Source organism: Pyrus communis, chromosome 9, assembly GCF_963583255.1.
Source record: "Pyrus communis chromosome 9, drPyrComm1.1, whole genome shotgun sequence".
NCBI lineage: Eukaryota > Viridiplantae > Streptophyta > Magnoliopsida > Rosales > Rosaceae > Pyrus > Pyrus communis.
Window position 1 is genome coordinate 12964942 of NC_084811.1, and position 72089 is coordinate 13037030.

At 37.4% G+C, this 72089-nt stretch overlaps 3 protein-coding genes and 1 long non-coding RNA gene across 4 annotated transcripts; all 4 read left to right on the plus strand.

Moving 5' to 3' along the window:
- The first annotated feature begins 16270 nt into the window (after positions 1-16270).
- Positions 16271-19713, plus strand: LOC137744413 (uncharacterized). The gene is made up of 6 exons (XM_068484230.1): positions 16271-17669; positions 17937-18302; positions 18558-18673; positions 18932-19057; positions 19253-19556; positions 19706-19713. The coding sequence occupies exons 1-6, from the start codon at positions 16271-16273 to the stop codon at positions 19711-19713; spliced, it is 2319 nt and encodes a 772-aa protein (XP_068340331.1).
- A 24013-nt stretch (positions 19714-43726) lies between these two features.
- LOC137744775 (calmodulin-7) lies at positions 43727-45763 on the plus strand. The gene is made up of 2 exons (XM_068484573.1): positions 43727-43892; positions 45170-45763. Exons 1-2 carry the CDS (start codon positions 43817-43819, stop codon positions 45541-45543), a joined length of 450 nt encoding a protein of 149 aa, XP_068340674.1. The 5' UTR covers positions 43727-43816; the 3' UTR covers positions 45544-45763.
- Positions 45764-52784: 7021 nt separating this feature from the next.
- On the plus strand, positions 52785-53912 carry LOC137744414 (uncharacterized). The gene has a single exon (XM_068484231.1). The coding sequence runs from the start codon at positions 52785-52787 to the stop codon at positions 53910-53912; it is 1128 nt and encodes a 375-aa protein (XP_068340332.1).
- Positions 53913-58258: 4346 nt separating this feature from the next.
- Positions 58259-59793, plus strand: LOC137744660 (uncharacterized). Its single transcript, XR_011069614.1, has 4 exons — positions 58259-58474; positions 59194-59256; positions 59366-59555; positions 59657-59793. It is a non-coding gene; the product is annotated as an uncharacterized lncRNA (long non-coding RNA).
- Positions 59794-72089: the final 12296 nt, after the last annotated feature.

Genomic DNA, 72089 nt, shown 5'->3' on the forward strand with positions numbered 1-72089 from the left:
CCTCTTGAAGAACCCCATGAAGAAATGCATTCTTCACATCAAGTTGCTGCAGAGACCAACCAAAATGAGTTGCCAAAGCTAGAATAAGCCGTATTGTGGTAGGTTTGACAACAGGGCTAAAGGTTTCCCCATAATCAACCCCTTCTTCTTGATTGAACCCTTTGGCAACAAGCCGTGCCTTATACCGAGAAACAGAACCATTAGAATGTTTCTTGATTTTAAACACCCATTTGCAGCCTACCAAATTCTTATTTAGAGGTAAGGGAACCAAAGACCAAGTATTTTGAGTTTTAAGAGCTTGCAACTCTTCTTCCATAGCAGACAACCACAAATGAGACTTGAGAGCTGACCTATAAGTGGCAGGTTCAATCTGAGACAAATCCAAGGAGCAAGCATCTTGTATAACTGAAAGATAGGCTTTCTTCTTGGAAATACCATTTTTTGCTCGTGTTTGCATTGAGTGAGTATTCATAGGAATAATGGGAAGGATAACCTGCAAATGATCAGGTTGAAATTCACGCGGAACCACAACACCATACTCACAATGAGGATCAGAAGCAGAATCACCACCAAAGGATCCAGATGGAATCACAGGAGCCACAGGGGATTGTAAAGTTGTGGATGCAGTAACAGATTGTAAGGACACATCAGGGGAGCTACTGTGATGATCTGAGCTAGACATAAAAGTGGGATTACAAAATGGAAAGGGAACTACATGATTTTGCTGATTAATGGATATAGAGGGAGATGAAGAGACACATGCCGGTGTAGAAGGAGTAGTGATAGGAACAGGACTGGTTAAAGAGAAGCTGGAGTATGGAAACTCAGACTCATCAAATATCACATGTCTGGAAATGTAAAATTTAGCATGGAGAAAGTCATAACAAATGAACCCCTTGTATTTGGAAGCATAGCCTAAGAAAATACATTTGGTAGTTTTGGGTTGTAACTTGGTACTGTTGTATGGTTTTAACAATGGAAAAACTGAACACCCAAAAATTCTGAGATGATGAATATCAGGAACAACATTAAACAATAGCTCAAAAGGGGACTGATTGTGAAGAGTAGGTGATGGCATTCTATTGATAAGGTATACAGCAGTTTGACATGCAAAGGACCAAAAAATTGGAGGTAAGGCAGCTGTTTGTAACAAGGTAATAGTTGTTTCAATTATATGTCTATGTTTTCTCTCGGCTAAGCCATTTTGCTCAGGGGTATAGGGACATGACAATTGATGTTGCACTCCTTTAGACAACAAAAATTGTTGAAAAGATTTACTAAGATATTCACCCCCACCATCACTCTGTAAAGTTTTAATTGAAGTGGCAAAATGATTCAAAACATAGTTATAAAAACCAACAAAGATGGAGAAAACTTCACTTTTATTGAGAATGGGAAACAGCCAACAGTGTCTTGTGCATTCATCAATGAATGTCACATAATACCTAAAGTCATCGACAGACTTACAAGGAGATGGACCCCATACATCACTATGAACAATTTGAAAGGGGTGAATTGACTTAGACACAGAATGAGCAAAGGGCAGTTTGCAAAACTTGCCTTCCAGACATGTATGACAGAGCACAGACAAGGAATCAGGTAATACAGACAGATTACATTTCTTTAACATGACCGAGACCACTGAATTGGAGGGATGACCTAATCTATTATGCCAGAGGCTAGAAGAGACTTGACGTCCAAGATATGCAACATTAGACTTTGTAGGGACAACATTACTCCTAGCCAGAAGAGGGATGGGATACAATCCATTACTGCAACGTCCTTGGAAGAGAATCCTCCCTGTGGCCTTGTCCTGGATCCAAAAACAAAACGCATCATATATTAGCCAACAATTATTGTCCAGACATAATCTATGTACAGATAATAGATTCTGAGACAAGCTAGGAACATATAGAACCGAATTAAGCTGCAAGGGTTTTAATGGAGTGTGTAGTGTGGAAGAGCCAATATGAGATATTGATAAACCTGCACCACTTGCAGTCTGAATTGTTTCATTAGTGGGATATGGAGAAGCCAGGGACAGATTACTAATATCAGTAGTCATATGTGAGGATGCTCCTGAATCAGTGAGCCAGAACTGTTGAGGAGAAGCATTCGGGTCACTTGACTGAGTATTAGTAACATGCATAGCTGTAGGAGTTGAAGATGACACATTAGAGTTCCTAAAATGACAATATTTAGCACTGTGATTCTTTTTCCCACAGATTTGACACCCCTCAGCACTTGTAGTTTCAGAATTCCAAAACCGGCAATTGGGAGCCAGGTGGCCAAACTTCCCACATATCTGACAAGAAGTACCAGAAAAACTCTGTTGTCTTGGTGGAGATGTACCAAGAATACCCGGAGCATGATTCACAGTATAGTTCCTATAGTTAGGCTTAGAGTTCCTAAACCAAATTGGAATTTCCCTTTGTTTTTGTTCTTGTTGTAGTTAGATCGAAACCCAGATGAGCCTCCATATGAATGACCATGGAAGGAGGTCTCAGACTTGGAAGAGTCACCACAAGATCGTGAGTCAGTGCTATTATTCCTGGCAACCATCGCAGACAAGAAAGGAGTAACAGGAACATTTTCAACCATAGATTCCTCAGCAAGTAACTGAGATCTCAGGTCTTTCATGGAAATCACATTCTCTTGACCCCTAATAATGGATCGCAGGGTATTATACTCAGAGGATAGACCATTCAATGTTAAGATGACAATATCATCATCATCGAAGTGAACCCCAGCAGTAGCAAGATGATCACGAGCTTCTTTAATCCTTTGCAAATACAGTGAAATCGAATCAGGGCCCTTCTTGATGTTTTGCAATTCTGACTTCATCTGAAAAATAGTAGCCCGAGTAATAATCGAAAACTGTTCCTTGAGACGAATCCACAAGTCAGAAGCACTAGCACTACCGATTGCACACGAAACAGCAGACGGAGATAAGGTCGCTGTAATCAATTGCAACAGCGCCCGATCATGCATTTTCCAAATCTTGAACTCATCAGTGTCAACAGAAATAGAGGAATCAGCAGAACTAGTCACAACAGACCGAGCAGGACAGGCATGCGACCCATCCACAAAACCCATGAGACCATGACCTTCAAGTAGCAATTCTATCTGAAAATTCCAAGTGAGATAATTGGAATCATCAAGTTTAACAGTGACAGAAGAAGAAATTGTTGATATAAGAGACGTTATAGGAGACTGAAGAATCGTCAGCTGATCAGAAGTCACCATTGTAGCAGAAAGCAGGAGAAAACCCAGAAGAAAGTTTCTCTAAGAACTGAGGACAAACAGTTGGTGTGCAGACAAGAAAATGCACCCAGTCGAGGAAGTAGAGAACGATCAAGATCCCAAGAAGAAGAGAAATGACCAGCAATGGAGATAGATGAGCGGAAGCAGAAGAACCAAGATCAAAACCTTCAAGCACAAAGCTTTTCAGGCGAAAGATACCATGTAAACAGAAGAAGTGCAGAAAAGTCTTACACAGAGAGAAAGTTATCTTTTGTATATTTCATGAATTGTTGATCTTCTATACAGTTATCTCTTGTATATATCTAGTTACATTGCTTAAGTACTAAGCTATTACAATACTCACAAGATCTTGACACTTGTCATAATCTCTACTCACATATTCTAAACAACCTTAACTACCTCAAGCATATAATATCTAACAGTGGTAACGATGTTAGTGGTAATTGCATTGTTGATGTGAGGTTAGTGGTTGTAGTGGTAAATGACGGCGGTCGCATTGTTCTTCAAAAGAGAAAATGTATGTAGATGAATAAATAATTTTCTTTTTAAAAATTAACAAGAATATTACAGGAATTAAAATTATCCATTAAAGGCCCAACTCGACTTTTAAGGCTTTTAAAAACAACCTACATGTTGATTTTAAAAGCTATTATCTGAAGGACATTGATTTAAAAATAAGCACGATATTTTATTTTTAACAAACATTTTGTTTATTACTTAATTTTAAAGTGAAGCAATTATAGGTTAAAAAAAAAATTGCAATACTAAGCGAGGCCTTAATCCAAATCCGACTTTTATTATTTTAACTAGTTGGGTTAGAATTATGTAGAAATCAGTTTGATTCCACCTCTACCTCGAGATAATGATCCAAACTGTCTAATATTATAGGTGTCTTATCATAACTCGTTTCTGGAAAAAAAAAAAAAAAAAACAAAACGGCCCAAATAAAAAACCATAGGACTATTTAACAATGGTCATAGTCTAATCAACATAAACTAGAGCTGCATCAAGCCGAGCTAAGCCAGGTGAATAACAATTACTTAAGAAATGATCAAACATATTCCCTTCATTAGTGTTTTCGAGAAGCAATGTGTTTATCAATTTTCCTCACCACAGATAAGTTCGTTAATACTTATAAATTCTTCTATGAATGTAGACTTGAAAGATAGATTGTTCAGATGTTAAAATTAATGCAAAGATGTCGCACAAATAATCAATAGGAGATGCAAAATGCCATGGAATTGGCATTTCATTTTGTAGTAGCCGAAAATCTCTAGTGAACGGGATATGAATATTATCTTGGCCGGAAAATGTAAATTTACATTTTATCCTATCATAGTTGAACACACGTTTACATCTCACCAACATGAAAATAGGACACAAGTGTAGCTTTGACATCTCAAATTTACATATTTTCATTGAAAATGCTATTAAAACCATATGGTACTACTATAATTCCAATGACAACCGTCCCTAGTTTTACGGTTTTATTAATTTTTAAAAGCGTAAATTGACAAAAATGCCTCTAATGGCGAGATTGTTGACTTTCGTTGATCGTTATTTAGTGACGCGTGCAAGTTACTATTTTATCGTACTCTCGAAGTTCTCGACGGGACGATCACGTAGGCGTAATCTTAATTGAAATCGGACTCACGATAGGGGTTTTACAGAACTACAAATTTGAAAAGTACTTTTGTAAAGATTACTATTTATTAGTTTGTATATGTGTGTGTATATATATATCTGTCATAGTTATTATATTATTTTTTTAATATTAGTGGAGAGAAATTAAGAACATAGAGATGGGGGGAAGGGATTGCCCAATCAGGAAAGAGGACGGACGGAAAGGAAAGGAGAAGGAGGATAGACCAATCGAGAAGAAGGATAGGAGAAACTGACCAATAGGGAGAGCAGGAAATGAGGGGAAATGAGGGAGAGGTGAGGCACGGGACCACCAGCCTGTTTCCCTTTTCCCAACCCGGTTCCGCTTTCTTCTTAGGCGATTTTCGTCGGTTTTTCCAACGAATTGCAGCCATCCACCACCATTAATCAACTCAGAGACCTTCCATCTTCATTTCTCCACCAAACCCAAGTTAAGTTGGCCAGGAAATTGGGAAGAACACGCATAGTGGCGGCGAGGGTCTCATGGCCCCAATTCGCCATTCCTTAAGCAAACTCTGTCGACCACCACCATGGGTCGACTCCTTTTGCACCTAGGAACAAGTCCCAAGCCTTGGTTGGAGCAGCGGAGCATCAGAGAAGTCGAATCGAAGGCAACTTAACTTACGATTTCCGACGGGTTTGAGACGAATTGGAGCCTTTCCCGGATAAATTAGACTTGGCCACATGTATAAAACTTGCTCTACTCATTGAGATCTTCATTTTTGTGAAATTTGGTAATTTTTGGAAGTAGTTGAATTTTCCGGTGTGTCGAGGTGGCAGGCAATCGTGTGTGGCGACGCGTGGGCCAAGACCCCACCTGACCTTCCTAGGCTAATTTGGATGCCTCGATTCCATATTAGACATCCGATTGACGAAATTCCATTGTTTGGTTATAATTCCGTTAAGCGCCGCCACTTGGCTATTATATGATTCGACAATCCGACCATTGGATTGTCTCCAAACTTTAATATGTAGTAGTACATAATATTTAAGGATATTAGGAACTAACGGATCTAGAATCTGACCTACAGATCTTCCCGAACCGAAACTTTAGGATGTTGTTCTAGAAGCCTATTGAAACTCTTGGGAAGTTACAAATCGAAAATCCGAGGTGTGGATCTTTCGGATCGAATTACGTAGTGTTGTGGACTCTACCATCGACCATTGACCGATGGTTGACTTTTTGTCAATGGGTTCCAAATCATTCTAGAACGTCCTTGGGGATGTGTTTTATGTAAGTTACGTGTTCTATCGATAAGAATTCTAAGACATAATTTGATATTTGTTCTAGGCGACGATCGTTCATGACATCTCGATATTCGTGCTAGGGAGTTGTAGCGCGGACTTCAAGTGAGTGGGTCTTTTCCTTTTTACAGTGTGAGTGTGTGTGTGTGTGTGTGTATGTGTGTGTGTGTCTATATATATATATGATTAATAGTTTCCATTTATGCATTTGAAAAAGAATTTCTTACGTATGCCTATATTAGACTAAAAATTTTAAGCATTAGCGAAATGACGGAATTTATGAAATTATTCAGGATCCCGTGGAATGTTGACACACCCCGACCGAAATCAGGGCGTGTTGGCCGTCACGTGAGGGTAATGTAGCCATGTGCACAATACGAAAACAAAAGATAATAATAAAAGTACGAATAAATAAAAACCAAACTACAAAACAAAGTAGTTAACATACAAGTGCAAGTGTAAGGGTGATAAACAATATTCAGAGCACAGAAAGCCTAGTGCAGTCCAGAGGAACAAATACTAACTAAACACAGCCAGAGGTGGTCTTACACTAGTGATAATTTGTCAGATACATCGTGGATTCCTCGTAAGCCACCAAAAGAGCAAACCAAACTAGAACCTGGAGGTGCACAAAACAGAAAGTTTGAGTGGGTAAAAACAAAGCTTTTCAAAATCATTTCATTAACAAAATTTCTAACCCCTCGCTGTAAAACCTGTATAGTTTCCTAGAAAATAGAATATACACATATATAAAAAAAACATGCTCAGAAATATGCCATGTCGAATGCCTCCACATAAAATGTAAGTAACCCAGGTAATGACAATCAATGTAAGTAACATGTCAACCAGAGTCACTTAACGTGACCTGTACGGCTGAATCTAGAGCTCAAATCCCTAACTCACTAACTATACCTGCACACGAGTCGGAACCACCTAAAGTGGTTTGTACGACAGGACTGTGTGTAAATAAATATGCTCAAGTGCTACGATCACGTGAAGACTGGGCGAATAATTGTGGGTCACCTACGAGTCGAAACCACCTATAGTGGTCTGTACGACAGGACTGTGCACCTAACTTGGATCCAAGATGAGCGTGTGGTGTGGGAGGTGAACATCACGTGAAGGATTATGCCCTACTCTGTGCGGAAGCACTAACACCGGGGGTGCAGGTTATGAGCTCTCTATGCATCTCACATAACTACTAATTCACATTCATAAACCATAAACTTACCTGGCATTTACCTGTGCGTCCGCAGCACCAAACATACATATATGCAACTACTAATGCATAAATAAATAGGCAAACACTATGCATGGCATTTAAAACATATAAACATTCCATACCATTTTCTAGGAAAAGCCACAAGTATATAGGTATATACGGAAAACCAAAAGCCCACTCACTGATATGTGGAAGGGTCGTAACCCCCTTGCCTCGAGTGACTGCGCTCGTCCTCAAGATAGGTCTCACTTACAAGCGAAACAACTACAAAAACGTCAATTTAAAGAACATAACCAAAACTAGGTAATAAGCATATTTATGCGACTTTGTTATCTTATTTCTATGCATTTACATAGTTAATTTTCATTTATTATAGTGATTTAGTTTGTTTTCGTATTATTGTAAGTTCAATTGGTGAAGATGACAATAAATGGCCAAAATGAACAATTTGGAGCAGTTTTGGACTTGGATTGGATAGCATGTGAATGGAGCATAATGGATGGACGTTATTGGTGTTTAAATGATGCTAAAAATGTGCTACAAATCTGGAAGAATTAGATTAAGGCTTGGAAGACAAAGAATCAGCTGAAAACAAGGAGATCTTATCCAACTTTATCTTATCTTATCCCATATTATCCAAACATTATCCTATTTAATTCAACATTATCTAAACTCATCTCCAGCTGCAATAGGAGTCCTTATCCTATTTTAAATCCTTCCCATCTGAATTTAGGAGTCCTTATCATGTTTTACAATGCATATCTGATTCTAGAAGTCCTGAAATCATGCAAATAACGTAATGCTTCTTCTCTTAGAATTGTGCTATGCCCTATCCTTGTCCTCCAAGGATTGGTGCCGTGAACCTTACCCTATAAATACACACTATGTGTAGCAATTTTCAGAGGAGATATATAGAGCTTTAGAGAGAATTTCAAAGAGAAAAATACAAAGAGTGTCGCAGCTTTGCAAGGAAGGAAGGAGATGAAGGACTTGTGCCGTGACTTGCCATCCAAGGCCATTGAAGTGCTGGAGCGTTTCTAGGTGTATTCTATCTTTAGTTTTAGTCCAATGTTTGTTTTTAATTTGGTTTTCAATTATGATGGACATGTGGAACTAATTTCCTTTTAGCTAGAGGTGAATTCGAAGCCATGAACATATATGTGATATGAATTGATTTCCTCCAGTTATTGTTTCGTAAAATATGAATGCGATTTACTTATCTATTTGATTGATAACTTATTCTTGTATGTTGATTAAAGGTGCCTACTTAGTTTGCATGCATGAATTTGATGCTAAAATATAAGGAAATTTCACCTAATAGTTATGAACTTATATTTATAAGTAGTGGAAATCACTAATCATGATTGTTTTAAGTAAATTCATGGTAGAAGTATCATGCAGTTCATAGTTACGAATGTCTTATCAATGCTTATGATTTTCATAGAACTTAATGATCTTTGATATGTAACTCTATCATGCAGTTCATATAGGGAAATTGATAAGAATAATTTGATTGTGTCGCTGAGTCCAATTCAATGAAATTAGAAAAAATCTTAGAGTTAATTTGTGCAGTTCACAATTAATTTGGGGCATTGTGATTCATAGTTTATAGGAATAATAACTGGAAATCGATTTGTATGCATATGTGTCATGTGTAGAGAAGGACCCTCTAGCTAGCCTTTCACCCCTTCATTCACCTCAATTTAGTATCAATTAGTTTGTTTTCTGCAAGTTACTTAGTTTTAAGTCAATTTTCGTCCAAATAGACCCCCCCTTCATGTTTTGAGTCAATTTAGTTAGATTTTCGTCCAAATCATCGCGTAGTGCTTGTTTTCAGTTGTTTGGATCAGTTTAGTTTGTTTTGAGTCAGTTTAGCTTAGTTTTATGTTTTTGAGTCTAATTAGTATAGATTAGCATCCCTCTTAATCCCCGACCTAGAACAAACCCTACTTTCACATACTACAATTATCAAAATAAGGGTTTAATTTGTGTGTTAGTTTATATCACATCACTTGTAATTTTGGGCAACAACAAGGCGAACAATGCTTGAAGGTGACGTTAGAATAGTCGGAATATCAAGGTCTCCCTTCGTCTCGTTTTGTTCAAACCTCATCTTCTCCTCTTGCCAATTTTCTTTCTCACTAACTTCTCTTTGTTCCTTACGTATTTCACAAAGCTTTTTTTTCTTCTTCTCAATTTCAGGTTCAAACTCAAGTAGAACACAACCCAACAAATGCGTACCAAACATACACTTCAAGAAACAATGAAAAACAGTGAAAATGCGCAGAAAAAAAATTAACAAAATTAAAAAATCACAAAAGTAAATTAAATTAAACTCGACTTAAGGCAATGGTGTCAAATACTTCTGATAATTTGTCATGTTGCGGACCTAGAGTCGGTGGAGAATCCCGAATCCAATGCGCGAGATGAAATTTAAATAAAAAGTAAGAAAAATGAGATAGGGGTGAAAAAAAATTCCTCTAATCATATATCTTTTAAAAGTAGTCAGAGAACTCATACATCTGTTCAAATATTACAAAAAGATCATTCTTTCTTTTGGCCATCACCTTTAGACCAACATATGAAAATCTAGATTAATAACATCTATATAACACATATAGACACACACACACATAGATAACAGATATATATATATATATATATATATATATATCATATAAAAGAAATCCATTGTCGCAGGCCTTCCTCTTTTTTTAGTAGGTGATTCACTATCGAAGTGAAGAAAAGGCTAGATCAAGAAAAGGGGGTACTACGAGCCCTTTGCCCCACGCATCTAACCAGCTTGTGTGGTTCACCGGTTCTACCGACTAAACTCTTAGAGTGATTCAGTCGATACAAAGATGGGCTTGAAGTGGGGGTAGTCACTACTATGGTCTAATGGTATTCCTCTTCATTTATAAGGAAGATGTCTTATGTTCAAATCTCGCCAAAGGTGAATTTGAACCACATTATTGCTAGTCCATTATGAGGCTAAGCCCACTCCCTCACTCTTAGTGTAAATAATATTGTTTGTTCAAAATAATAATAATAAACTAATATATATTTAAATACAAGTTCTCACATAATTGCAAGTATACATTATCATTCAAGTAATATAATGATAAGTAAAGTGTTGTTCTAACATGGATCAGATTAACCTAAATTTAGTATTGCGCTGAATGTAAATTAAAAATAAGCAACACAAGAATTATTATGGCTGAACTTGATATGCAAAGGACTAAACAACTAATATTGCTAACACTAAGACATTAGGTTCTTCTTTCTCAATCTCATCTAACCCTGGTATTTATATTAACATTAAATTATGCTCATGTTGCCAGCAATTATCCCTTAATTCGTCAACATTTCTTGTCAGAATATACTATATATCAATCCAAGCTATGGCTAGCTATAGATTTAGATAATCGAAACCCTTGATGCTTAATGGATAATTATAAGAATTGCACAAATCATAGCTAGTATGTCTACTCGACTATGCAATTCGCGGTAACTATTATGAGAAGCTACTTACTAAACTCAACATGTCGGTCATAATTTAGTTTTTTACACAAATACTGATCAGTTATTTGATAACAATAAAGCACAATAACAATTTCTCAACATGAAAAATAACTGAATTAGGGGAACCCATTAATTAGGCCGACTTCAATGGCCCAAATTATTAAGTAGTGCACTAGCCCAATTTTGAATATTAGCACAAATATAGTATGCCCAGCAGCCCACCTCAACCCTTCAGGTTTCTTGGTATTTTAATTGTCAAATCCATGTTTTGCTCCCAAATCATATTTTTTATAAAATTTGCACAAAACGCATTAAACTCAACAAACTACTATAAAACCATGACTAAATAATAGGCAAAAGAGGTATGAAATTTATGTAAAATCTCAACTAACATCCACGTTTCATTCTCTTACTATGTGGTTAATTTATTCTCCAAAATGCCCTTACATTTGCTTGTGTTTAAGTAGGAAATAAAATGAGATGTATTTCCTTTTTTATTAGGACAATTTCTTTCAAGACAAGGTAGGATTCCAAGTCTCGGTGGGAGAGTAACTCTTTTTTGTTCCTCACAAGGCTTTTAGATGGATAAAAGATAACCCTTGTAGAAAGTTTCACAAACCTTTACTTTTGAATTATTCAGGATTGCATGGAGAATTCATAGTGAGAAAAGTTTCCAAGTATGGAAATTTTCCATCCCTCTTCCTTCTTCTCTGCATGACTACGTGTTTGGGATGGTCATACCCTTTCTTATTCCTCTCGGCATTGGTGTGGAAAATGGCGCGCATGGATGTGCGTAAATTAGCGTAAGGGTACTGGCTCAACTAGGCCGTTCTAGGGGAAACTAGTTCATTTTTTTTTTTTTGAACAAACGTTATTTATCTACATTAAGAGGGTGAGGGAGGGCTAGGCCTCATAATGAGCTAATAATAATGCAATTCAAATTCTCACTAAGTGGCTACTAGTTTAGCTACTTGAATTTTTTTTTTCTCTTGTTCTAAATGAATCTAATATTGTTTGGGCCCAAGATAACACTTTGGCCCGAGTCTGGAGTTGCTTTCGGTCCAATGAGTATCAAGAATATTCTCTGCCATGGGCCAAGCTCAATAGAGTTCGGCCGAGTCCTATCAAAATGTGATTTTCCGCCTGGATAAATTAAAGGTGAAATGTTCGAATCCTAATACAATAGGGATTATTTAGAGGCTAAAAGCTTCTAAATCAGAAAATATGCCAAAAGTCTAGGGTTGAATTTGAATGATTAAAGCGTTTGGTTTAAAATCCTATAGGAGTTAGGATTGGTCGAGGCCATATCAGATTGGGATGGAGAATTCTAGTCCGAGTAAAATTCTAGTTTGGGTATTGGGGTAATCACTGCTATAAATTGAGAGGGGGGTGCATCATTCAAACCCCTTCCATTTCAACGCACAATTGCCATGTGCAAACAATCTCTCAAATACCTTGAGATTTTTATTCTCTTTTTTCCGCCAACAAATCTTCAGTTTGGATAGACAGTACTGTGAAGGCAACCGACAACATCTACAATTTGGATAAATAACACTAGAGCCGTAGAATCAACCAGCCGAGGAACACCTTTAGTTTGGATAAAAAACACTGCTTCGAGACCGACTAGTTATCTATCAAAGTCTCGGTCAACGAGAATTTCTGAGTCCTTGTTGGAAGAGGTCATCTCATTAGTCTTCTCGGCAAAGTGAGGTGTTACCAGGCTTGGCGCATTGAAAGCTGAGTTTATTTTATGATTGGATATTCGCAAGTACATTTTAGAATTCGGCATTCAGACGGTCGAACCACATTTACGATCAAAACACTTATCTCTTTTCAATATTTGTGTCTGTATAGTCTGGGGTACCAGTTCAGCGTACTTATATTATCACAAATATAATTACTGAGGCTGAACCTGGCTTTGACGATTTGTGAACTTCGAAGAACTAGTAGCCTTATCTTCAGGCTCTAGAACCCAAAGGCCGAGACAAGTTCCTTCCATGACCACAATCGCAAGATGTAGAAGTCAGCAGCGCGTCCAATGCCATATCTACATTCATTTTACACCCCCGACTGAGTTGGCACGCCCCACATTCAACCACATGACGTAGTTAGCTTATTAGCTATTTGGTTTGCACGCCACGTAGACTAAGTAGTTTTTAGGGTAAAAAAATATCAATGTATGAATAGTCTTGTGTGCCCTTCTATTCATCTTTATTTGTCTTTAACATGAATTTTGTGTCAAGGTACCTTTATATGAGCAGGGAGCTCCTTTCTCGAGGAAGGAAGATTTTCACCAAGTATGCCGAGGTTGAAGACAATCAAGGCTTTCGAGAAGTGGTTAGCCGGCAATGTTGCGGCTTGTGCGTAAAGTAGGTCGAAGATTATTCCTGCGATTTATCATGCGATAAATCAAGGAAGAGGAAGATCTCATCCATTTTAGATCTCCTGTGGCTTCAACTTTTCAATAGTAGGTTGGTTAATGAGTGTTTTGTGCAATGGGATGTGCCTGCTCAGTGAGCCATTTCGATCATAGACCCGCCTTCTTCTTTCTGGGTCAGCAAAGTGCGTAGGTCTGCTTCTGTGGCATGTCTAGGTAGTGCGCTGGCATATTGTCTGCAAGGCCCGTAGGCACAGTGACTGACGTACTAAGGTAGGCACGAAACCCAAAACATTTCACAAAAACTAGCATAGTTAATCTCTCCAAAATTGCTATTAAGGGAAGCTAATGAGGTAGACTGAGAGCTATTGGACTTGCTTTGTGCATATGGCCATGGCTGGAGGTCCGGTGCGATTGAAGGGCAGATGAGATTATGTCACGCCCTCCAAGGTAACTCTGCGCCTAATGCACGAATAGAAATAATAAAATAATGACATAAACAAAATAAACAAAATACAAAGTTGAAAAATAAATTATCTTATACAAATAATCTAGAAACCCTACAAGTGTACAAAAATAAATAAAACTCTTATCTCCGCCATCTAACACAATCTCAACTCGTCTAGCTTTGTCATACTAAATAGTTTATCTGAAACAATAAAAAGGTGAGGGATGAGTAACCCCTATCGCCCAGTGAGTAGAATATGTTATGTACTAGTCAAGCGATGTCGTTTTACACACACTAGAAAAAATCATAACTATAGCAAAAGTGTAACATCCCATCCCAAAAATATCGAAAACTCACGTGTGAAATGACTACTTTGCCCCTAGTTAGTCTCTTTTACGTTTATTGGTTGTTTTGTGTGGTGTTGGCATGTGTTGGGCCACACACTCACACTGTCACTCTCCCTAACCCTCTGTCCCTTTCCCTGTCTCTCTCCCGAGTCCCCTTTTTCCTTCATCTTCCTTCTAAAACGTACGGACACACACCCAAAACCAAGCAAACACCCACAGATCGAGGGAACCAAGACCATAGTCGAGCTCGTGAGGCTGAGAGGAGTACAGCAGTGCCATTTTCAGGTAAGAAAACCACCATTTTCACGTCGATTTCACGAAGTCAGTTTTGAGGTACTATTCATGCAAACGTAAATCCTCACGTTTTAGGGAAAATGAAGCTTGTAGGTAGCTTGGTGAGGTCCCAAGGAGTCTCGGAGTAGTTCGTTTGAAGGAATTGGACATTGGAATCGCCGTGTTCGAAGTTGGCCGAAATTGGAGTGTGGTGACAGGTGAGATATCGTGATTTTTATCCCTTAAAAGTGGTATATTTATGTTCTCCTAGGTCTAAGCTTCATTTTAGTACAAAAATCGTGAAATTTGGGTGAAAAACGGACGAGATATCAACGTTTGAAGTTTTTCCAGTTTTCCGGCGCCGGCGACGGTGCCGGAGGTTCGCCGGGGAAGGAGACGGAATATTCCGTCAAGTCTGACGGAATATTCCTTACGGCGTCAGTTGACGCCGTCAGCGTGCCTGCGCGTGGCCGGCGCGTGTGGCTGTGCCTTGGCCGGCGCGTGGGGGCGCGTGCGGCGGTGGAAAATTTTTCTAAAATTTGGGTGTGATCCTAAGGTTGTGTAGAGCACATTGGTATATTCATTTGTCCAATTTGAGCAATGTATGAGAAGTTATTACGAGAAGTTGGTTATGTGTTTTAAAATTAACGTTTTTATAGTTGTTTCGCATATAGGTGATACGTATCCCGAGGACGAGCGTGGTCACTCGAGGCAGGGGGGCTACGACCCTTCCACATACCAGTGAGTGGGCTTTTGGTTTTCCGTATATACCTATATACTATATTTTTCCCAGAAATTGATTAAATGGTTATCAGTTATATGCCATGCATTACATTATCGTTAGTCATGCATCGTTGGTTGCATTAGTAGTTGCATATATATATATATATACATATGCATATTGGGTGCTGTGGACGCACAGGTAAGTGCTAGGTAAGTGTTATTCATGTTTATATTTCAGTAGTGGTTTGAGATGCTTAGAGAGCTCATAACCTGCACCCCCGGTGTTAGTGCTCCCGCCCAGAGTAGGGCACAGTCCTTCACGTGATGTTCACCTCCCGCACCACACGCTCAGCTTGGATCCAAGTTAGGTGCACAGTCCTGTCGTACAGACCACATTAGGTGGTTCCGACTCGTAGGTGACCCGCGATTATTCGCACAGACTTCACGTGATCGTAGCACTAAAGCGTATATATGTATTACACCCAGGCCTGTCGTACAGACCACTTTAGGTGGTTCCGACTCGTGGGCAGGTTCAGTTATTGAGTTTGAGATTTGAGCTCTACATGCAGCCGTACAGGTCACGTTAGGTGACTCCGGCTGCCAGATTATATGTTATTGTTATGATTTATACCTGAGCACTTGCATTTCATTATGAGATTTTGACATGGCATATTCTTGAGCATGATTAGCATATCTATACATACGTATATATGTTTATTTTCTGGGAAGTATACAGGTTTTACGGCGAGGGGTTAGAATGTATTTTCTAAATGGTTTTCGAAAAGCTTTGTTTTTGCCCACTCACGCTTTTGTTTTGCGCCCCTCCAGGTTCTAGTTGCTTAGCAGATTCGGTGGTTTCCCAGAGGGCTTTCCCGGCATTTCTGACAGACGCTCACCAACGTAGGGTCACCTTCGGGTGTACTATTGTCGAATCATTTTTCTTTGGACTGATGTAGACTTAATGCTCTGAACTTAGCGTCTCACTTACGCTAGCACTTGTTTTTAGTACTTTGTATGCTAGTTTTTAATTATTCGTACTTTTTATATTACTATTTTATTAGCTTCCGCATGTGCACATGGTTACGTCACCTCTGTGTGACGGCCAGCACACCCTGATCTCGGTCGGGGTGTGTCAGTTTGGTATCAGAGCCTAGGTTTGGTAGTCCTGTGTCTTTGTGAGTATTCTAATGGTTTTGGTGTCTTCTGTCAGAATTATGCTGCCTCGTCGGGAACCACGTCGCTCTGATGAGTCTAGTTTCCCCAATATTGCTCAGTTGGGGGAAGCTATTGCTACCGCCATTCAGTCAGCGATCCGCCCTCCCCAGAAGACTCCTCAGGAGACTATGTACAATTTGAAATTGGATAAGTTCGAAGGTAATGAGGGTCACGAGGGCGCAGAGCGATGGTTAGAGCACATAGAGAAGACTTTCCGTGTGTTGCACAATCAGCGGAACCTTCCTGTTGAGAGGTGGGTCGAGACGACCTCATGGTTTCTGGGTACGGAGTCTGCAGCTTGGTGGGAGCAGGAGCTTCGCCGTTTGACTCCAGTTGAGAGGACTGATTGGAACGTTTTCAAAGAGTTGTTCAAGAGGAGGTTTGTGCCCCCTGAGTACATTGATCGTAAGAAGCAGGAGTTCACCGAGCTGAGACAGCGGAAGATGACGGCTAATGAGTACTATCGCAGGTTTACTGATTTGTCTCATTACCATCCTGACGTCGCTGGTAATCCGGCGGAGATGCTTCGTCGTTTCCGCCTAGGTACTAAGAAGAAGTGGCGTTCGATGGCGACTACTACCCACTGTGAGACTTACCAGGATTTCTACGAGATATTGTTGAGAATTGAGGATTCTAAGAACATGTCGAGCGAGAGTGAAGAAGAAGAAAAAGATGGCAATCAGAAGAAAGATGACAAGGGTAAAGGTCAAGCGTCGCTCGGGCCTCGTAGGACTCAGAACTTCAAGAGGGGTGGTGCTAGTTCGAGTTCTTCTAGTGGTGGATTCAGTGCCACTGGACAGGGACGAGGAGGTAGATTTTCTGGTGGTGCTCGAGGCCAGAGACAGGGTGATGGTGGTCGAGGCAGAGCTCCAGTTTGCCGCAGAGGTAACAACCGGCATTTCGGCGAGTGCAGGCGTGGCAGCAGTGGTTGCTTCACATGTAGGCAGATGGGACATAGGGCTGCGAATTGTCCCCAGAGTCAGCAGCAGAAACCGCAGCAGACTTTCATGCCACCACCTGCACCGATCCAGCAGATTCAGGGTCCGAGTAGTTATGGCCAGGCAGGTCGAGATGGTGCCTACCACTACCAGGGTGATGCTGTCCCTTATGCTCCGGGACAGTATCAGTATCCCCAGGATCCCTATTCTCAGGGTGGTTATCCTCCGTATTCTGGCGGCTATATGCCGTATCCTCCAGCTTCAGTCGGTGGTTCTCAGTGGTACCAGGGAGGACAATATCAGCAGGGAGAGATTGCCACTAGTAGTGCACGGTCTTCGAGGCAGTCGGGTCAGCCCAGTCAAGGGCGTGGTACTCAGGGACGCGGTGGTCAGGCGAGCAGAGGTCGCGGCAGACGACAGCAGGGCCAGGGGCGTATTCACAATATTTCTCTGCAGGATGCTCAGAACAACCCGGACTTGATTATGGGTACGTTAAACATTCTTGGTTATTTTGCTAGAGTCTTAATTGATTGCGGAGCTACACATTCTGTGATTTCTCATACATTTGCTCAAGTGACGCAACCTCGCCCCACACCTCTAGGGTACGATTTAGAGTTCGCTATGCCTAGAGGAGAGAGATGTATTGTAGATCGTGTGTACCCAGGATGTCCAGTGATAGTTGAGGGTGTTGTTTTGCCAGCCGATCTTATCCCGTTAGATATTGTTGATTTTGATGTGATTCTGGGTACTGATTGGTTGCATTTCTATCGTGCCAATATTGATTGTTACGGGAAAATAGTTACATTTCATCATCCTGGACTACCTGTGGTTACTTTTGTGGGTGAGCAGAGTGGGGTGAGACATGGCGTTATTTCGGCGTTGCGAGCGAAAAAGTTGTTGTCTAAAGGTTGCCAGGGGTACCTAGCTCATGTGGTGTTAGTTGAGGCCGTTCCTAGCAGAGTTGAGGATGTGAGGGTGGTCAGACACTTTCCCGATGTTTTCCCCGAGGATTTACCTAGTTTACCACCAGATCGAGACATGGAGTTTACTATTGAGTTGCTTCCAGGTACTAATCCTATTTCTTTGACTCCTTATCGTATGGCTCCCGCGGAGTTAAGGGAATTGAAAGTTCAGTTGCAGGAATTAGTGGATAAGGGTTTCATTCAGCCTAGTACTTCGTCTTGGGGCGCTCCAGTATTGTTTGTGAGAAAGAAAGACGGAACTTTGAGGCTGTGTATTGACTATAGGCAATTGAATCGGGTGATGATTAAAAACCGTTATCCATTGCCTCGTATTGACGATTTGTTTGATCAACTTCGAGGTGCTTGTGTATTCTCCAAGATTGATTTGAGGTCTGGATATTATCAGTTGAAGATTAGTCGGGATGACGTTTCTAGGACGGCATTCAGGACTCGTTACGGTCATTACGAGTTTCTGGTTATGCCATTTGGGTTGACGAATGCACCAGCTGCTTTTATGGATTTAATGAACCGGGTGTTCCAGCCATATTTGGATAGATTTGTTACTGTTTTCATCGACGACATTCTGGTGTATTCTAAGTCGAAGGCGGAGCATGTTCGACATCTTACTTTGGTGTTGAAGAGGTTGAGGGAACACCAATTGTATGCTAAGTTTAGCAAGTGCCAGTTTTGGTTAGATCAAGTTGCGTTTTTGGGGCACGTCATTTCTGCTCAGGGTATTTTGGTTGACCCTAAGAAGGTCGCAGTTGTGGAGAACTGGGAGCAACCGCGAACTGTCAATGAGGTGAAAAGTTTCCTTGGTTTGGCGGGGTATTATCGGCGTTTTGTCAAGGATTTCTCCGTAATTGCTTTACCACTGACGAGATTAACAAGGAAAGACGTTAAATTTGAGTGGGATGATAAGTGTGAGCAGAGTTTCCAGCAGTTGAAGCATTGTCTCACTCATGCACCTGTTTTAGCACTCCCGGACGATAGTGGTGATTTCAAGGTTTATAGTGATGCTTCGTTGAATGGTCTGGGATGTGTGTTGATGCAGCATGGTAGGGTGATTGCTTATGCTTCACGGCAGTTGAAACCTTATGAGTTGAATTACCCTACATATGATTTAGGGTTGGCCGCTGTCATCTTTGCGTTGAAGTTGTGGAGACACTATCTTTATGGAGAGAAATGTAGGATCTTTACAGATCATAAGAGTCTTCAGTATCTTTTTACTCAGAAGGAACTTAATCTTCGTCAACGGAGGTGGATGGAGTTGCTCAGCGATTACAACTGCATGATTGATTATCACCCTGGTCGTGCAAATGTAGTGGCCGATGCACTTAGCAGGAAGTCTCAGGGCCGTATCAATGCGTTGTACGCTAGTCGTATTCCTCTTTTGGCGGACTTGCGTGCTACGGGAGTGAGGTTAGAAGCAGAAGATCGAGAAGTGGCGTTACTTGCTAATTTTCAAGTTAGGCCAATTTTAGTTGATCGGGTGCTTGAAGCTCAGGTAGCTGATAGGGAGACCCAAGAACTAATTCAAGCTCGAGATCGAGGAAGGAGGAGAGACCTCAGAGTTCGTGATTCGGATGGCATGTTGATGCAAGAGGGTAGAATGTTCGTGCCTAATAATGTAGATTTGAAGAAAGAAATTCTCGATGAAGCACATATTTCGGCTTACGCCATGCATCCAGGAGCTACTAAGATGTATCATACCATTCGACCATTTTATTATTGGCCGGGTATGAAGAGGGAGATAGATGAGTATGTGAGCAGGTGTGCTGTTTGTCAGCAGGTTAAAGCGGAAAGGAAGAAGCCGTTTGGGTTGTTGCAGCCGCTTCCCGTTCCAGAGTGGAAATGGGAAAATATCACTATGGATTTTGTGTACAAGCTACCGCGTACACATAATGGCTTTGACAGCATTTGGGTGATCGTTGACCGGCTCACTAAGTCGGCACATTTTATTCCAGTGAGAGAGAAGTATTCTTTGGGCCGCTTAGCGGAGTTGTTTATTTTGAAGATTGTGAAGTACCATGGTGTCCCTGTGAGTATTGTCTCGGATCGTGATCCACGATTTACATCGAAGTTTTGGGTGGCTTTTCAGGAAGCTTTGGGCACGAGACTGCTTTACAGTACGGCGTATCATCCACAGACGGACGGACAGTCAGAGAGAACTATTCAGACTTTGGAGGATATGTTGTGAGCTTCGGTGTTACAGTTTGGTGATGCTTGGCACCAGCGGTTGGATTTGATGGAATTTGCCTACAACAACAGCTTTCATTCGAGTATCGGCATGGCGCCATTTGAGGCATTGTATGGTAGATCTTGTTGCACACCGTTGTGTTGGTCAGAGGTTGGAGAAAGAGTTTTAGTGGGTCCGGAGATTGTTGAGGAGACTACTCAGAATGTTCAGGTAATTAAGTCTAACCTGAAAGCAGCCCAGGATAGGCAGAAGAGTTTAGCAGATCGACATGCTACGGACAGAGTGTATGAAGTCGGAGATTGGGTATTTCTGAAGCTTTCACCGTGGAGAGGAGTCGTGCGGTTTGGAAAGAAGGGTAAGTTGAGTCTCAGGTACATCGGACCATACATGGTCACAGAGTGAGTTGGTGAGGTAGCTTACAGGTTGGAGTTACCTCCGGAGTTGGCTAGAGTGCGTAACGTTTTTCACGTGTCTATGCTTCGACATTATGTTGCTGATCCGTCTCACGTGATACCTCCTCAACCGTTAGAGATTAATCCAGATTTGACTTATGACGAGGAACCGGTGACGATCATTGATTGGAAAGAAAAAGTTCTGAGGAACAAGACGGTGAACTTAGTGAAAGTTTTGTGGAGGAATCATTCAGTCGAGGAAGCTACGTGGGAAACAGAAGATCGGATGAGGGATTTGTATCCTCGGTTGTTCTTTGACCACTAGGGGTTGTTATTTGGTTGTTGTGACATCCCGTCCCGAAAATATCGAAAACTCACGTGTGAAATGACTACTTTGCCCCTAGTTAGTTTCTTTTACGTTTATTGGTTGTTTTGTATGGTGTTGGCATGTGTTAGGCCACACACTCACACTGTCACTCTCCCTAACCCTCTGTCTCTTTCCCTGTCTCTCTCCCGAGTCCCCTTTTTCCTTCCTCTTCCTTCTAAAACGTACGGACACACACCTAAAACCCAGCAAACACCCACAGATCGAGGGAACCAAGACCATAGTCGAGCTCGTGAGGCTGAGAGGAGTACAACAGTGCCATTTTCAAGTAAGAAAACCACCATTTTCACGTCGATTTCACGAAGTCAGTTTTGAGGTACTATTCATGCAAACGTAAAATGAAGCTTGTAGGTAGCTTGGTGAGGTCCCAAGGAGTCTCGGAGAAGTTTGTTTGAAGGAATTGGACGTTGGAATCGCCGTGTTTGAAGTTGGCCGGAATTGGAGTGTGGTGACAGGTGAGATCTCGTGATTTTTATCCCTTAAAAGTGGTATATTTATGTTCTCCTAGGTCTAAGCATCATTTTGGTACAAAAATCGTGAAATTTGGGTGAAAAACGGACGAGATATCAACGTTTGAAGTTTTTCCAGTTTTCCGGCGCCGGCGACGGCGCCGGAGGTTCGCCGGGGAAGGAGACGGAATATTCCGTCAAGTCTGACGGAATATTCCTGACGCCGTTAACGGAATCCGTTAGAACTAACGGAATATTCCTTACGGCGTCAGTTGACGCCGTCAGCGTGCCAGACACGTGCCTGCGCGTGGCCGGCGCGTGGGGGCGCGTGCGGCGGTGGAAATTTTTTCTAAAATTTGGGTGTGATCCTGAGGTTGTGTAGAGCACATTGGTATATTCATTTGTCCAATTTAAGCAATGTATGAGAAGTTATTACGAGAAGTTGGTTATGTGCTTTAAAATTAACGTTTTTATAGTTGTTTCGCATATAGGTGATACGTATCCCGAGGACGAGCGTGGTCACTCGAGGCAGGGGGGCTACGACCCTTCCACATACCAGTGAGTGGGCTTTTGGTTTTCCGTATATACCTATATACTATATTTTTCCCAGAAATTGATTAAATGGTTATCAGTTATATGCCATGCATTACATTATCCTTAGTCATGCATCGTTAGTTGCATTAGTAGTTGCATATATATATATATACATATGCATATTGGGTGCTGTGGACGCACAGGTAAGTGCCAGGTAAGTGTTATTCATGTTTATATTTCAGTAGTGGTTTGAGATGCTTAGAGAGCTCATAACCTGCACCCCCGGTGTTAGTGCTCCCGCCTAGAGTAGGGCACAGTCCTTCACGTGATGTTCACCTCCCGCACCACACGCTCAGCTTGGATCCAAGTTAGGTGCACAGTCCTGTCGTACAGACCACATTAGGTGGTTCTGACTCGTAGGTGACCCGCGATTATTCACACAGCCTTCACGTGATCGTAGCACTAGAGCGTATATATGAATTACACCCAGGCCTGTCGTACAGACCACTTTAGGTGGTTCCGACTCGTGGGCAGGTTCAGTTATTGTGTTTGAGATTTGAGCTCTACATGCAGCCGTACAGGTCACGTTAGGTGACTCCGGCTGCCAGATTATATGTTATTGTTATGATTTATACCTGAGCACTTGCATTTCATTATGAGATTTTGACATGGCATATTCTTGAGCATGATTAGCATATCTATACATACGTATATATGTTTATTTTCTGGGAAGTATACAGGTTTTACGGCGAGGGGTTAGAATGTATTTTCTAAATGGTTTTCGAAAAGCTTTGTTTTTGCCCACTCACGCTTTTGTTTTGCGCCCCTCCAGGTTCTAGTTGCTTAGCAGATTCGGTGGTTTCCCAGAGGGCTTTCCCGGCATTTCTGACAGACGCTCACCAGCGTAGGGTCACCTTCGGGTGTACTATTGTCGAATCATTTTTCTTTGGACTGCTGTAGACTTAATGCTCTGAACTTAGCGTCTCACTTATGCTAGCACTTGTTTTTAGTACTTTGTATGCTAGTTTTTAATTATTCGTACTTTTTATATTACTATTTTATTAGCTTCCGCACGTGCACATGGTTACGTCACCTCCGTGTGACGGCCAGCACGCCCTGATCTCGGTCGGGGTGTGTCAAAAGTTTTAGCCACATAGTTCCATATCACATTATCCATTGAGTGTTTGTACTTGGAGAAATTGAGCCTAACGTTAGGAAGGATGACTTTGCATGGGCTATTGAATCTTCACACTGGCATGCTATGTCTCCTTCTTGGAAAGGTGGTCTTGTCGTTGAGTACCTACTTGTAGTAATTGAAAGTAACATACGTGAAATAGGTAGTTTATCATCATAGTGATATCTCAGCCTAACAGTTAGTGGCGAAGGGCGTTTAATGAAAAAGGATTAACATAACAAAAGTTTAATGAAAAAATGGCAATAGACTTTTATTAATAATAAGAAAAAAAAAAAATAGGAGGTGGCACTTTCATAAATAAGTTGAAGTTTGAGTGTGGTTACATTTTCATAAATAAGTTAAAGTTTGAGTGCAGTGACAGTATCATAAATAAGTTAATGTTTTTTTTGGCACCGACAACTGTTTCATAATCTTAAAATTTTCGAAAGGTTAAGAAATAGTTGGCTAAACATTTAAAATTAAGAAACAATTGATTGTAGGACCATGATTTTTCAGGGCCAGAGTAAGACGGATCGAAATACGTGTACTTCATAAGTCTGATCATGGACTCAACAGTTCCTATCAGATTAAGCTACTCAAACAGACCAGTGATGCCACCGCATCTTCTTGTACTCCGAAAGGTAGGCGAAGTCCACCAGCTTTGTTGAGATTGACCATTCTTGCTCTGCAAGACACGAAAACCTTATTTGATTTGGGAATCAGACAGGTTTCTTATATTCTTAAAGATTCTTACAATTTAGGGATTGATGTGCGCCACAAGCAATCACACTCCTAAGAGGAAACAATATCTATCTTTAGATATCCTCTTAGATTCTCCCGATTTAATATTCAGTCTATAGTCTAAAAGGTCCCTCTTCCGACTAGTATAAATACCCTCATCTAGGGCATATCTCTGGTAGCACGATTATCGAATAATACACTCTTTGCTAATTCTCTTACCCACTGCTTGAGTCTTACATTGTTTACTAACTTGACTGTCGGAGAACGTTTTGTCAGTTCTCCATCAGTACCCTAAGCTAACCACGATCGTTTGCTTTCTTACAAGTAGTCGGATTTGTGTGACTCTTCTGTCCACGACAATGAGCAAATTTGGTTCCAACAATTGATCTCAAGGAATAAAGAAATTGTTTCTAGTGTCACCCAAGTTCAACTTATTTACGATATTGGCACAAATTTTATCATATTTATGAACTACCAATACACCAAAACTTTAACTTGTTTACAAAAACACCACCGCCTATTTTTCATCCTTTTGTTCTACCCATGGTAATGTTGTATTACAATGTAAAGAAATTTTTTTATATAAAAGGTATCAGTGAACAAGGATGTCACGTAGCATGAATTCATTATATGTAGAATAATGCTTGGCTATTCAAGGATGATTAAGATTTCCTACTCAAAACTCTTCGTGTTATAATTACAAAGTTTTGTGCTTATAATCGGAACTATTCATTATTATGATGAGAAATTTTATTCGAACCCTTATAACGTCTTTCTATACCAACTTACTCTCTAAACTCGTATTATTTTTAATTAAATGACTAATATCTCTTTAAACACAAATATACTACCTAATCTACCCTCACAAACTCAATTAAAAATGTACACTTATCTTTACACCATTTAGAAAATAAAATTGAATAATTTTTAATTAAAGAACTAATATATATATTTTTCAACTTCAAACATTGATGGTTGTAAATTGAAACCCAAAACCAATCTTCTCAACTCTAAAAAAAATTGAAATCAAACAAAAAAAAGTTGCATAAAACAATTCATATTTTGGTTGGAGGATTCAAAACTTCAAAATCACCATCCATTGATAAAAAAAAGCTTGTTTCCTACAAAAGCTCTTTAGGTTTTAGCCGGAATAACTAGGATAAACATTGCGTGAAGGTAGAGTTTAATATGGGCTGTGAATTTATTGATAAATTTTAGTTTCATTGTTAATTTTATCATGGATTTGGTGGTAATTATGCAATATGGTAAGAAAGATAATTCACATTTAAAGTTTAAGTTTGGTGTAGAAAAAAGTTATACAGGTTCAAATAAAATTTCTATATTATGAATCACTGTGTATATGATCTTTGAAAAATATCAATTAAAACTAATGTCATAATGTCATTTATTCAATCTATTGTAGACGGTTTGTAGTGCTTTTATAAATTTCGTGCATCAGTTTTTACACAATTCAATGACTAAATGACTTTAATTTTAATTGATTTTTTGCAAAAAAAAAAATCTTTATAGAGAACTCTATTTTTAATATAAATGATTTTGAATGTAAACAAAAAATTCTATAAATTAATAATGAACAATTTCAAATAAAAACTCTTATTCATCGTTCGAGTAGCCAAATGTTATTCTCATACGCAAGTCATTCTAAAGAAATTTAGCAAAGGAGAGAATTGAACAGTCAAATGGGGAAAGGGCATGTGAGTGACAGAAAAGGAAATAGATGCGATAAGTAGGTCTGGCAATTCTTAACACGACCCGATAACCCGACACGACACGACACGAAATTAACAGGTGTTCGGGTCGACACGATAACGAATCGGATCATTATCGGGTAACCCAATAAGCACCGGTTAAGATAACGGGTTGGTTTGGGTATACACGTGGGTAACACGATACACGATAAGCAAAATATTAATTTTATGACACTAAAAAAATATTATAATAATTATATATATATATATATATATATATTAATTTAACAATTTTATACCCCTAAAAACTATAATAATTATATATATATATATTAAATTAAATATTAAAAATTGGTGACCACTGGATCGGCTTAAATATACATACCATTCCATTTCTTCAGTGTTATACGTACAAAATAAATAAATTTAAATCTACTTAATAAGTATACATATACACACACCATTGAACTTGATGGGATGCAAATTCTACGAAACTAATTTGAATAATTCAACCGTCAAACTTGTTTGTATATGCATCGAGATTGCATTAGCAAAAAATCGCAAAAACCAAACATTCAGCGTTCAAGTAATGGGACAAAACTTTTCGATGGTTATCAATGAAAAATCATGATTTAACGGTTATTTTAACGCTGATTTTGATGATTTTTTTACAACTACACTCCTTGACCCTATACGAATAGAATGAATGAACTCGATCATCAATTTAAAATATTTACACTAGTGGATACCACAAAATCTTATGTTATATACTTAATGAAAGTATGAATAAACTCTTAAGTGTTAGTGAATTTATCATTTTGATGGGATACGCATTCTACGAAACTAATTTCAACGATCCAACCGTCAAACTTGTTTGTATATGCTTCGAGATTACATAGGCTAAAAATCACAAAAAACAAACATTCAAAGATCAAGTAACGGGACAAAACTTTTTGACGGTTACCAACGAAAAATCACGATTTAACGGTTATTTTAACTCCGATTTTGATGATTTTTTACAGCTACACTCCTTAACCCTATATGAATACAATGAATGAATTCGATCTTCAATTTAAAATATTTACACTAGTGGATATCACTAAATCTTATGTTATACGTAATGAAAGTATAAACAAACTCTTAAGTGGTAATGAATCTATTGTTTTGATGAGATACGCATTCTACAAAACTAGTTTCAACGATCCAATCATCAAACATGTTTGTATATACTTCAAAATCGCATATGCCAAAAATTACAAAAAACAACATTCAGAGATTAAGTAACGGGAGAAAAGTTTTCGACGGTTATCATTGAAAAATCACGATTTTACGGTTATTTTAACTCCGATTTTGATGATTTTTTACAGCCACGCTCCTTGACCCTATGTGAATACAATGAATGAACTCGATCGTCTAAAATATTTACACTAGTGGATACTACAAAATCTTATGTTATACTTAATGAAAGTATGAATAAACTTTTAAGTATTAGTGAATCTATTGTTTTGATGGAATACACATTCTACGAAATTAATTTCAACAATCCAACCGTCAAACTTGTTTGTATATGCTTCGAGATTGCATACGCTAAAATCACAAAAAACAAACATTCAGAGATCAAGTAAAGAGACGAAACTTTTCGACGGTTATCAAGGGAAAATCACGATTTAACGGTTATTTTAACTCCGATTTTGATGATTTTCTTACAGCTACACTCCTTGACCCTATATGAATACAATGAATGAACTCGATCTTCAATTTAAAATATTTACACTAGTGGATACCATAAAATCTTATGTTACACTTAATGAAAGTATAAATAAACTCTTAAGTATTAGTGAATCTATTGTTTTGATGGAATACACATTCTACAAAACTAATTTCAACGATCCAACCATCAAACATGTTTTTATATACTTTGAGATCGCATATGCCAAAAATTGCAAAAAACAAACCTTCAGAGATCAAGTAATTGGACAAAACGTTTCAACGGTTATCAACAAAAAATCACGATGTAACGGTTATTTTAACTCTACTTTTGATGATTTTTTACAGCTACACTCCTTGACCCTAAATGAATACAATGAATGAATTCAATCTTCAATTTAAAATATTTACTCTAGTGGATACCAAAAAATCTTATGTTATACTTATGAAATTATAAATAAATTCTAAGTGTTAGTGAATCTATCGTTTTGATGGGATACACATTTTACGAAAATAATTTCAACGATTAAACCGTCAAACTTGTTTGTATATGCTTCAAGATCGTATACACCAAAAATTGCAAAAAACAAACATTCAGAGATCAAGTACCGGAATAAAACTTTTCAACGGTTATTAACGAAAAATCACTATTTAACGGTTATTTTAACTCCGATTTTGATGATTTTTTACAGCTACACTTCTTGACCGTATATGAATACAATGAATGAATTTGATCTTCAATTTAAAATATTTACATTAGTAGATACCACAAAATCTTATGTCATGATGATCGATGAAAATTGAGGATTTTGTAAAAGGAATAACATGCAAGCTTTGAGTTCTATTGGCAAAGTTTAAACTTTTGAGAAAGGCTTCACAACCTTGAAAACAAAAACTTTTTCATTTTGCATATCCTTGCACATTTAATATTTTGTGATAGACTAGTATTGTATAGATGTTTGTTTATTAGGCTCTTATTTTCAAGTGTAGATGTAATACTGTTGACTCTAAAATTACAAAAACCTACATGGCGCGCAGGCCGAGTAACTAATAAGCTAACTACGTCCTTCGGTTGAATGCGGGGCGTGCCAACTCGTCGGCCGAGCTTGGCCGAGGAGTAAATTTTGCTGATGTCGCGTTGAGCGCGTTGTTGACTTCTCTATCTTGTGATTGCGACCGAGGAAGGAACACTCTCGGTCTCTAGGCTCTATAGCCTGAAGACAAGGCTACTAATTCTGCGGAGTTCACAAATCGTCGAAGTCCGATTCCGTCATTGTGATTATATTCGTAAGAGTATAAGCATGCCGAATCGAGACCAAACTATATGGGCACAGGTACTCAAATGTGATGTATGTCTTGATGGTAAATGTAGTTCGGCAGTCGGAATGCCGAACCCTGAAACTTACTTGCGAGTATCCAATCATAAAATCACTCGGCGTCCAGTACGCCAGGCAACACAATTCGTAACACCTGACTACGCCGAGAAGGCTAGCAAGGTGACCTCTACCAACAAGGGTTCAAAAACCCTTCTCGGCCGAGACTTAGATAGGTAACCGGTCGGCCTCGACGCAGTGCTGTTTATCCAAACTGAAGGTGCTCGCCGGGTGCCTCCACAGTGCTGTTTATCCAAACTGAAGGTGTATCGGCAGAAAAAGAAAATGAAAAATCTCAAGGTATTTGAGAGGTTTTGCGCAGGGCAATTGTATGCTGGATTGAAGGGGTTTTTCTGTTGCGTGATTTCTTGTATTTATAGCACCTCATTCCTTGAGACCGATTTGCATCGTGATCTGGATTGGGAGTCCTTGTCCCGTTTCAACTCTAACTCGAACACACCCATTCCCACTGGGTTTCTGAACTTTCCCCCCTTTCGAGGCTTTATTCTTTGCCGGTTGGGAATCCAGGTCGTACCAGGACTTCCTCGACCCTTTCTGTTTATCTGGACTACTTAGGATAGGACTTGTCCGACCTTGCCAACTGGCCCGGGATTTATCATTCGGCCCATAGTATTTGACACAGCCTTGGGCCGAGTACATCCTGCTGCTCGGCCCAACAATATTATTTTGGGCCCAAACAAATACTTAAATGACAAATGTGTTTTAATGTTTTAAAGTAATATTTATGTGGCAATGTGTGGTATGTGAAAATTTAAGAAAAAAATACATTTTTCTTAACGGGTTATAGCGGATCATAACGAGTCGGGTTACTTGACCCGTTGGGTAAAGTGACCCGACCTGTTAAGGACCCGTTAAGATAACGGGTGTGACACGACACGATCCGTTAAGATAATATGTGTTATACGAAACGATATGAATACGACAGACACAACCCATTTACCAGGCTTGAGATAGTGCAAGATGGGGACGGGAGAATGCTACGTGGCGGGTCAACGTGTGAGAGGATGAGCTCACATCCCGCGTACGCGTAGAAACCGCGTCAAATTACAAGTACTAGTGAGAGCAGTCACATCATTCGACCATTCAAAAAGAAAAACAAAAAAAATAAAAGCTGAAAATCCCTTCGCGCACGGAAATTGACCAGAGGAACTGCTTGGATACAATGAGGACTACTTGAGCTCCACTCTCTGATTGTCTTTTATTTTGGCACGTATTCTTTAGATGCTACGTGGAGCCCAATTTCAAGTCTCTAATTTCAGTTTTCGAGTAGTTCACATTTTTCTTACCGTTTTGACCTTTCTCAAAATATTACCTTGCCCAAGATGCCCCTCAATGTAACAATAAAAAGCAAGTTGTTGTAGGCCTAATTTTACTGTGCGAATAGAGAGGGAAAGATCTGGCAGCAAGGGTAACAGAGAGAAAGGCTTGAGGAATTATGCGGTTTATATTTCTCATGTCTTGTGTGTATTTATACTAATAAAAGGGAGAGCGGGAGAAACTTATTCTTTAAGTAGTACAAGTTGTACGAGAAAAATCTTCTAGATCTTATAGGAATACATAATCTACTAGAATTTAAACATTCCCACTCTTAATGAAATTAGGATTGCAACATTGACTCTTGTGTGTGTAAATACTCAAGTAAATTGCGCATCAAATCATGGCTATCCTTGAAAACTTTTTGCTTCATATGTTGCTAGAGGCCCAACTGTTAGGTTTTAGACACACAGAGGAGAACATATATGTGGGAGAGAGCACACATCCAAGTATGTAACATCTTCCTGCTTGGCCGCAAGCTTTGATGTGGATCTTAGGAAAAATCAGAAGATGTATGTACCATCGATCTTTCATCGTTAGGTTTTGGAGGGGATAAAAGGGATGACAGATGAGAACGATTTTATCCTTAAGAGTAATCACGTGCTAGTATTTGATGATAAAGTGAATGATATTTATTCGAATATGATGGTGAGGGGTCAATTGGCTTATTGAAAATGGGAAAAATAGTTTAGGTGGTCAATTTTAACTTGAGTAATAATTCAGATGATCAAAAGGACGTTTACCTAACTTAAAATTGGGCCAAACTTAGCCCAAAAAAACTGGCGGTGTCACACCAATGCGCGTAGACGTGCCAACTTTTTCTCCCAATGGGGTGATCTGACACACCTCAAGCTTGACATGCAGCAAAGTTGTAGCGGGTGGGACCCACCGCCGACAGCTTTGTCAACCACCAATTTCGGAGCCCAACGACTATTTTCCGATCCAATGAACCACGTGATTGAACCATTGGTTGATTTAATGGTTCAGATTCAAACTTATTTTTTTCAATATAAAATTTATAAATACCTTAAATCTAATGACTGTGATTGAATATGATCAAATATAATGGTAAAAGAAAAGATATAATGGCCTAAATTAAATCCGGCTAAAAATAATTAAAAAATTATTTAAATCAAAATTCACCTAAAAACTCAAGAACTACCGATGTATTTGTTCAAACATCCACACATAATTTACTTTCCTTTTAGAATTCTTCTATTTTTTTTCTTTCTTACTGACTTCCAAAACTAATTCTTCCCATTTTCAAAATGTTCAAGATGGCGAGAAATGATATTAGAGGACCTAATTAGTCCAATGATGAAGATGTTGCTTTGTGCTTGGTATGGGTTTCTACTCGCAAAGATGGTGTCGTTCTTAAAAATCAAAATAAAAAGGTCTTGTGGCCTAAAATTGCTAACAAGTTCAATTCCAACTCCAACACCAATCGAAGGGAAAGAAATGGTGTTTACGATCGTCAAAAGATTATTAATAAAGCATGCACTTTGTGAAAGGAAAGTTTGGAGAAAGCGTGGTTGTAATTGAGCTAATATCCCCAGAAATTTGCAAGGGATCGAGCTAATAAGCTCCAGAATCCCAAATGCAAGTAAAAATCTCTCACCTAGAGAGAACCCCGAACCCGCTGACAACTAGGGATTTTGTCTTTTAACAATATTTGATATTTGAACAGATTTGACCTTTTATTATGGTTGTAACAATTAACTATTTTAATTTTATTTTCGTAAGATTAGAATTATATTAATCAATTAAATTCGAATAGAAACATTTACATCTTTTGCTAAGGTATTAAATGGGCTGCAGAATTACTTTGACGATGAGTGAAGATAAACTTCACCAACTAGAAAGTATCATAGCCCAAATATCAACCAAATAAGCCTTTATTAACACGTCTCTTGGAAATTAACTACATTAATTTTAAAAATTTCAATTAATAGTATATTTTTTTTGAAATGGAACCAACAGTTAATGAGGGTAGTGAAGTGTTTAGTATTTTGTAATTATGAGGGTAGTGAAGTGTTTAGTATTTTGTAATTAAAGTGCTTAATACACAATCAGGAAAAGACCCTACATTTATTTAGATATGTCAGAATCTGCTGGAGTTTCCTTGTATGCCATAGAGAATTCAGCTATCTAAGACCTAGAGGGGCGAAAAACAGAAGGGTGAATGGGCACAAAAACAAAGGTTTATAAAACACATTTATTTTTCGAATATACTAACCCCTTGCTGTAAAACATGTATAGTTTCTAGAAAAATCATACTACGTATAAGTATGAAAACAACAGTAAATAACAATAATGCCATAATACGCCAAACTACAATATCTCAATAATAATAATAATGCTAGAAATACGCCAAACTACGATATCACAACAATAGCATAATGAAAACAGGTTGCTCATCAATCTATGCTAGCACACGAGTTCATGCAGATAGTTTCTGACATGAACAGGACTGGGGTGTAATGTATAAGTATGATGTAGTGCTACAATCACATGAAATGGATGGGAAATGGCCTGAAAATGCCTCGAAAGTCCAAAAATGGACGGGAAATGGCCTGAAAATGCCTCAAAAGTCTTAGCCTAAAACTAGACTCCTCGAACTCGCTTGCTTTGATGTCAACTTGACTCCAAACTTAGTCTAGGGACCCTAGGAAGTTGTGTAGAAACTTCCCCACGTCCTAAAACCTTGTAACTCGGCCTAAAACTCGTCGAAGGAAAACTCACTGGGTCGGACCTTCCGAGTTGGTGAGTCAAAACTCGGTCATTTCTAGTATGGCTGAGTTCGTGGGTTCGAGAGGAGTACAATGGTGGAGTTTGTGAGCTCTATCTGTGAAGTTTTGATGTTGTTCTAGAAGTTTGCAGGGAAAGGGAAAGTTTCGGTGAGAGAGAATGAGAAGAGAAAGAGAAAGAGAGAAAGAGAGAGTGATGGAGCAGTTTTCGATTAGGGAGAGGTGTGAGGAGTGATTTTGATTGGGTGAAGGATTTGAGGGAGTGTGTTGATTGGTTATGAGGGTTTTAGGGGAAAATGAGTGAATATAAGGGTTTTGACGGCACACGAAATAGTTTTAAAAGAAGAAAATGATAAGGTTTTTCACATTTTGTACAATAAATCATACATAAAAATCCGTCTCCTTATCAAAAACAATGTTTCCAACACTGATACATTAACACACGTGTGTACATTTTTACCCGTTGTTAATGTACTTTGATTGAGCGTAACTTTTTCGTTATAGATCCGATTCGGGTCTAACTGGCATTCACGAGTTCGTAAAGACGAGCACTAAATAATTTAAAAGCCAAATAAGTATGTCCACGTCAGTTTCCATTTTTACCAAAAAGGACATAAACGTCACTTTACACAATTGGGGATAAAATTACATAGAAAATTAGGGACGGGTCATCACAATCTACCCCTTTAAGAAAATTTCGTCCTTGAAATTTCAACATTACTACAGATCATAATCAAAGAACAAGCGTGAATAAAGATCTCACATACGCTCCTCTGTCTCCCAAGTGGCTTCCTCAACATAGTGGTTTCTCCATAAGACTTTCACCATAGAACGGTCTTGTTACTGAGAACTTTGTCTTTCCTGTCAAGAATTGTCACTAGAACCTCATCATCAGTCAAATATGGATTAATCTCTAACGGCTGAGGAGGAATTACATGTGACGGATCAGAGACATATCTTCGTTGCATTGACACGTGGAACACATTATGCACCTTTAACAACTCTGGAGGTAGATCAAGTTGGTAAGCAATTTCACATACTCGCTCAATGATCTGATGTAACGAGAACTTAGCTTTCCTTTCTTCCCAAAACGTACAATGCCTTTCCATGGTGACAACTTTAAGAATACCCAATCTCTATCCTTATATACTTTGTCTGTCGAATGTTTGTCAGCTATACTTTTTTGCCGATCCTGCACTGCTTTCAGGTTAGCCTTTATCACCTGAATATTCTATGTCGTCTCATCCACAATCTCAGGGCCCACTAAAACTCTTTCGCCTACCTCGAACCAACATAATGGTTGACAACATGGTTTCCTATAAAGCGCCTCAGCTGGAGTGAAAGCTGTTGTTGTAGGCGAATTCTATCAAAGGAAAGCGTTTGTGCCATACATCTTCGAACTGTAGGACTGAAGATCTTAGCATGTCTCACAACGTCTGAATAGTTCTCTCTGATTGCCCATCGGTTTGAGGATGATAGTCAGTGCTGTAGAGTAATTTCGAATCGAGAGCTTCTTGAAATGCTACCCAAAATTTCAAAGTAAATCTGGGGTCCCGATTAGAGATGATACTAACTGGAACACCATTATACTTGACGATTCCAGAGATGAAGAGTTAGGCCAACTGACTTAGCGAATAGTTTTCACAAACAGGTATGAAGTGCGTTAACTTGGTAAGTCGATCTACTATCACCCAAATACCGTTATAGCCATTACGTGTACGAGGCAACTTGTACACGAAATCCATTGTGATATCTTCCCATTTTCACTGGGGTATGGGAAGTGGCTGTAACAACCCAAATGGTTTTTTTCTTTCTGCCTTGACCTGCTGACAGACCGAACAACGACTCACGTATTTAGCACTCACTCTTCATTCCTGGCCAGTAGTAGAAATGTCAGATAGTATGATACAACTTAGTGCCTCCAGGATGCATTGCATAAGCTGAAATATGCTCATCATCGAGTATTTCTTTCTTCAGTTCTTCCACCTTAGGTACATACATCCGATCGCCTTGCATGAGCATACAATTAGGCATTCGAATCCTTAGAGCTCCCCTATTACCACTTAACACCGCTTGCTTTAACTTATGGGATTTAGAGTCATAACTTATGGGATTCAGAGTCATTCATCTGAGCCTCAAGAAACACAATCCAATAAAATAGGTCTAACTTGAAAGTTGGCAAGTAAGGCTCCCTGTTGATCCGTTCCCAAAACTACTCCAGTGGATCTTAGGTCGGTCAGAAAAGGAACACAACATGCATAATGAGCATTAAGTTGACCGTGAGATTTCCTACTAAGAGCATCTGCTATAGTATTCGCACGACCAGGATGGTATTCAATAATGCAGTTATAATCGTTGATCAACTTCATCCATCTACACTACCGGAGTTTAAGTTCTTTCTGAGTGAAGATATACTTGAGGCTCTTATGTGAAGATTCAACATGTTTCCCCATAAAGATAGTGTTGCCAAATTTTCAAAGCGAAAACAATAGTTACCAACTTGAGATCATGAGTATGATAATTCATTTCATGGGGTTTTAATTGGCGTGAAGCATACACAATCACCTTTCTATACTACGTCAGCACGCAACCCAGACCATTTAAAGTGGCATCACTATAGATCTCGAAATTCCCACTGTCATCGGGAAATGCCAAAACAGGTGCATGAGTGAGACAATACTTCAACTGTTGAAAACTCCATTCACAGTCATCACTCCATTCAACATTAACTCATTTCCTGGTCAACTTTGTCAAAGGCAGGGCTATAGTTGAGAAATCTTTCATAAAACGTCAATAGAAACCCGCAAGACCAAGAAAACTTCTAACTTCAGTGATAGTCTGAGGTTGCTCCTAGTTTTCCATTGTTACTACTTTTTGGGGATCTACGAGAACACCCTGAGCTGATATCACGTGTCCTAAGAATGACACCTGATCCAGCCATAACTGGCACTTACTAAACTTAGTGTACAGTTGATTCTCCCTTAGCTTCTTCAAAACTAGACGTAGATTCCTAGCATGGTCAGCCTCGTTCTTAGAATACACCAGAATGTCATGAATGAAGATAATTATGAATCTATCAAGGTACAGACGGAATATTCGATAAATCAGGTCCATAAAAGCTGTTGGAGCATTAGTTTACTCGAATGGCATCATAAGAAACCATATTGAGTTCGGAATGCTGTTTTCAGAACATCATCACTTCTGATCTTCAATTGATAATAGGCAGACCTTAGATTGATTTTCAAGAAGACATAAGCACAACGAAGCTGATAAAAAAGATCATCGATACGAGGCAACGAATAACAGTTTTTAACCATTACCCGATTCAATTGCTTGTAATCGATACATAGCCTCAAAGTTCCATCTTTCTTCCTTACAAACAAGACTACAGCTCCCCAAGGGGAAGTGCTTGGCTAAATAAACCCATTTTCAACAAGTTCTTGCAACTGAGTTTTTAATTCCCTTAACTCTACAGGAGTCGTACGATAAGGAGTTAGAAAAATAGGATTGGTACCTCGAATTAGGTCGATAGTGAACTCTACTTCACGATCCAGTGGTAGACCAGGTAAGTCATCGGGAAAAACATCAGGAAAATGTCTGACTACTTGAACGTCTTCTATGCGAGCATAAGTGTCCTCAATCATTACTACATGAGCTAAGTAGCCTTAATAATAACAATCTTCTAATGACAATTCAGCATGGCACGGTTGTAATCTAACCAATCCATGCCCAATATAATGTCAAAGTCAACGATATCTAAATGAACAAGATTGGCTGGCATTACGACATCCTCGATACTCCCAACTAACATAACAAACTTCATCCCTAGGCATTATGAATTTTAACACGTAACCGAGGGGAGTGGGGTGAGGTTGAGTTTTTTGAGCAAATGTATGGGAAATAACAGAATGAGTAGCACCTGAGTCAATTAATATTCTAGCAAAATGGCCAAGAACATTCAACATACCCATAATCAAGTCAAGGTTACCCTGAGCATCCTTCAAGGTGATGTGATTCACATGACCCTGTGCTTGCTATTGACACGACCCTAGGCATTACTTTTATCCTCATCATCATCGTCATCATCAGGAGCATTATAGAATCCTTAACACGAAGCAGAACCTCAAAGAATTCTTGGTAGGTAGAGCACATAATAGAAGTCGCTAAAGAACGCAACCGCTTACGAGTTCCCTTTTTAAAATAACGGAGCATCTCCCTAGTATTCTCAGCAATCTCGGGGCAATAATTGGATAAGTTAGTGAACTTTCGATGGTACTTTGTGGCTGACTTCTTAACTTGTCTCAACTCTGTGAATTCTTCTCTCTTCCAGTCCTTATACTCCAGAAGTGTGAATCTCACCTCAAATAGGAGTCTGAACACATTCCAATTCGTGGCATCTTAAATGGACAATGGGCATGACTCCTGAGCCCACCACGATCCAACTCCCAGACAGAAAAACCAAGTCGTTGTCTCGACCTATCTCTCATCTAGAAGATTCCCTTGTCGCTGCATAACTCGGAAAGTCTTCTCAACATGGTCGATCCAACTCTCAGATTTCTCGAGCTCCTCATTACTGAAGAAATTATTTATCTGTAGGTGGGACATAGTCTTTAAGGTGGTCCTTTAGGGAGGACAAGGTGTGGATTGAATGGTGCTAGTGATCACCTCACCCAGTTGCCTAAAATTGGGAAAATGAGTCTCAAAAGGGAAACGTAGTTCTTTACGAGGTGGCATGATTCTGACATAAGAGATCAAAAATTATTAGGACCTATAGCACAAACAAGGAATCCATGACTGCCAAAAATCTTATGCTCTGATAAAAAACTGACACACTCTAGCCGGAGTCGAAACATATTGGCCATCACCTGAAGGTGACATAACCAAAAGTGTAAATGATGTAAAAATGTGAATAAATTAAAATCAAAACTAGAACTTTTTTAAACTAATAAAGTTAGTGCGCAGTAGTGGTAGAACCCATAGAGTACAAATATTCAGAGCATAGATGACAAAATAGTGTGCAGTCTAAACTAATTAAAGTGCTTAATACACAATAGGGAAAAGACCCTACATTTATTTAGATATGTTAGAATCTGCCGGAGTTCCTCGCATGCCACAGAGAATTCAGCTATCTAAGACCTGGAGGGTCGAAAAACAGAAGGGTGAATAGGCACAAAAACAAAGGTATATAAAACACATTTATTTTCCAAATATACTAACCCTTCGTTGTAAAACATGTATAGTTTCCAGAAAAATCATAATACGTATAAGTATGAAAACAACAGTAAATAACAATACTGCCAAAATACGCCAAACTATATATCTCAATAATAATAATGCTAGAAATACACCAAACTACGATATCACAACAATAGCATAATGAAAACAGGTTACTCATCAATCTACGATAGGACATGAGTTCACGTAGATAGTTTCTGACATGAACAGGAATAGGGTGTAATATATAAGTACGCTTTAGTGCTACAATCACGTGAAGACTAGCAATAATCGCGATCACCTACGAGTCAGAGTTGCCTAATGCAACCTGTATGACAAGACTGACACCTACTTGGATCCAAGGCGAGTGTGCAGTGCAGAGGTGAACATACACGTGAAAGACTAGCCCTGGCCCTGGGCAAACACTAACACCAGGGTACAATAATGATGAGCAGACTACATGCATAAATATGAACATGCCACAACCATTCAATAATTCTAGTCAACAAACGTACCTGTGCATCCCGTAGGAATATTTTAGCATTTCATAGCAATATAAGAAATTTCATAGCAATATAAAATTTCTTATAACATGTTTAATCATGGCATAATAGACGTAATATCAATCTAAAAATAATAGTGCCATGATTTAATACGTTATAAGAAATATTATAATGCCGTGAAACGCTAACATAATCCTACAAGATGCTTAGGTAAGCTTACAATGTTGATTAGGAGTTATTGAATTGTTATGGCATGGTTATATTTATGTAGTTTGCTCATCATTACTGCACCCTGGTGTTAGTGCTCACTCGGGGCCAGGGCTAGTCTTTCACGTGTATGTTCACCTCTACACTGCACGCTCGCCTTGGATCCAAGTAGGTGTCAGTCATGTTGTACATGTTGCATTAAGCAACTCCGACTCGTAGGTGATCGCGATTATCACTAGTCTTCACGTGATTGTAGCACTAGAGCATACTTATGCATTACACCCCAATCGTGTTCATGTCAAAAACTATCTGCATGAACTCATTGCTAGCGTAGATTGATGAGCAACCTGTTTTCATTATGCTATTGTTGTGATATCATAGTTTGGCATATTTCTAGCATCATTATTATTAAGATATTGTAGTTTGGCGTATTTTGGCATTATTATTATTTACTGTTATTTTCATACTTATACGCAATATGATTTTTCAGGAAACTATACATGTTTTATAGCTAGGGGTTAGCATGTTCTGAAAAATAAATGTGTTTTATATACCTTTGTTGTTGTTCCCACTCACCCTTCTATTTTTCACCCCTCCAAGTCCTAAATAGCAGAATTACTCTGTGGCGTACGAGGATTAGCCAGCAATTTTGACATATCCCTATTTAAGTGTAGGAACTTATCCCGTTGTGTACTAAGTACTTAACTAGTTTTGATTACACACTCTTTGTCATCTATGCTCTGAATATTTGCATTCTATGGGTTCTATCCACTAATGTGCACTCACTTTATTAGTTTAAATAAGTTCTAGTTTCGGTTTTAATTTAGTCACATTTTTACATCACTTATACTTTTGGTTATGTCACCTTCGGGTGACGGCCAACATCCCTCGACTCCGGTCGGGGTATGTCAGTAGGGGAGCATTGCATATAGAGACAAAAATATATACAATATTTCTAGGAATTTCACTACTTTTTAAACATTTCAAGGAGAGAAAAACACAAAAATACCTAAAGCCCAGCTCAAAAAACATGGAAACAATTTTTTAAAATACCTGCCTACCCTTAAAAATTATGTTTGTTAATACAGCCCAACTCACACAACTTGAAAAAAATTAATCTGCGCCATCAGTTCAACCTCTCATTGATCATTTTTGCAGGATCACTTTGTAAAACTATATGTAGAATTAGTTTGTATCCTTTATTTCTAGAATTAGTCCAACCCCCTCCTCGACCATTTTTGTAGAATCAGTTTCAAATGTATGTAGAATCTCTTTTGTATACTTTTTAGTAGAATCAGTTTGTATAAATTGAGTAGAATCAGTTTGTATATTTTTAGTAAAACTGCGTACATGCCATAAGTACTACCTGCCCTCAACCACTTAGGACTTTTAATTTGAGTAGGATTTTTAACCAATTTCGTTACGCCATGTGTCATTATTCAAAAGGACAATTTTTGTGGATAGATTTTTGAGTGGATTTGTAACCAATTCTGTAGCACCACGTGTCATGCTCCTGTAAGAATTTTGGATTTTCAATAAGATTTTTAACCAATCTCGTTGTGCTACGTTTTACTATCTGTTTAGAATCCTTGAGAATAGATTTTGATAAAATTTCTAATTTACACTAAGAGAAGAAAAAAAAAACAATGATGTCATCTTCCATATAAATTAACTTTTATATCTCCTTAAAATGTTGTCTTAATATAAAATTAAGTATTAAAAATTTACTTTATATGTAATTTTTCCTAGATAGTAGTATGCCTATTTTTTTGCACCTGAGTTCAATTATTGCCTCCCTGTAGATTAAAAGAGTTTAATATATTCCTTTGTTACAAAAGTTATTTTATATTAAATCATCTATATTTACAAATAAGGATTATTACAAAAGTTTAATCCCCTTTCTTTTTTTGTCTTTTATGTTCACATATTCTGCTGTGTTTCCGCCTCCTATGCATTTCGATATGTCCTCCTCTTCTTATCTTTCTGACATCTCTTTCTCTTGTTCATCCCGGCTTCGATCTCCTTCTTCTGAGATTCGTTTTTTAGCCATACTTTCCGTCGAGATATGTGTGGAGTTCCTATTCTTCAACCGACTCGAGTATACCCAACATCACCACTTTATCTTTGTTGTCTAACTGCTTTTGGCAATGTTGCTCATGGTTTTCCATGGGCTTCTTTCTCTTGATAGCCAATTGATTTCTTTTAGTTGGTTATCTCTACTTTGTGGTTATGCTCGGAGAAGCTATTCAAGTTTGGATGATGAGTTTGGTGAGGTGATGCTTGGTGATGGGCAATAGATTTGTGCAGATCGAGATGTATTGTTTTGGTGAAGGCGGCTACAGTGAATATCTCGGTTTTGTGTTTTTTTGTCATTGGGCCTTAGCTGTTTGACTGCGCCTTGTTGGATTATCTAGTTGGCCATTTTTTTTTTGCTTGTTTATGTTTCTCTATTTGTGGGCCTTTTGTATGTAATTTGTATCTTTGATTAAATCTTCCTTGACCAAAAAAAAAAAAAAAAAAAAAAAAAACGAAAAATATACTAACTCAATGTTATATCGTTAAAAGTCGGATTTCATAAATCAAAATTGATTTTAATAGCTATCTACTTGAGAAGTTTATGGTATATAAGACATGAACTTTAACTGAAATTGCTCCAAATTTTAAAACTTCAAATAATTTTTTTTTAAGGGCACTTATAATGGGAAAATTGCAAATTTGAGATGCAAAAATCATATTTACATTCCATTTTACATTTTTAGCAAATATGGATAAAAGTTTTATTCTAATGAGTGGGATGTAAATTTGAGATTCTATTTAATTTTCTCTTTTTGATTAGTGGGACACACCACCAAAAGATATATATAAAAAAAAATGTAAATTTAGGTTTTTATTTACATCTTCTGATGAAAATGGATAACTTACATTTCACCATTCGAGAATTTTTTGGCAAAGAAAATATGTAGAATGTCAATTTCAAGGCATTTTGCTTCTCCCATTGGAGACACCCTCAATAGTTTTTTGACATAACTGACAAAAAAATTATTTGAAGTATGATTTAGCTCTTGCTCAAATAATATACTACTTTTCATGTTGAAAGAGGGTGTCAAATTTAATTTTTCAGGATAATAATAAAGAAACAACATATTTTAAATTGATTTATACCTTGCCAACTTAGGCCATCTTTAACTGAAGGAGAGCCAAAGGCTATGTTTAGTCCTATAGCCCAACAAGAAATTATATTTTAATGAACAGTGTCAGACCATATTTTATACAATCTCCAACCGAGAGGGCCAAAGGGCCATAGGCCAAGCATAGCCCTTTGACAAAAAACTCATCTCCAGCCAAGGGGGCCAAATGGCTATAGGCCAAACATAACCACCTCAATAATTTATTATTTTAATTGAATTAATAAGGTTTTCAGACATATTTTGAGTGCCACTTGCCACAATAACGAAGAAAGAGTGGTATTCTAGCACCTGCCACAAAGTCAATTTTGACATTCTGGCATTAGAGGGCTAGCCAGTATTCTTGCACCTACCACAAAGTCAATCTTGACATCCTGCCGTTGGAGGGCTGGCTAGAAATGGCCACCCCGCTAGCCTGATTTAGGGATTTTGGCTGGTGGGGCCCACAAGCCATTTGGCCTAGCCTTTGGTTGGAGACAGTTTTCATGTTATTTCGAGCTATTTTTAGCCATACGACTCTTTGGCCAGGTCGGTTGAAGATGACCTTAAATATCCTAGATGATAGCTCTTGAACTGAACATGTATTAAATAAATTAGAAGTGACCTATAAGATTTTGTAATTCATTTCTTAAAACCTTTGTCTCAATGCCTTCACTTTCACTTGAACACAAAAATTATTATTATTTTTGAACAAACGATATTACTTACATTAAGAAAAAGGTTTAACCTCACAATGGGCTAGCAATAATGTGGTTCAAATTCCCCTTTGGGGAGAATCAAACTTAAGACATCTCACATACAGGACTAAGTGGTAGGAATTTAATTAGTTGGTTCCAAGAAAAATAATTATTAATGGGTGATTTAACAAAAGTGGTGTAAACGCGTGAATCTATAGTGACACACAAACTAATAATAACATATTTGGTAAGCATTTTTTTTTCTTCTTTTATTACTTTTGACTTCCACATGCCATGCAGGCGCTTGGTTGTGAATGAGAGTTATTGTAGTTGAAGTTACCAAAAAGAGTAAAAATAGGATGTTGGAAGCAAGTGCGAAATTACAATTCACCCTTATTTATTAGAATTACTAGCAGATGCCCACACACACCATGTGAGCAATCTCATCTCATTTTGTTTTTCTATTATTAAGTGTGATTAGTTTTTGAAATTTTTTTAAAAAAATCAATTATGAAAATTGGGAAAATGATGAGCAGTTTTTTATTTTTTATTTTTAAATAGAGCATGATATGCTAACCTGACTGTGAGGCTGGTGTAAAAAACAGTAAAATTTATGTTTATGTAATTAGTAAATTGAACATTTTTTTTTTTTGCTTAGTTTTGATGAGGGATTAAAATAGTAATTTCATAGAATTTTGAATGACAACCATAGTTTTATTGATAAATAGTTTCAATTATTAAACTCACTTGATAATAAGATGTGATGGTATAGAAAGATGTATATTTTTGTGCTAGTCATATGATATGGACAATATGGTAATTTGGAGATGCACAACTTGGAAGACCATAAAGAGGACTAAGGGTAAAATGGTAAAATAGGGATGGGATAGGAGATGATTGGGTGGGAGGGGATGCATTGGAACCGAGATGCGCTGCAAGCCGATATAAAAATATCAGCCTAACGCGTAAACCCACTACTTTTCCTTGTTTGTCTGAAACACTCTCTCTCTCTCTCTCTCTCTCTCTCTCTCTGCTCACTAATTTCGAAGAGAACAAGAAAAACAAAGAAAAAAAAATCAAGGATCAATGGCGGATCAACTGACCGACGATCAGATCTCTGAGTTCAAGGAAGCCTTCAGTCTATTCGACAAGGATGGAGATGGTTAGACTCAGATCTCTCTGTCTCTTTTCTACCCATTATTTACAGTTATATTATGCGTATTATTTACATGTTTTGATTCCTTCATCTATGTTAGATCTGGGTCTGGTGTTTTCTGATTTAGGATCTAATCTTTGCATTGAATCTTGTTGTAAATGTTGTTTGCGTTTTTAATTTGATTTATTTTCGGAGAATTGTAGATCGTCGATTTTGATTTTGATTTTGAAATTCAAATTTTATTTTTTATGTTTTGTTTCGTGAAATTATTAGCTAGCTGGGTATGTGGAAATTATAAATCAGATTGAAAAGAGCGTTGTGGTTTGATCGATTCAAAATTTCAAATTTGAAATAGGTTCAATCTCGTGTTTGAATGGTATTAGGATGGGTGATTAGTAAAAATGGCAATTTATTTCGGATCTCTGTGATATGATACACTTTGCAACAAGACCCATTTGTTATAATGCCAACTCATATCAAGTTGCATAAGTATGTGATATAGGCAATTGATTTCTTTCTTGCGGAATTATGTGGCGTTCTGCGATGCAGTATTTGTTGGATGCTCTGATGTGTTGTAATTTCTTACGATTTCCATGTTGGGCTGATACGTGCTTGGGATGTGTGTGTTCGTTCTTCATTACTCTTGCTGCTAGGAAATTTAAAATAGGAAAACTAAAGAAAAGAGCTTTAAAACTTTGAATTTTAACTAGATGGACAAAATAAAGGATAAAATGAATTGACTTTTTGGTGTAAAAATATGGTTTTTCGTTAAAGTGAACAGCATCACGGACTTTTCGTTAAAACTACCGGATTGATTTTTTAATGTAAAAATGTGGTTTTTTATTAAAGTGAATAGTACTACGGGCTTTTCGATAAAACTTCCATTTAAAATTGATATGTGTTGTTTTTTAATAGGTGATCGTAGTTGCTAATACCATGCTTTTAAATGTTTGTTTGCGCCCATATGTGTATTGCACAACGGGTGTTTTGCATTTAGATTGTTCTTACTAACATCTGTGTTTTTTTTACTTTACGGCTATTTATGTTTACGTGGTGAACTAGTTCAAAATGGGCGCTGGTTTCCAGTATCTAGAAGGATATGATGCCAATAATTTTCTGTATCTCGTCCCAAAATCTGCATTTCTTGTGTTTCTTGTTGTGCTTATTCTAGAGTTGTTACTATTAAGCATTTGGATGCGTTAGTTGAGTTCCTCATAAGCAAACGTCTGCTGCCCAAGCAAACAACGCAACTTATTGCTGTTTCTAATAATTTTGTTATGCAGGCTGTATCACAACTAAGGAGCTTGGCACTGTCATGAGATCATTGGGGCAGAACCCGACTGAGGCAGAGCTCCAGGACATGATCAATGAAGTGGATGCTGATGGTAATGGGACCATTGACTTTCCTGAGTTCTTAAACCTCATGGCCAGGAAGATGAAGGACACCGACTCTGAGGAGGAGCTGAAAGAGGCTTTCAGAGTGTTTGACAAGGATCAGAATGGCTTCATTTCAGCTGCGGAGCTCCGCCATGTGATGACCAATCTTGGGGAGAAGCTCACAGATGAGGAAGTGGATGAGATGATCCGGGAGGCTGATGTTGATGGGGATGGGCAGATAAATTATGAGGAGTTTGTCAAGGTGATGATGGCTAAGTGAGATACCACTAGTCGAACCCCAACCCACTTATGAACCAATGAAGAAAAGGGGAAAGGGAAGAGGGGGAGAACATGTTTAATTTTAATTTGGGATTCCTAGCTTCCATTTTTATGTTATGGTTTTTGTAATCAAGCCTTGAAAAAGAGTATTAGACTCTTGTTGTGGAGGTGGTGTGGTCTTTTGACAATGTTTTGGCAGTTCAATTTGTTTTTTATTCTCACTTGTTTCCATTTTATTGTTTATTGGTAACCTTTTAACCTTGCGGGAGGATTCATTGTTCTATGCATTAGGGCGTTCATCACTTGGCTTTAAGGTCTGAACTTTGGGAATTTTCTACGGAGTTCTGGAGTATTAGATATTTTGGATCTTTCAACGGTTAGATCTTTGGTTAAAATCACACAAGTCATGATTCGATAGTTAAAAACACCCGGGATATCTTCTATTGCGGAACGTCGTTGAAGTTTTGCTAGATTTGGAACCTATTTTGACATCCGCGATGAGAATTGCGAAACCACACCCCCTCCCCTCCCACTGCCCCCTCCCCTAAAAACCCAAAAAAAAAAAAAGAATCCTGGAAATTGTGTATTTATGGCTGGTAAAATGCAATGAATACGGGACATGATGCACCGCATTGCCCATTACAGGTTCAAAAACATGTTGGAACTTCTTGTCTTCTCCATAAGTGAGGGGCAAAAATGGGATATGGGGCAGTTGCACCTCGCTTTGTAGTGCTGGCATATCAGATTGAGCTTTCTCATCAAATTCTGATGCTTGTTTTGGCAACAAGTATCATGACCAACTCTAACCAATTCTCTCTGTGAAAAAGGGAACTGTCTTGTTTTCCCATCCTCCATTGCATTGGTGGTAGAGGTGGCAATGGTGGCGTATCTTCCAGATTGACCATTGTAGTTTCAGGGGGCAGGACTGATCTAAGAAGGGTAGAATCTAATGGTTCCAATGTTTTTCTTCGTAACATCAAGTTCCTGGCCTGATGATTGGTAAGAATTTTGATGTTAAGGGTGTTTATTTGCTTTGTATGTAATCCTTGATTTAAGTGTTTTGGAGAAAGGAAAACATGACTTGAAATTTAGAAACCACGATGAACGATACATCGTATGTACCTAGACATAGAGCGGAGAACAGAGACCCTTATGTGGCCGCGCACTGCCACTTCGCATGCTTGAGCACGGCAGTTGGAAGATCCTTGCCACCTGAGCTTCCAGGTGTCGTTGCCCAGTCCACAGCCATGTAGGCTCACGACAAGCAGGTGTTATCCCAATGAGGCAATGGCGTGAGGCTTGGACGACCCCACCATGCAGGAGCTCAGCATATGTTGCTCAGGCCATTAGATCCAATCCAACAAGCCCGCGCGCAGCAGGCCTAGTGTGATTCCAGCCTGCCCCAAGGCCAAGTTTTCCGACTCGCGTTCCAGCGTACGCCCCAACTTGCTCTAGAGACCTGGCCGCGCCTCAAGACCACTCGTAGACTAGTTTAGTTGAACTAGTCGTCGCTCTCGATACCGAACCCAGCCCAGGCCGGACCAACTGGCTTGACCATCAGACCATCGACTAAATCGACGATTTTCTCACCCTGTTTTTGGTTCAATTGACCTATTCCAGCTCAAATTCACATCTGCTGTTATTACATTTCCACCACTCTTAAAGATGCTTATCAACTGAGCTCTTCCTCCCTGCATGGCGATCCATTCCTATCTTGGTGGGTTATAAACATGACCAGCGCCCTTGAGCGGCAAACCACCTTGGTGAATCAACTCCTTGAACACATCATGACGCAATACACTCTTGATGAGGTATCTAAATATGCTCAAGGAGTTGATTCACCAAGGTGGTCTGCTGCGTGAAGGCGTTGGTCATGTTTGTGACCTACCAGGATAAGTGTGGATTGCTTTTTGGGGTGGAAAAACTCGGTTAATAGGCGTTTCCAAGAATGGTAAAAGTGTAATGAACAACTAGTACAAATTTGTGCTTGAATGGATCGAATCAACTGAAAAACAAAGAGAGAAAATCTCGATTTAGTCGCTGGTTTAACGGTCAAACGGGTCGATTCGGCTTAGGCTGGGTTTGGTATGGGGATCGTTGATTAGTTCTATTGAACCGATATGCGAGCAATCTTGAGAGTTAACCGGGTTGCTAAAGAAGGTCAGGGAGTGGGCTAAAGCGTGGGTCAGCAAACTTGTCCTTGGGGTAAGTTGGGCTCGCGCTAGGCTTGCTTTACGCGAGCCTATTAGATTAGATCTAATGGCCTAAGCAGCATGTGCTGAGCTTCTACATAATGGGCCGTCAAGGCTTCTTGCCCTTGCCTTATTGGGATAACGCCTGCTTGTCATGGGCCTGCATGGCTGTAGACTGAGCAACGACACCTGGACGCTTAGTTTGAGCTCTAATCTCTTGGGTTTGGGCTGTTGCGATGGAAGTTATGGTAGTCAATGGTGGTGGCAAGGATCTGCCAACTGTTGTGCTTAAGTATGAGAAGCAGCGGTGCGCGACCACATAAAGGTCTCTGTTCTCTGCTCCATGTCTAGGTACATACGATGTATCGTTTGTCGTGGTTTCTAAATTTCAAGTCATGTTTTCCTTTCTCCAAAACATTCAAATCAAGGAATACATACAAAACAAATAAACACCCTTAACATCAAAATTCTTACCAATCATCAAGCCAGGAACTTGATGTTACGTAGAAAAACATTGGAACCATTAAATTCAACCCTTCTTAGCTCAGTCATGCCTCCTGAAGGTACTGTGCTCAATCTAGAAGATACGCCACCATTGCCACCTCTACCACCAATGCAATGGAGGATTGGAAAACAAGACGGTTCCCTTTTTCACATAGAGAATTGGTTAGAGTTGGTCAGGATACTTGTTGCCAAAATAGGCATAAGAATTTGATGAGAAAGTTCAATCTGATATGCCAGCACTATAGAGCGAGGTGCAACTACCCCATAACCCGTTTTTGCCTCTCACTTATGAAAAAGACAAGAAGTTCCAACATGTTTTTGAACCTGTAATGGGCAATGCGGTGCATCATGCCCCGTATTCATTGCATTTTACCAGCCATATTTAATACACAATTTCCCGGATTCTTTTTTTTTTTTTTTAGGTTGGGGGAGGGGGTGTGGTTTCGCAATTCTCAAAACCATTTTTATCGTTACCAGAGGTATCTCATGGTAGGCAAAGGAGAAAAAGTTAGGACTGGGTCAAATCCATTCACTAGACCAAGCTTTGAATGTACAACTTTTACACGACCCTAAATCTTCGGATTAATACCATCTGAGGTTTTTTGTGTGTTTCACAAAATTACCTCAGATTTTCAACATATCACAAATACCCCTGACGTTTTAAAATCATTTCACAAAACTCATTCTATTAGGGTTTTGTTCGTTTTATGCTAACATCAATATAAAATAATTTTATAATGACAAAATTAACCTTATATATATTCCAATTAGAAATATGATATTCCACTTGTAACCAAACACCCTAAACATAATATTTCCCATCTTATACCACCGAAACGTAATATTTTCCCATATTATTCCAGTTAGGCCGGTCTCTCCATAGCCTAGCGGCTTTGAGTTTCACATGAGATCCACTGAGCGATCAGTTCGACAAGCATAATAAGATATATTGAATTCGAATGGCAGTGAGCTTCAAACATTGAAGCAATGTACAATTAAAATGAAATTTAACATTGTAGATTTAAGAACAATCCAACACTCAACAATATCTAACATTTAACGATCCAATATTTTCATAACAAATTGCAATAATTCAAAATAAAACTTAACATGGCAAATTTAAGAACAATATACAACCAAACATAATATTTCCCATATTATACTCAAATTATATTATATTATATTATATTATATTATATATATACTAAACGCCTAACTTTTCAGTTAATTCCCTTTGTGTCTTTTTTACTGTTCATTCGTCAGTGTTCTTCCCATTTTGCCCTTCAGTTGTTCTTTAAGTTTGGCTTTTTGTGTTTATCATACAGTTAAATGCCGTTTTTGTCCCTGCTGTGCGATAGAAATCTCTTGATTTCTTCAGAAAGCCGAGAAACCTAACCACTCAGCTTCACCATCTCTCTACCATCTCTGCTCTCTTCGATCTCTGCTTCGCCTTCTTCGATCTTTGCTTCGTGATCTCTTCCATCTCTGCTTTTTCCGTGATTTCCTCTTTTCTGATCGGCTTCTATTCGAATTGAAAACCTTCTAGAGCTCTCTTTCCCATATTACAGCAGCAATTTTGCTCCAAATCTTTCCAATTGAAAAAAACCCACATCATCATCATCTATTCCTCATCAACACAGGTACTTTCTACACCTATTATATGTTCAAATCTGCTTCAAATTTCTGATTTGATATAATTAGACTTTAGAAAAAACTTGATGATTTTGTGGGTTAGAAATTTTTTTACTAATTTTCTGTGTTCGTGTTCACCACCATCGACGCGGGCAAAGCTTCCCAATTTGGCCTTTTTTTCCGATTTTTCTAACCCATCATTTGGTTTCCGAGAAAAAAAAAATTTAATAACAAAAATGTTTTTTTTTATTTTTTATGCAGAGCCGAAGGGTTCTTCAACATTAAGATTTAGATATCCCAGGTTGGTTCAAGGATTTTGCCTCTGAACTCAATTCAGTTACACATAGTCTCTCTCTACTTTGATTCTCTCATTAGTTCTTCGCTTCGGCACCGACAAAGTCTCGAACATAAAATCATTGAATTAGTTCGCATGTTATTTTCCACTTCCTCAGCAACTGATGGAAATCTAGGCCTGCCATTTGACTAATTGACTTCAAATCTTATCAAACAGACCTATATGAGACATATATACTTTAGAAATTATAATTTTCCTGTTTTATTTTATCTTCATTACATCAAGATTTTTTATTGGATTTGGTGGTTAAGATGAATTGAGTAATTAATCTAAAATATCTCTTTTGATTTAATGGTTGTGATAATATGATGATGTGGTGGTTATTATGATGGAAATGGATGTTAAAAAATTATGAATTTAACATGATTGAATTCCAACTTTTCCTTTCGTATTAGGCTATATTGGTTTGAGCATGATTGAATTGATTAGCTTGCATATGAATGGTTTTTAAATTGTACTCTTATCGTTTCTCACAGGTGCCACACGCCCATATATCAGTTGCTTGGCCATTACCCAAAAAAAAAAAAAAAAACCGGGGCTTTTGCTTGCCACTCAGGTTTGTCTCGAAATTAGGTTGTTTTTTGTTCCGATTTGTGTCCTTCAGTCATGTTGTGTTTATCCGTTTTTTAATTGTTGATACAGGACTTGAAAAAAATTGTGAAAAACTGCATTAAGGTACTCCCCCAACGAAATCGTCAATCACCTCTTCACCCAAGGTCTCCCTCTATTTCTCTTTCTCCTTACTTTCTCTCTAAAATCTTCATCCTTTTCAAATTTATTTGTCTAATTTTTTAATTTGAAGTTTTCAGTCTTCTCTATTAATGATAAATAAATTTTTTTTTTTAAAAAAAGTACTAGACTAAAGCATAGTTGTATTAATGGATCTCTAATTCTAATAAATCTTGCATGTTGGCCGAATTGACAATAGTCAGAGTTCACCCTTTGTCTGTCTTTCCAACTTTCTACTGAGGCATAGTTGTATTAATGAGTCTCTAATCCTAATAAATTAGGGATTCTCAACCCATATATGATTTTAGTTTTGGGGTTTTTTTTTTTTTTTTTTGATAGCCAAAGTTAATTAATCCTTAATATCTATATTAATAAATTTTGTTATTAATTTAAGCACAAAAATCCTAAATTATTTTCTAAATATAGGGAGGGATCTTTTTGCATTGTTTTAAAGGGGCATGAAAGTTCACTATTGTAAGCCTAATGTTCTGTTAAACCTTTTTTCCAGTTAGATGATAAGATATCAATCAAGGATCGATTTGATAAAAGCTAATGTTTAAAATTGTTTCTCTTCGAGTGTTTTCTAAATATGTTGCAATTTATTTATTTAAAACTTTATCATAATCTTTTGGTAATTAAATTATAATAATCTGTGATGACGATCTTATTTATTGGATTGCATATTTGAGAATTTAGATCTTTGTTTGCAATTTTAATTGCATGACTTTAAATGTATTCTATTTTCTTATTCCCAGATTTGAATTTAAAAAGCAGTAGCTGCTACAGTGCAAATCCAATTGCTTATCTTATTTCTATGCCTTCTGTTTAATCCGTTGTCAGGCAAGGCTCAAATCTTTCAAATTTGTCTTCGTTTTGGATTGCATGTCTACATAAGGATTTAACATTTTATAGTGTAGTTTCAATCATAAAAGATAGTTAACTAAGGTTTTCTGAATCATTATTAGGGTTGGTTTTTGCATAATAGTTTCGAAATGTAACTTCTATGTGTTTGTTTTGGTTGATTGTAGATTACATATTGTCAAGTATTTAATAATTGACTTTTTTTCCTAGGGTTCTCAGCCCATTATCTGTTGTTTGGAGTTCAAACTTTTTTCAAGCCATGTTAACAAGGTCTAGAAATACCAAACTTAATAGAATGATACAAGAAGGCCATATCGTTGGTTCTTCCAGTGGTATACAACTTTGTGATAAACCAGGCTTTGAACCTCAGAACAAAAGACGAAAAGAAGACCATATTGTTGGTTCTTCCAATGGCATACAAGTTTGTGATAAACCAGGTTTTGAATTTGAAAACGAAAGACAAAAAAATGTTGACAATGTGTGTTCAACAAGTACAAACACAGTTCAAACAATTGTCAATGTCGATACATTTGATAATCCGAATCAAATTAGTAAAGGTCAAGCCAATTTTCAGAAAAATAAAAAAGGTAAACTAACTTTTTAACTTGCAATTTCTTTGGGTTGGTTATGTATTTATGACTTTGTTTCTAATAGGTTGACTTGTTTTTTTCCCTCCCTTCACCTGTTTTCTCAACAGGAAATGTTCAGAAATATGTGGATTTGGGAGATAAAAATTATAAGTGCATCCATTGTGGTGCACTTTTTTGGATAAAAGAGTCTTTAAAGCAGAAGTCCAAGAATAATGAGCCCCTTTATTCTCTTTGTTGCCAACAAGGAAAAGTCAAGCTTCCACGTCCAATGCCTACTCCTCACTTTTTAGAAAATTTGCTTGACCCAACTAAAGGCCAAACAAGCTTATTGTTTAGACAGAACATTAGAGCTTATAATTCAATGTTTGCATTTACTTCAATGGGAGCTAAAGTTGATCACACAGTTAACAATCAGTCAGGCCCTTACATTTTTAAAATTAGTGGTCAAGTGCATCATTTAATGGGCTCTTTGTTACCCCCTGATGGTGAATGTCCAAGGTTTGCACAACTATATGTGTATGACACTGCTAATGAAATTGGAAATCGTCTCAATGCTGTTAATTGTAAGGAAACAAATATGAAGCTTGATCAAAATATTGTCAAAGGTTTGATCAACATGTTCAATGAATCAAATGAATTGGTTCAAGTGTTTCGAACAATTAGAGATAAATTTGAAAACAATTCTCTTCCTTCTTTGAAAATAACTATATTGGGTAGGCAATTAAATGATGATAAACAATATGGACAGCCTATATGTGATGAAATTGCTGGTTTAATAGTGGGTGATATTGGTCAATTTGACTCAAATAGAGATATTGTCATAGAGTTTAAAGATGGTGAACTAAAACGTGTGACAAAATTAAATCCAAAATTTATGTCTTTACAATATCCCATTCTTTTTCCATATGGTGAAGATGGATACAGACCTGATTTAAAATTGAATATTCCCTCAAACAATCGCCCATGTAAAAGAGGAAGAGTGACTATGAGAGCATTTATAGCCTATCAAATTCAAGAAAGGGAGTCTCAAGTAGATACATTGTTAAAAGGAGGAAGACTTTTTCAACAATTTTTGGTGGATGCTTATGCAACACTTGAAGATGATCGATTGGATTACATTAGAAAAAATCAAAAAAAATTACGAAGTGAGGTGTATAAAGGTATTTATGACGCTGTATCAAAAGGTGATCATGATGCTGATAACATAGGCAAAAAAGTAATATTACCTAGCTCATACACAGGAAGCCCTAGATATATGCTTAACAACTATCAAGATGCAATGGCTATTTGTAGACAATTTGGTAATCCTGATTTGTTCATAACATTCACTTGCAATATCAAATGGCCTGAAATTGTGAGAGAATTTGATATAAAACCTGGATACAAGTCAGAGGATAGACTAGATATCATTTCTAGGGTTTTTAAGATGAAACTTGATGATATGATTTGCTACATAAAATCAGGAGAACCTTTTGGAGAAGTTGAAGCAGGTGAGTTTAAGAAATAATTTTTTTTTCTCAATTTCTTTCTTTTAATCTTTACAATGAAATTGACTGTGGTTTATATATTTCCTAACTTGATTGCAAACAGATGTTTGTACAATCGAGTTTCAGAAAAGAGGGTTGCCTCACACTCACATCTTAATTTGGTTAAAGAAGCCTTACAAATGCTACTCTGCTGATGACATAGATTCCATCATTTCAGCTGAAATACCAAATAAAAATTCAGATCCTCTCCTTTATGAAATTGTCAACCAATTCATGATTCATGGTCCTTGCGGACAACTTAATCAAAATTCTCCATGCATGCGAGAGGGAAAATGTTCTAAGTTTTTCCCAAAGCAATACAAAAGTGAAACAATTTTTGAAACAAATACTTTTCCTGTGTATAGGCGTCGTGATGATTCGTCAAAATTTGTGGTTAAAAATGGGATGCAAATTGATAACAGTTTTGTTGTACCTTACAATTCAAATTTATTATTGAGATACAATGCTCATATAAATGTTGAGTCATGTTGTCAATCAATGCTTATAAAATATCTTTTCAAATACATAAACAAAGGTTCAGATCGAGCAAGAATTGTTTTTGAAGAGAATTCAAACAATGAAATACTTGCTTATCTAAATTGTAGATATACATCTCCATACGAAGCTGTTTGGAGATTGTTTGAGTATCCAATTCATATGAGAGAACCTCCTGTTGAACGATTGCCAGTACATCTTCCTTTGGAACAAACTATTGTTTTCAATAGTAATCAATCACTTGAATCAATTGTTAATCAAAAAGCTTCTGAAAACACAATGTTGACAAGTTGGTTTGAAATAAATAAAATTTTTCCTGAAGCACGAACATTAACTTATGCAGAATTGCCATCAAAGTTTCTATGGGAATCTCGACATAAGATTTGGAAGCCTAGGAAAAGAAAAGGAGGATCCATAGGCAGAATTGCCTACGTGCATCCTGCATCAGGTGAGTTATACTATTTAAGAATGCTTCTCAATATTCAAAAAGGTGTTCTCAATTTTGATGACATTAGAACTGTGAACGGCATTATTCAACCATCGTATCAAGCTGCGTGTAAATGTTTGGGTTTACTAGGGGATGACAAAGAGTGGATTGAAGCTTTAGAAAATGCAGTTAATATTGCAACATCTCGCGAGTTGAGGCAATTATTTGTTACAATGATTTTATTTTGTGAAATAGCAAATCCTCAACAGCTTTTTAATAGTCATTGGCAATATATGTGTGATGACATTTTGTATGAGCTTCGAAAATCTTTTGCAATGCCAACTCTGAATTTACCAGAATTCGAATTAAAAAAATTCTCTTCTATTTGAATTAGAGCAACTATTTAATGCATCATTTAGCTCTTTAAAAGATCATAATTTGCCTATGCCTGATGAAAGAAAAATTTCAGAAATTAGAAACAAATTGTTGAGGGAAGAATTAAATTACAATTGTGATGATTTAAGTAGAGAACATTCTGTTTTGGTAACACAGCTTAATGAAACCCAAAAATTTGTCTATGATTGTGTTATTAGTACTGTGAATGAAAAAAAGTCGGGTCTCTTTTTTGTTTATGGCCATGAAGGAACTAGAAAAACATTTTTATGGCATACAATAATAAGTAAAATCAGATCTGAGGGTAAAATTGTTTTAGCAGTTGCTTCATCTGGAATAGCTTCATTACTTTTACCAAGTGGTAGAACTGCTCACTCCATATTTAAAATTCCTCTCATAGTTACAGATTGCTCAACATGTCAAATTAAGAAAGGGACTCATCTTGCTAAATTAATTGAAAAAGCAGATCTTATTATTTGGGATGAAACTCCTATGAATCATAAACATTGTTTTGAAGCATTAGACAAGTCACTTTCTGATATTTTATCACATTCAAACGATTCAAATAGAAGTGCTCCATTTGGTGGCAAACCTTTTTTATTAGGCGGTGACTTTAGGCAAATTTTACCAGTTATTCCTGCTGGAACAAAAGAAGAGATAATAGATGCCTCTTTAAATAACTCTTATTTATGGCCTTTTTTCAAAGTATTTCAGTTGAAGGAAAATATGAGGCTTTCACAAAAGGGATTAAACAATGATCAAAAGGAAAAACTTGCTAATTTTGCATCTTGGATTTTACAGATAGGTGATGGCCAAATTAGGGATACACTTGATTCAAATGACAAAGATACATGTTGGATTGAAATTCCAGATGATTTACTCATTCATTCATACTCTGATCCTATTCATTCTATTTTTTCAGCAACTTATCCAGACTTTGAAAATAATTTTGCCAGTTTTGAATATTTACGAGAGCGAGCTATTGTTACACCAAAAAATAATATTGTAGCGGAGATAAATGATTATGCAATAGATTTGTTACCTGGTCAAAAACACATTTATTTAAGCTCTGATTCTTTATACTCATCTTCTGGAAATTTTGAGACTCTTAGTATAATGTATCCTACAGAATTTCTCAACACACTTGATTTCAATGGCTTGCCTTCACACAAGTTAATTTTAAAGATTGGAATGCCTATTATGTTGCTCCGAAATTTAAACCAATCTTTAGGTTTGTGTAATGGAACAAGATTGGTTGTGACTCAATTATTTGATAGAATTATTGAAGCTAGAATACTTGCTGGCAGCAACATTAATTACAAAGTTTTCATTCCTAGAATAACCTTGACAGCAACTGAAAACAAATGGCCTTTTGTATTTAAAAGACGTCAATTTCCAATAAGACCATGTTATGCAATGACGATTAACAAAAGTCAAGGACAATCATTGAAACAAGTGGGACTCTATTTACCACAACCTGTCTTCACTCATGGTCAATTATATGTTGCATTATCTAGAGTCACATCAAGAGAGGGTCTCAAAGTTTTAATTACTAACAACAATGAAATGCCAAATACATTTACAAAAAATATAGTTTACAAAGATGTTCTACAAAATTTAACAACAGGTTGTAGCTTGCATACATCTGCAATTAAAAACTTGCATATTACACATTTTGATATATAAACACTTTTTTCCTAACAATATGTATATTTTGCTTGCAGATTTACAAGACAATCAGCATCGTGCCAATTCGTAGCAAGAGTCACTCACCAAGACATTGCAGGGCACGAGTGTACAATTCAGACTCAGGATATGCAGGTATATATTGATTTGATTTCCGTTGTATTGGTTGAAGCTTTGTTAACAATACTAGAGTTGTTAAATTTGTCTGCCATATATATTCACCAAATTATGTCTCAATGTTGTTGTTGCTGTTACTCGGTCATGGGGTTTCTTAAGGTAGATTGTTATCGAGTTTGAATTTTCTATTTTCTTTCTGCAAATTATTTTTTAATTATTATTTGTTTTAGGAACTGCAATTGCATAATTGGATAAGAAAACTAGAAAATATGTTCGATTAGAACAAATAATTTTAATCATATCTTTAATTTATTTTTGCATTCTATCTTGGTATCATGTTGAGTGTTAGTCTTATCTTTAAAGTTTAAGCGATGCTGAGTTTGTTTAAACTCTAATCGTAATTGTAGGTTGATTTGGACCCTAGCAACAATGAACGCTTCCTAGATGTAACTCTTACTAGGGATAACAACATTATCGCTGGCAAGATATATCAGGTGCTTCTAACTCAATTTTGACTTCCTTTGCAGTGTGTATCATTTCCTAATTTTGACTTCAAACTTGATCTTGCTTATAGTTTTTAGTTTTTGAAAATGATGTAAATGTAATAACCGAGGTTTGTAATAGGGAGGGAGACACCATCAATTTGTTGGAATCATTAACCCCGGTTATGAGGGATTTCAGAAGCTATTTTTCCGTTAAGAGGAAATTGCCATATCAGTGCACTCAAAGTAAGTCGCCATTCTCTCATCCTCTTCCTAAATTTTGACTTTTGTGGCTACAAACTACCTTTTGTATAGTTATGTATATGCATGTATGCTTGGTTGATCTTAATTTTCCATATCCAATGTATTCAAATCATGTTCATAGTCAGATTACCATTCTTGATCTGTTGTTTCAAGATTGTCTGACCTTTGGGTTGATAACTATTGAAGCATCATGCACTGCACATCCTACTGCTGATGTCTTAATCAACTTTGCTTCATACAAAAAGTCAATGATTATTCTATGAGTAGTCTTCAGGAGTGCGAAACTTCTATAGTTGTACCTAACGATGAATGTATGTTGATATATCTGCAATGCTCCCACTTCTTCCATGGCTGCTTTTATGCAACCAACCATTAGAGTTGTGGCAATTATTACTGAAGGTGTACCTAAGTTAGACACTAAGCAATTGATCGCATATGCACGGGCAAACAACAAGGATACACCATTGATGCAAAGTCATCTTAATTTCACTAACCTATGAAAATGAACTAGCTATACTAACTTTAATTATCGTATCTTTTGCAAGTTGTCATTGGCCCTGCTACTGTTGGAGGAATTCAAGCTGGAGCTTTTAAGATTGGTGACACTGCTGGAACAATTGATAACATTATTCACTGCAAGTTATACAGGCCTAGATCTATTGGTTTTGTCTCCAAATATGTATGTAGCTAATCCAATATCTTGAACTTCAGATAATTTGGTTATCCAATACCTTAAACATTTAGCGTATTGCAATTGAGTTCATTCATTTTTGTCATGTGCCCTTATGTTGGCAAGACTGTCCAGGTCATGGTACAAAATCACAATGTTCATATGTCCTACCTTTTCTTTTTTGCTTCACTTGCTTGAACATTGATGACTGCCTTTCTTCTTTGATTTGAGTCGATTTAGGTGGTTCCACACATAACTGATGTCATTAAGACATGGGGAAAAGCTATTTCAGTCATTTCCGTTGATGGAAAAGAGCACCCTGCAAATGTTTATGTAGATCATTGGGAGCTTAATTTATTAGTATTTATGTAGAAATAGAAATAATTATAAATGAAACCATCTTATCAGACATGACCTTTCTTTTGTTTGGTTGTGTTTTGCAACTCATCAACAACAGTAAACAAATGAAGGTTATAAGCTCTCCATAATAGGGTAGTCTTTTATTCATTTTAAAAATCATCCGTATGATAGTTGGTAGATTTTTTCTATTTGAAATTTCTTATTATTGTGGTAGAGTTGTGTCAAGATTTCTTTTGCTATATTGATATTTTGCTATACATTCTTTACATACAATTTAATATGTCCATTTATGCTCTCGAAAATTAATAAAATATATATTTTGGTTCTGCATCTTTGTAACAGAATGGACAACCTCCCGTGATTTGTAGGCTTTTAAACCACCAAAAAAACATAAGGGTCTCTGCATGTAAAGTGTGCACAAGTTAAGGCAGGTAAATTTCAAAAACTCATGTTTGTACAAGCTATTATAATTATTATTTTCTTACTATAATTTTGGTTTTAATGATAAATTTTGGATTTGCCCATTTGGGGATTTCCCAGTTCAGAACCTAGGAAACAAGTAGCACTGCTGACGCACTGTTGGAGAGATTATGAACCTCTGTTAAATCACAGTCCAGTGAAGGGATTAGCCCGTTCGACTTTGTGTTTTAGATGAATCCGTTTCGGATTGGGAGAAAATTTAAACCCAGAAAAAGTTGGGTTTCCTGATGAGTTGTCCGGCAGATTTCAGGTGACTAATTTCGTGATTACAGATAACTTTGTACCATGACATTGTGGTATGCTATCGAATCTAATTAGCGATTTTTTTGTATGGTTTTTCTGTGGATGCAGGTTGGCAACAAACAGGTTGATCACATCTTGAGTTTTCCGACTGATTTATTCAATCCTATCAGTTCTGATTCTGTCCCTCCATAACATTTCTAGCACCATCTGCCTTGCTATCATCACAGCTTGGCTTTCATTTCCTCAGGTAAAGTTTCCACCTTTTATTCTTCAGGAAAATAACAAAGATTCCAAATTTATTGAACTATATAGTCATTTTCTGTCAAGTTTATTCTTAAAGTTTTTAATTTAAATTTTTTCAATTTGAATAGGAGGAATGGTGGAATGGTGGATGTCAGAGTTTCTTTTACAGCAATTCAAAGGGAAGAGCTTGACAGACAATGGACTCTTCCCCTATTCCTCCACATTCACTTTTACCAATTTCCAAGAACACATTAAATTCCCTCAAAATATAAGCCGACGTATGGAAAAGCTTCGAATTCCTTGGTTTCCTCCAATTAGTATGCAGAACTCTAAAAAAAGAAAAAAGTGCGGGTTGAATGACTACCCTCATATATACACCGACAGATATGTAAAAAATTAGAATGGTGAAGTGAGGGTTTAATGACCTATTACTCATTTGATTCTATTTAAATAAAGTTCGCTGATTGGGTTCAATGACTTATTACTCATTTGCCGTTCATAATTCTCTGTTTTTCACTCAAACATTGTGAAAATTGAACCTATAAAATATTTCATATGATTTTAAATCCCGCAGCATCGCGCGGGTACAAATTTCTGGTTGTAAACTAAAAGTCAAATTCTAATCTCTTGACTTCGTTCAGAAGCTTGACTTCCAATTTCTTGGCTTGCTGGATGAGTGCCATTAATTTGAATTCCCTCATTTGAAACTATCAACAGAAACACCAAAATCAAACGAAATTATGAAGAATGAATTCATATGTAAAAACTAAAAACAAAAAAAAAAAAAACAAAAAACAAAAAATCACATTGTGGTATCCAGTAAATATGAAAAATAGATTTTGACCTCCTTTCCTAGTGTCACCAGTTCTCTTTGGTGCATCGACTCCTCAGCTTGCTCTTCTCGTTATCCATCTACTTCCGCTCCTCCTCTTTGCATTGATTCAAGATTTCCTTTTGGGCACCTTTTTTCTATTATGACACAATGTACCACAAATTTTAAATGATAATGCACAAGATCTCTTTCTCTTTCCTCCATTCTTACGTTCTCTGCCTCTTTTCTCCTATTTTTTGTGGGCCACCCGCGAGGTTTCCTTAAGGGTGGGGGATGAACGGCGTTATAAGGGCCATTCGCCCAGTACCTCTCATTTGGAACAGGGTGAATATGATGATGATGTGGTAGAAACTAACACACAAATTAAACCCTATAAATTATGCAATCGTAATATGAGCAAGTAGGGATCGTTCTACTCCGGGGATTAGAAGGGATGCTAATCAACACAAGCTAAACTTATAAAACTGAAAACTAAGTTAAACTAACAACAAAACAATGAAGGGGGAGGTTTTTTGGACGAATTCTGACTTAAAACAAGTAAATTGAAGAAACAAATTAAGTTTGGTACGAAAATTGGGTGAAAGCCTAGCTAAAGGATTCTTCTCCACACATAAAACATATGCATACAAATCGATTTCCAATTATTATTCCTATAAATCATGAATGACAATGCCCCAAATTAATCATGAACAACACTAATTAACTCTCAGATTTTCCTAATTTCATTGAATTGGACTCAGCGATGCAATCAAATTATTCTTATCAAGTTCCCTATATGAATAGCATGATAGAGATACATATCAAAGATCATTAAGTTCTATGAAAATCATAAGCATTGACAAGACATTCGTAACTATGAGCTGCATGATACTCCTGCCAGGAATTTACTTAATACAATCATGACTAGTGACCTTTACTACTTGTAAATATAAGTTCATAACGATTATGTGAAATTCCCTTATATTCTAGCATCAAATCCTTGCATGCAAACTAAGTGTGCACCCTTAATCAACACACAAGAACAAGTTCTTAATAAAATAGATAAGTAAATCGCATTCATGTTTTATGAAACAATAATTGGATGTAATCAATTTTTATAAAACATATGTTCATGGATTCGAATTCACCTCTAGCTAAAAAGAAATTTAGTTACACATGTTCGTCATAACTAAATAAAAACAATCTAATTTAAACATTGAAACTAAAACTAAGGATAAAAAGAACCTAGAAAAGCTCCAGCAATGGCAGATTTGGCTCCTCCTCTCCTCCCAAGGCTGCAGGACACCTCTATTTCTCTCTATTTTTTCTGTCTTTTTTTTTTCCCCCTGAAAGCTGGGGCAATAACTTGTATTTATAGGGCAAGGGCATGGCCTACTTTGTGGTGGAAAAGGATTGAGTTGTTTGCATTGTTTTAGGACTCCTTAAATCAGATTAGAAGTGGTTGAATGTGATAAGGAATCCCCCTTGTAGCTGGAGCTAAGGTAAGATAGAATAAGGATAAGATAGGATAATGTTTGGATAATATGGGATAAGATAGGATAAGACGGGATAAGATAGGATAAGACGGGATAAGATAAGATAAGGTTGGATAAGATCTCCTTGTTTTCAGCTGATTCCTTGTATTCCAAGCCTTAATTTAATTCTTCCAGATTTGTAGCACATTTTTAGCATTATGCTCCATACACATGCTATCCAATCCAAGTCCAAAACTGCTTCAAATTGCTCCTTTTGGCCATTTACTGTCATCTTCACCAATTGCACCTACAATTACACGAAAATAAACTAAATCACTATAATAAATGGAACTTAACTAAGTAAATGCAAAGAAATAAGATAACAAAGTCGCATAATTATGCTCCTGTCAAATTCGCCCACACTTAGCTTTTGCTAGTAGAAAGAAAACAAAAAAAACCTAAACCTTCCAACAATTGCCTCAGGGATTTCAAATGGAACATGACATTTTAAAAATCACTACTCACATAGATTTTAGCCATCCTTACTCTTGAGTATACACTTAACCGCAGTCACCATTCACTAACTCCCATTTAATCAATTAAAACAATATTTGAAAGTAGTAACATGCCTTAGAGATTTCACTCAATTCCTCACCGGATATACTCTCTATTTTCACACATATTTTATGACTACACTCCCTATACTAAGTATATGTGAGAAGATTGATGTAAACATGTAGACTAGCACTCACAAATGTTATAACAAAGAAGGCACTTTTTGAAATTACTAATACAAACATGCATATGATCTCATGAACGGAATGCCACTAATTAGAAGCCAGAACCAGGGATTCCATATGCTCATACCAATTTCAAACTCCACATATTGAAACACATAACAATCAAGATAAAAGTCTAAGGGTTGTAATAGGGCTAAGGTATTGGCTAACAAAGAAAGGTTAAGGATAAACAAAGGTTCTTAAAGTGATAGTAAGCAAAGTAATGAAATCAACACTTAGAATTCAACTTTTGATTGCAGCACCTAACTGTAAACACAAAGGGGAGATTCATACAACTTTAGGGTCAGATTCACATTTTTGGACCATTCTTCAGCAACCAACACTTATGAACTCATTCTTACTTCTTTCTCAACCTCTTTTTTTCTTTTCTCAACTTTTTTTTTTCAACGTTTTTCTTTTATTTTTTTTTCCTGTTTCTTTTTCTATTTTCTTTGAAACATAAAACATAAGAACTACTTCACCGGAGTCAAAAGAACAAATCCTTCCCCCACACTTATTTTTCTACAAATTGTAGATCAAAAGAAATTCCCAATAAGGCATGCTTCACTATTCTTTAAGAACAAGGGTATGGATATTCCTATACTAGCCTAGGTAGGGATAATGCAAGCTAACAAAGAAAATAAGCCAAATAAGGTTCAAAGGGGTTGAACCTACAATACATATGCAAGGGATAAGGCTTTTTGGCTCTGGTGGTAACTAAACAACTTCATCTTGTTATTTGTCATGCAATCAATTTTATGTTTTGAATGAAACAGGCATGAGTTCTAGTATTTGGAACTAAAATGATGAAAAAGCATTCCAAGGAGCAACCAAGCATAGAAATAATGAGATCATGCAACAACTTTAGAAAGCAAGAATATCACAGATTAATAACTCTCCAAACAAAGAATAGGCTCAAGTCTCAAAGGGTTGTAGTGTTAGTTTGAGTTTCTTCCTTCAAGTATGTTACAAAAACTGATATATTTTCTTTGTGATTACATGTGAATTCATAAATGACAACTACAACTAAGCATTAACCAAAGATCGTATCAAATTTCCGCCCATGTCTGTAACTTTCTTTAACAGTCATGCAATTAAAAACCAAATCCTCATCATTGTGTTGGAAGGTACCCTAAGACACAAACAAGCAACAAAAACGACTCTTTTTGGTATTCTCTCAAACTTTTTTGATTTTCTTTTTCAAAATTTTGTTATATAACACACAATAAAACATTTTAAAATAGTGAATAACAACATTAGTAGTGATAGGTGGTGAAATTCGAAAATAAACCATCAAAAGCATTCTGTTTACTCTCCCCACCCCCCACCCATACTTAAACCAAACATTGTCCTCAATGTTTCAGAACTAAACTTAATCAAGAAAGGCACGAAAGATAACTCGCAAACAAGATTATCATGGCAAAGTAAAAACAATAAAGAGAATGGCAAAAGAGAGCAAATCTGGTTGTAGGTGCCGGAAATTCCATTGTCTCTTTATTTGAACACATGGGTTGCCTCCCAAGAAGTGTTTGCTTTGACGTCTTCCAGCTGGACAACACCTCCATTTAATCCTCACTATGGCCTACGGCATGAAGTTGATCTTTGAATGGAAGGTGATACTTGAAATTATCTAGTAATGGTTTACATTCTTGAGTGGGTGCTTGAATCATTGAAATCAACAACATGTTAGTAGAAAACGAAATTGAAATTTGAGGAGGTGGCTTACCTGTGTGCTGCGACAAGAACTCAAGGACAAAGACTACTTTGAAAGTTTCAGGAATGTTGCTCTTGGCTAGATTTGGTGTGAGGGCAGTGACTTGTCCTGTGTTATAAAATCCAACTTCTTTAGGGATGGTTGTCTCAAGTACATCCTTTTTGATGAATTCTAGATATTCCCTAGCCACATCTTTCTTTTGAATCCTTCTCCTTGTTGTACAAACCTTTTAAAAAAATTTAGCACATTCTGGAACTTGCTTTACTATATCAAGAATCGGGATATTAACTTGCACCTTTGGAAAGGTTTCGAAGACGTCTTCCTCTCTCTCTCTTCTTTCTTGGATTGCAAAAACCTGCAAGGAAAAGGGACATTTGGTGGAATAAGGTTAGAAAGAATTGAATTCGGAACAACCTTACTAGAATTTGATGTGGTGGAGCTAGGGTGGCTGCGGCATTAGGATTGGGGACGATTGGATTATGCGGCAAGGCTTCTTCTAAGCTTGCCATGGCTGAGTCTTCCTTATCCTCTTTGGATAGCTCCTCTTTGTCTACTTCTAGGCTATGGTTGGACACTTGCAACCTCCATACCACTTCTCAAAGTGATCGCTTCATCGATTTCAAAATCTCTCATCAAATTGACACTGGTTGACCTGGAAAGTTCACTTTGTTCTCGAATTTGTCCCATGAATTCAGCGATCTATCCAACTTGATTCTTCACGTTCCCCATCTCTTTAGCTTGGTCTTGTAAACCCTGAGTCAAAGAAGTTAGTGTTTGAAGAATTTTATCATAATCCATTGACGAACCTGAATTTGGTTAGGATTGTTGTGGGGGAGGCTGTAGTGGCTGCATAGGTCTTGAATAAAACTCCTCCGATGGCTGCCAATATCCTTCTTGTTGAACTTGTTGAGGTTCCCTCCACATAAAATTTGAATGATCACTCCCACCTGGATTGTAAGTGTTGGAAAACAAGTTGTTCCTTGATTGATTATGGCCAAGATAACCCCAAGCATTGACTCTATCCCAACCTCCATTCTCAATTAATTGAGGATGTTGATTAGTTTGATATCCTTGCCTATAGGACACACCAAATGTACCCACTCTTTGCATTCTAGACCTTTCGATATACTATGACATAAGAAAAGTAAGATTCGCCATTTGAGCTTGAAGATTAGCAATTGCCATGTCTTGCTTCTCTAGTATTTGAAATCAAAGAAATAAAACAAAATCAAATATCAAAAGAAAAATAAACAAAAAACAAAGTGATTAGCAATTTCACTAATCCCCGGCAACGGCGCCAAAATTTGATGTGGTAGAAACTAACACACAAATTAAACCTTATAAATTATGCAATCGTAGTATAAGCAAGTAGGGATCGTTCTATTCTGGGGATTAGAAGGGATGCTAATCAATACAAACTAAACTTATAAAATTGAAAACTAAGTTAAAATAACAACAAAACAATGAGGGGGGAGGTTTTTGGACGAATTCTGACTTAAAACAAGTAAATTGAAGAAACAAATTAAGTTTGGTACGAAAATTGGGTGAAAGCCTAGCTAGAGGATTCTTCTCCACACATAAAACCTATGCATACAAATCAATTTCCAGTTATTATTCCTATAAAACATGAATGACAATGCCCCAAATTAATTGTGAACATCACTAATTAACTCTCAGATTTTCCTAATTTCATTGAATTGAACTCAGCGACGCAATCAAATTATTCTTATCAAGTTCCCTATATGAACAACATGATAGAGATACATATCAAAGATCATTAAGTTCTATGAAAATCATAAGCATTGACAAGGCATTCATAACTATGAACTGCATGATACTCCTGCCAGGAATTTACTTAACACCATCATGACTACTGACCTTTACTACTTGTAAATATAAGTTCATAACGATTAGGTGAAATTCCCTTATATTCTAGCATCAAATCACTGCATGCAAACTAAGTGTGCACCCTTAATCAACACACGAGAACAAGTTCTTAATAAAACAGATAAGTAAATTGCATTCATGTTTTATGAAACAATAACTGGATGTAATCAATTCATATAAAATATATGTTCATGGCTTTGAATTCACCTCTAGCTAAAAAGAAATTTAGTTACACATGTTTGTTATAACTAAATAAAAGCAATCTACTTTAAACATTGAAACTAAAACTAAGGATAGAAAGAACCCAGAAAAGCTCCAGCAATGGCAGATTTGACACCCCCTTTCCTAGATGGCAGATTTGGCTCCTCCTTTCCTCCCAAGGTTGCGACACACCTCTATTTCTCTATATTTTTTTTGTCTTTTTTTTTTCTTCCCCTGAAAGATGCCACAATAACTTGTATTTATAAGGCTAGGGCACGGCCTACATTGTGATGGAAAAGGATTGAGTTGTTTGCAGCGTTTTAGGACTCCTTAAATCAGATTAGAAGTGGTTGAATGTGATAAGGAATCTCCCTTGCAGCTGGAGATAAGGTAAGATAGAATAAGGATATGATAGGATAATGTTTGGATAATATGGGATAAGATAAGATAAGACTGGATAAGATAGGATAAGGTTGGATAAGATCTCCTCGTTTTCATCTGATTCCTTGTCTTCCAAGCCTTAATTTAATTCTTCCATATTTGTAGCACATTTTTAGCATTATTTGTCACCAAAAAACGTCCATCCATTATGCTCCATACACATGCTATCCAATCCAAGTCCAAAACTGCTCCAAATTGCTCATTTTGACCATTTATTGTCATCTTCACCAATTGAACCTACAATAACACGAAAACAAACTAAATCACTATAATAAATGGAAATTAACTAAGTAAATGCAAAGAAATAAGATAACAAAGTCGCATAAATATGCTCCTATCAGATGAGTATGATGCCACATACTTCTCTTTGATGAAGAATTCATGACAATAGCCTTCTAGTTGCCTCACTTCCATATAATGCATGCACACACATGTTTACATGAAATTCCACTAATTTTCCGTTCCATACAACTACAATGACTAGTAGGCATTCGCACAGTGTGCCTTTGGGAAATGTCTTGCACTTCATACTCGTCTTCACCTATATGGATGTGTCTACAACAATGTCTATATGGAGAGTGTAGAAATATGTTTGCAACGACGTCAATAACACCGTTCAAGTATAACACAACTTTGTCGGCAAAATTCCTTTAATCAAAGTATGTTAAAGAAAAACAAAATAATAATAAGACTATTACCTTTTGTCTATTTGACATAAGGGTCCATGGAATGTTGTCTTTTACGATCGCCAATCATTGTTTCCAAGTGTGTCATGAAGAATGTCCAGCTATTTTTGCATTCTAATTAAACCACTGCCATAACTATTGGAAACAATCCAAAACTGCTATCTAAGCTAACTGTTGTTAATAGTTGGCCTCCAAAAGGCCTTTTCAAGAAGCATCCATCAACTTCAATAAAGGGCCTACATCCATTCACAAAATGATCTCTCACTGATACAAAGAAAACGAAGAAATGCTTGAAGACAGGATACCCCAAGCTTCTGTCAACTTGAATTCTTATCAATATAACATATAACTTACATATCCTATTCGGGAAGATCCATACATCGAAATTCCGATCCGTAAGTTTCTAACATCCTCAAATATTACGTATCGGAATTTCGGTAGTCGATTGCTATAATAATCAAGCGGCGGACCTTAATGAAACTACGTTCAAATGACGGAAATTCATCAATCGGACTTCACCAATGGAATCAAGGTATTCAAAGTTAGCCTCCGAAGGTCAGGGAATGTCTCGGCCCACACGCTGCCACAGGTGGCGATTGGCAACCCCAACTCGTTGGAAAATTCAACTATTTCTAAAAATTCTCAAAGTTCACAAAAATGAAAATCTCAATGATTAGAGCAACTTCCATACCTGTGACTAAGGCTAATTTGGTTGGGAAAAGCCCCAATTTCACGAAAACCCACTAGATTCCTAACATGGGTGAACCTCGATTCGTCCTCTCCGGTGCTCCAACATCCTAAATCTTGTTTGGGTCTTGTTACTGGGCTCAAGAGGAGCTGGATGTAGGTAATGGTCGACGGAGGGGCTTATAGAAACGACAGATTTTGTCGCTGTGGCTTGGGACACCCTCGAGGCAAGTCCGTCAGGAAACAAGGCAAATTCCTCTCAAATTTAGGTGGAAAACCGAAGAGGGAGTAATTTAATGATGATTGGTGAGGGTGGATTCTCTCAATTCATCGAAAATTTGATGAATTGCGCTCGAAAAACCAACCGGGTCGAGCAGGATTGTCGGGTCAAGGAGGAGCCGGTTCGGTTCCCCTCCTTCTTCTCCTCCCTTGATTCCCTCATTTCTCTCTTCTCTGATTGGTCACCTTCTCATCCCTCCTTTCCTGATTAGTCTAGTTCCTCCCTCCTTTCTCTCCTTCATACTCCATCTCCACCGCCCATCTTTTCTGTCTTTAAATCTGGGCCACACACGTGGTTCTCCAGATTAAGCTCGAAAAATCTGGAGCTTTCTAGAAATAATTAATTTACTAAAATTGCCCCCAACTTTAAACGTTAATATCTCATTCGTTATAACTCCAAATCCCGATCCATTTGCGCCCATGCGTCCGTAGTGACGAGTACTGCAAGGATACGCCAAAAAAAAAAAAGAACTTTACGTAACACGACATGGTAGTCAACAAAAGTCAACACTTAACCTTGAAGGGCATTTTTGTAAATTCATTTTTTAAAATTATAAAAATTGTACTAATTGGGGATGGGTTGTTACAATCTACCCTCCTTAAAAAATTTCGTCCCTGAAATTTAAAATAACTTGTTATAAATAAGATACTCGAAAACAAGGAGGAACATATTTATATAAACATAAGAAATCAAGTTGGAGCAGTTACATAAAAGAGAATGTCATTCCACCGCGATTGGATTGCAATTTTTTTTTCTTTCATGCCTCCAAGCTCATACCATCTTCCTTCCTTAATAATATAGTAGTATAATACTTATATAACTCGAAAGGTTGAAAACACCAATTATTATGTAATAAAATAAGGAAATACTTGTATTGAGTTTAAAACCAAGAATGGAAATAACTCACCCAAAATTTTGTAATAGCAAAAATAAAGTAATTTAAGAATATTTGCACGGAAAATCACAACCCAAAATGAAAATGGACCTAGCCAAGCATTCATTGTGTCACGAACTTCGAGGATGAGTCCGAACCATAGCTAACTAATAACTGTTGCCATAGATAAGCCATCTTGCCCACTTGCCTAGTGAACCTAACAATTAAGCCATCGATATTACAGTATGCAGCCTGTAATGCCGATCACCCATTGTTGTCTTAATAAGCTAGTGAGAAGTTCTTAAGGATGCCCAAATATTGTTTTTCTTTTCATGTGCGAGTATGCCTAGATCACCCGATTCATGCCTCAATCGCAATATCGTATTATCCCAGAGCGCACCAAATCAGCACCTAGATGTGTTTCAACGTTCACATTCCCACAACAATGTGACCCTGGAGTGAAGCAGTGGAAATATACATAGAGGCGAACACATATTGCGAAAAACTTCATTCGTGGCTAATCACTAGAGTTGCTCTCCAAATCGAAGGGTATAAGATCTGCAAGCTTAAATTAGATAAACCACATCTCTGACGACATTCTTCAAATGGCAATTGCAGTTCCAAGCCACACTTGGAAAATTAACGTCATAACCACCAAGCTCATAACCTATGCTCATACCTTGACCAATATCATGTTGAATTACTACTCAATCCTCAAAACTGCTTGGAATTCTTCTTGGTAAATCTGGTAAACTCACAAGAAGATTATACTCCAATAGTTCCTGCTAGCATCGATATGAAACTGGCGCACACATTTGCCAAGTCGACCTATCGTGAATTCCTCACTGATTGAGCGAGAACCCATGTATAAAAGGCTAAAAGAATACTCAAGAATTTGAGGGTCAAAACAAGTCCATGAAATCTAAAGTACAAGATATTTGGATTGAATATACAGTTTTGATGTCTGAACACGTGTAAATATTTAACTTAATCATGCGCTAGCAATGAAGGGTTTGGAAGATAACTCATCTTGAACAATAGTTTAAGAAGGGTTAATGGACAGAAACTTAAAATTTTCCTTGACTCAAAATTCACAATAGTTTGTTACAGCAATAGGTCCAGGAATAATAAATCACCAATGGTGACAATTTGCTCGACAGAATGCTGATTGGGTGATTTAAGGACTAACGGTCTAGACTGAAAGTTTTGAAGTCTAAGTGATCCTCCTGGGCAATTTATCAACATCAGACATGATATGGGAAATAGACAAGTGATTCAGAATCAACTAAAATACCTTTAATACCAAGAGGTGAAATTGAGCTAACAAGGTTTCTTTATGATCAAAAAGTAATATCACAAAAGTATTAGAGCTATCAAGGACCAAAAGTGATTTTTTCCAAGATGTTCTTCCATCAAGTGCTACCACTCTAGTACCATCGTCACATGAGACATTTCTAAAGTCTTGACAAAAGTAGACTTCGCAAGAATTCAAATAGGTGGTATTCTAACGGATACTGCCAAGAAATCAAAACTATTTCAGATTTCCGACCTTGAAAGGTTTAATAATGATGGCTGGAGGATAAGGATGGAATTGGTTGGCAAAGTCTCTAATAATACACAATTACCAATACATTAGCCCTGCTTTAGACCATCAACTTGCCTCAAGTCTACATCTTTCCTTGGTAGGGAATTTCTTTACTTTAAGTCTAAGGGCATTCACCCAAGTGCTCTTTTAAGACGTCAACAAGTCGACAAAACTACCCAAAACTTAGGAAAAGCTAACACATTTTTCGTATTCGACGAGGTGGCAAAATTCGAAAATTATGTCCAAGAACCGCAAATGTTGACATCACGCGTGTGATGAACACAATACTACCCAACTTATGCTCTAATACCAAACTGACACACCCCAACCTGGAATGTCCACTAGGACTCCGAATCGAGTTGTGCTAGTCGACATCTGGAAGGTGACAAAGCCATAAAGTATAGTGATGTGGAAAATGTGAATAAATTTAAACATAAAGTGCCCAAAGATAAGAGTGCACTGTGAGTGGAAATGAACCCATTTCACACGTGACGTCAGAGCACAAGTAAAGTACAATAGTGTGGGTAAGGATGATACCCTCAGAGGTAGCCACCTATATTGAGATTAGCCACAAATCCTCGTCGATACGAACTTTCAATAGCTAAAATCTGGAGGGGAGCAAAAATAGAGGTGAGTGGGCCTGAAGATAAAGTTTTTAATAAAAACCTTTTGAAAATGTTATAACCCCTCGCCATAAACGCCGTATAATTTTCTAGAAAATAATAATACATATGTATATAGAAATCATGCTCGAGAGTAGTGCAAAACCAAGTATATGCCATGTCAAGTATCTCAGCAATGAAATAAGTAAGTCAGGTGAAATAAATCAATGTAAAATAATATGTCAGCCGGAGTAACCTAACGTAACATATACGACT

Excerpts from the sequence above, each read along its gene's own strand:
- LOC137744775 (XM_068484573.1), top strand. The coding sequence starts at position 43,817 with ATGGCGGATCAACTGACCGACGATCAGATCTCTGAGTTCAAGGAAGCC. Across the intron at positions 43,893-45,169 it reads ATTCGACAAGGATGGAGATG|GCTGTATCACAACTAAGGAG; the intron begins GTTAGACTCAGA and ends TTTGTTATGCAG.
- LOC137744414 (XM_068484231.1), top strand. The coding sequence starts at position 52,785 with ATGGGAGCTAAAGTTGATCACACAGTTAACAATCAGTCAGGCCCTTAC.
- LOC137744413 (XM_068484230.1), top strand. The coding sequence starts at position 16,271 with ATGGTTTTGGTGTCTTCTGTCAGAATTATGCTGCCTCGTCGGGAACCA. Across the intron at positions 17,670-17,936 it reads ACGACAGCAGGGCCAGGGGC|CCGATCTTATCCCGTTAGAT; the intron begins GTATTCACAATA and ends TTGTTTTGCCAG. Across the intron at positions 18,674-18,931 it reads ACGGTCATTACGAGTTTCTG|GGTATTTTGGTTGACCCTAA; the intron begins GTTATGCCATTT and ends ATTTCTGCTCAG.